The sequence below is a fragment of the Nansenia antarctica genome, assembly GCF_963989245.1.
Source record: "Nansenia antarctica genome assembly, chromosome: 3".
NCBI lineage: Eukaryota > Metazoa > Chordata > Actinopteri > Argentiniformes > Microstomatidae > Nansenia > Nansenia antarctica.
In genome coordinates, this window is record NC_137688.1 from 12,409,966 (window position 1) to 12,481,689 (window position 71,724).

At 43.2% G+C, this 71,724-nt stretch overlaps 5 protein-coding genes across 13 annotated transcripts; 4 read left to right on the top strand and 1 right to left on the bottom strand.

Annotated features, from left to right (window-relative positions):
* Positions 1-3,524: 3,524 nt before the first annotated feature.
* On the top strand, positions 3,525-6,242 carry cdx4 (caudal type homeobox 4; the record flags this gene model as incomplete). The annotated part of the gene is made up of 3 exons (XM_080526927.1): positions 3,525-3,981; positions 5,740-5,885; positions 6,003-6,242. The coding sequence occupies 3 exons, from the start codon at positions 3,525-3,527 to the stop codon at positions 6,240-6,242; spliced, it is 843 nt and encodes a 280-aa protein (XP_080383053.1).
* A 2,016-nt stretch (positions 6,243-8,258) lies between these two features.
* On the top strand, positions 8,259-13,753 carry chic1 (cysteine-rich hydrophobic domain 1; the record flags this gene model as incomplete). The annotated part of the gene is made up of 6 exons (XM_080526156.1): positions 8,259-8,404; positions 9,848-9,902; positions 11,074-11,229; positions 11,618-11,674; positions 12,335-12,394; positions 12,662-13,753. 6 exons carry the CDS (start codon positions 8,259-8,261, stop codon positions 12,710-12,712), a joined length of 525 nt encoding a protein of 174 aa, XP_080382282.1. The 3' UTR covers positions 12,713-13,753.
* Positions 13,754-16,392: 2,639 nt separating this feature from the next.
* Positions 16,393-37,867, bottom strand: lnx2b (ligand of numb-protein X 2b). Of its 9 annotated transcripts, none has more exons than XM_080527747.1 (10): positions 37,853-37,867; positions 28,935-29,569; positions 27,057-27,250; positions 25,429-25,628; positions 22,938-23,396; positions 22,584-22,724; positions 21,139-21,313; positions 18,841-19,084; positions 18,315-18,476; positions 16,393-17,876 (listed from the first exon to the last, which is right to left on the bottom strand). In XM_080527747.1, the coding sequence occupies exons 2-10, from the start codon at positions 29,345-29,347 to the stop codon at positions 17,741-17,743; spliced, it is 2,124 nt and encodes a 707-aa protein (XP_080383873.1). In that variant the 5' UTR covers positions 29,348-29,569; positions 37,853-37,867; the 3' UTR covers positions 16,393-17,740. The 9 variants fall into 9 exon arrangements, with proteins under 9 accessions (XP_080383873.1, XP_080383874.1, XP_080383870.1 ...); XM_080527748.1 differs by lacking the exon at positions 37,853-37,867 and adding an exon at positions 37,543-37,559; XM_080527744.1 differs by lacking the exon at positions 37,853-37,867 and adding an exon at positions 34,200-34,397.
* A 9,260-nt stretch (positions 37,868-47,127) lies between these two features.
* slc25a43 (solute carrier family 25 member 43) lies at positions 47,128-51,813 on the top strand. Its single transcript, XM_080525439.1, has 5 exons — positions 47,128-47,400; positions 48,528-48,769; positions 49,007-49,179; positions 50,893-51,027; positions 51,590-51,813. Exons 1-5 carry the CDS (start codon positions 47,129-47,131, stop codon positions 51,767-51,769), a joined length of 1,002 nt encoding a protein of 333 aa, XP_080381565.1. The 5' UTR covers position 47,128; the 3' UTR covers positions 51,770-51,813.
* A 2,157-nt stretch (positions 51,814-53,970) lies between these two features.
* Positions 53,971-56,743, top strand: slc25a5 (solute carrier family 25 member 5). The gene is made up of 4 exons (XM_080525863.1): positions 53,971-54,156; positions 55,427-55,913; positions 56,022-56,162; positions 56,306-56,743. The coding sequence occupies exons 1-4, from the start codon at positions 54,046-54,048 to the stop codon at positions 56,461-56,463; spliced, it is 897 nt and encodes a 298-aa protein (XP_080381989.1). The 5' UTR covers positions 53,971-54,045; the 3' UTR covers positions 56,464-56,743.
* The last annotated feature ends 14,981 nt before the right edge of the window (positions 56,744-71,724 follow it).

The window sequence follows — 71,724 nt, forward strand, 5'->3', positions numbered from 1 at the left end:
TACAATATGGACTGTAAATTCAGCAGTTGTCATACTATGCTACTTTGTTTTTCTTGATGTCAACAATCTGGGAGAAAATAGTTACCCTCAGTTAAACATACACTATGGAAGTTAAGTTGCCAGTTGTTGACCTCAAATCTTTGCAAGAGGACACCCAGGGGCACATCTTCCCTAATGCACCTCTAAATAGTGGAAGTGCCTTCTATCAGTAACAACAAGCTGGTGGAAGTGCAACTGTTGATTCACACACTAGGAGGGACGTCTTCAACCTCAGGCTTCACAAGCACGGTTTCCTGCACGGGTTTCCTCTCTCTAAAAAACCCTCACTTCTTTTGAGAGACATCTCCTAAAGCTGCACAAAATGTACACCGTCCCATGACAGTGTACGATAGTGTTGCGATAACAGGGAGAGAGAGAGAGAAAAAAAAGTTTCAACAACCTAGCAAAACATCCTTTCCTGTTATCCCCTGAAAAATAATGATTGAAATACTTGAACCTGACTTGGGCTTCGCGCATCCTGTTTTAACTTGAGGGTGCATGTGAAGAAGTTACATCCGAGTAAAAGGGCCACAAGTGTGTGTGTCTCTCTCTCTCTCTCTCTCTCTCTCTCTCTCTCTCTCTCTCTCTCTCTCTCTCTCTCAGACTTGCGGGGCATCCAGGACTCTCTAAAAATACTAACTAAAGATCATCTTATACCACTTCTCCTGCCATGAAGTCCTCCTGGGGTCCATTTCAACAACATCTTCAGAGTTATGCAACCACCTAACCACCGAGTCAATATTGTGTTGGTTTGATTTATTAAAAGGGGGAAATGCACTTTTCTATACACTAATGTGGATTGAACATTTGAGACCACACTGCCATGTGTTAATTGAATTGCCTTAGTCATTGGTGTATATTAGATAAATAAAGACAGAGCAACCATGAGTCTGCCAACAGGGGTTCACTCTTTCTCCAACAGAGGGCAAACATTGACCGATTACAAATGCATGCATACTTTATGGAAAGTACTAAAAACGATTCAAATTAAGCGTTGTTATTCAATCATTTGACTGGTTTATAAAAATTGACAACATGGTGTTGCTTTATTATGTAGTTTACTATTGTATTACACCTTATTGAAGCTTACATTATGAGAAACATTTTAAAGGACACACTTCTTGAGAAATATCAACTTAGGAGTTGGTTCCACTATGAGACAGGACCTAAAGGCTGCTTGGTGGAGATAATATTTAACTCATTATGTTTACCTCAGCACAGTGTGACTATAATGTGATAAGAAAATCTCAAACCTATTGTCATTCAACTTGCTTTGTAATACTCACTAATTTCACTTCAAACTGCATACAGCACATGTATGCACGGTATAATATAATATAATAGCTATTGACAAGACTCTATGCTAAATACATAATTGTGTTTGTGCACATATTCCAATCGCCGGCTTCCATACACTGCTGCAGTGCTTCACATGTTCTGGTAGACAACGCCCCCTAGAGGGGGTTACATGACAGCAGTTGTTGGGGCTGGATTTAACCTACCGGTACTCCAAGACCATACACTTCTGTAGCCATCCACAAGGGAGCAGTGGCCATCAGGTAATTAGTTTAGGGTAAAGGCCTCGTCTCGTCCAGTCTCTGATCCACCAACCGCAGCACAAACACCACCGCCAGGGGGAGCCTTAGAGGAGATGGGGAGATGGAGGAGGCAATTTATTGTTTCGTCATCATTCATGACACCTGACGTTGAATGCTTAGGTATCACTCCAACTCAAAGCTCTATGTTTATGCTTTTTATAAGTTATTGTGTAGTCAGTGAGAAGCAGCCTAGATGTCACATATTACTTTGCAAAGCCAATAGCCTAATTTGAGATGTAACGTAACACATGTTTTTTTAAATACATCAATGAGGTCTGATGACATAATGAAAGCCTATGCACAATATACACAGTGAGACATCTGTATAATATATGACGCCCGTGCTTCAGGTAATCAATCCATTTGGACTGCTGGGTAATGTCAAGGTAATAAATGGTATATTGATCACCTATCCAACCCACCCAAAACTGGGTTAGGTTTTCAATGTTTAGATTTAAAACTTTGTCCACAAATGTTCACATTCTAATCTATGGGTCTTTCACGCTGGAGGAGTATAGGAGTATTTGATTATGCATTATACAACTGTATTTTATTGAGAAAGATAAATTACAAGTTAGGTGACAAACACATCATAAACAAAAACATAAATAAAAATAAAAACATAAATAATTCGTTCAATAAAACTGTAGGTAAAAATAAAATAATAATAGTTTGAGTTATGAATGTTTAAAGTCACCAATGCTTCGATCATTTCTTTTAGCATAGACTTTCCAATTAATTTGATACATATTAATGAAACATGACCCCTGGTGTAACTGTAGGCCTCAAAGAGGGATACCAACTTGTAAGATCGGACTATTATGGTGACACGCACGAACACATTGCCGTGGAGAGGGTGTCTTAGGTAATACTTCAGTCTCCTTTAAACCGGAATTAGCTGTGAAGTGCGACCTTGAAGTGTTGAGGTGCGAACTACAAGGAATGTGAATGTTCGCCTTTCTGCATGAGAAGTCTCATCATACTTTTCACCTCTTTTGCAAGTCAATATCTTTAACAAATACGATCGGCTTCTGAAGGCGTGAAACGTGGCTGGGTACCATGTAAGGCTGGCGTTCCCATATTAACAGGTTTAGGCCCTAATACATTAGGAAACCAAAGGAAGGACATGTGATTGTGACAGCACTTACAGGTTGTAAATGTTTCAAGCATGTCTTTTATTATTCTTTGGAACACAACAAATGAGAAGAACGTGATTTAAAAGATTGCATCCACAATAAATCCACTTTTAACTGTCATTAATTATCAGTCATAAAAACGCTTATAGGGATAGTAAAATGCCCTATCTAAATGTCGTCAAGGCTGTCAAAGCGTGCACAATAAGGAATTATGCTGGCAATGCAGACTCGGCCTATAAATAAAATAAAATAACACTTGGGAGATAAAACAAATATTGTGTGCAGAATGAAATAACGCATAACATATAATGAGCTATAACGAATGTTTTTATATTCGTTTTTATTTCATAAAGAAGCTGGTGACAGATTAATTGTTGGCGAGATATTTTTTGGATTAATGGGACTATACTAGCAGAATGAAATGGGGTTTTTGTTGAATTGGGGTGGCGCGTAATGACATGCGCTCTTCAGGACGGTGGGTTTGGCAACGCGAGTGACTCGTCATTTGGATGCAAATCGTCAAGGCTTGAAGACTCGTCTGACGTCAGGGAGACCTCAGTATACCTTTGCCACCACTACCTTGTCAACAGAGCCACATCATGTGAGATTGAATCACGTCAGGAACTATATACCTCGCATTTCATTTTGGGGAACATCATTGGACTATACACGACAGAACTACTTTTAAGGATTGTTTTACAGACCCAGTTGCAGTGCAACTATGTCGCCTTAAAATCACTTTTTTCAAATCATGTATGTGGGCTTTTTGGATTTTGGCGTTTTGGATAAAGACGGCAGCATGTATCACCAGGGACCTGTAAGACGATCGAGCATCAACCTCCCTCCACAGAACTTTGTGTCTACACCACAATACTCCGATTTCACTGGATATCATCATGTGCCAAACATGGATACGCATCACGCACAGTCGGCGGGAGCTTGGGGAGCTCCTTATGGCGCACAGAGGGAGGACTGGGGTGGGGTGGGATATGGTCTGGGGCCACCTAACACTATCCCTACGCCCATGAACAACTCCTCTCCGGCACAAGTTTCTTACTGTTCTCCCGAGTACAACCCTATGCACGCCCCAGGTTCATCTGTATTACAACCACCACCGGATAATATTTCTGTTGCTCAACTCTCTCCAGATAGAGAAAGACGCAATTCATACCAGTGGATGAGCAAAACTGTACAATCATCCTCCACCGGTGAGTACACATGTTGTGAGTACCAAAACATGCATGCACTGCTAATAATTTGTAATCATGTCATTATCAATTCTTAACAAAAAAATATGTTCTGGTTCTGTTTGGAAGAGGGGCAATTGTTGTGTTTTCTCCTCCATAAAATGTAAAATAGGCTACTGTGTGGACATCACTGATGTTGGTTCAAAAACGAACGATAAAGTGCAATGGAAACACAAGTTGCTGTTTGGTATTGATACTAAGCAAGGAAAGGCTATTTCTGGAAGTGAAATTCGTTCAAAAAGAAGCAGTTCGAAGTTATTCTTATGACATTTTGACTCCTGTCATGGTCTTAAAACCATTACTGTTTTGAATTAGTTCCCACCGATGTCACACACTGAATGTAAATTACCAACTCAATTATTATCATCTAATATAGCCTAGGCCTATTGAATGATAGTCAATTGCACCACACGAAAGAAAGAATAGATAAAAATGACAGATCGAATTTGTCAGTGTCCCAGTTAAGATGGTTTTATTAAATAGTTGCCTCAAAACGCTCACATTCGCATTTTTTCTGCAGAGCCTTGTGGAGGTGTTGAGAAACGGCGCCAGGGGCACTTGTAATGCTAATTTCTTGACTCCCGTAAACTAGATGTGAGGTCTACTTTTCCCTGCTACATTGTCCCAGGTTTGGAGGGTTCTCCGTCATATTCAGGCTCTGGCCCCTTTCAACACCTCTTTACTTTGATATGCACCAAAGGGTCTTCCTCAGCTCCCATTCTCCAGGAGTTATATTGCCGGAAAGGGTGACGTTTTTCACAGCAAATAAATGTCTTTGACTTATATAAAGCGTTATAACTCATGGACAATAAACGACAACATGTCTTAATTCTTTTATAATTAATCAAATAGCCTATATAACATCGTTTACTGGATCTTTAACTATTACTGATGAAAGTCTTGATTCATTTCAAAATTATGATTTTACTGTCTGGCCCTACTGGTGAATTGCAAAAGCTTTCTTAGTTTATTTTCCTGAAATATTTTTGAAATTGTTGTCTTATTTTTTCGAATGCATCGAATGAGTCAACGAGCAACAGCCTATACAAATCTGATAAGGACCCTGTGCAATTTATAGTAGCATGTAAACCTATAAGATATGTAAAAACATGTTTTTATATGATTAGATACATCGAATATTATTTTGTTAAGGGTGTGTTTTGTTTATAATTCAAGGGAAGCAACCTGATCCAAATAGGCCTAGAGAACATTTCTTAGATAGTATCGCCTTGTAACGCCATTGTGTGTCGTGTGTTGCCTCTTAACACATCAATGGAGTTTAGGTAATATCTCCGAGACTCTTTGTTCTGCAGTTTGTTCAAAAAGTGACATCAAAAGAAGATCTGAGGCTCAATTTGCATATCTACTAACAAAGCAACACAATCTAGATTTACACGATAAATTGGGCATGCACTGCACCAATAGGCCTATACACACACACACACATATATATAATATATATAATACAATAAATAAATAAAGATTATAGAATATTTTAGCAGATTGTTAATGATCCTGTTGTTGATCACTATTCATTACCCTGGTCCACACTATTATAATTGACAAGAAATACTTCAATTAAGCCTAAATGTGAATTTTCAGGCAATTATGAATGGAGCAGTTAAACAACAGAAATTCAACTGAAAGTGAAAGTGTGTCGTTACTTTGCATCATATTCGAAGCCCATTACAACATTTTTAACAGTATTCCTATTTTCAGGCAAAACAAGAACGAAGGAAAAATACAGAGTGGTATATACCGATCATCAGCGACTGGAGCTGGAGAAGGAGTTCCACTTCAACCGATATATTACAATAAGAAGAAAGTCTGAACTTGCTGTGAACCTTGGCCTTTCAGAACGACAGGTAGGCATATTATGTCTAATATACATGTTTTACATATTAGCCTAGGCCTACTTATTAGGGCCATACTTAGCTACTTATGCAACGAAATTAAACTAATGTTTTATTTTACATCAACAGGTGAAGATCTGGTTTCAAAATCGCCGAGCCAAGGAGAGGAAATTAATCAAAAAGAAAATGGGTCAATCTGATGGCAGCGGAGGATCAGTGCACAGTGACCCAGGCTCAGTGAGTCCTCTACCGGTCCCCGGGTCACTCAGTCCCTCGGATATTCACGGCTCTCTCTACCCACCACAGGGAATGAACACCTTGAACACCTTGCCATCTATTAGGAACATACAGCAAGTTACAATACAGTAAATTCGTTTTTTTGGGACTATCCAACATAACTGAGCACTCCAACACGCTGAAAGGACAGTTCCACTTGGGTCCAATGGATTATTCAGACGTCCTGAAGAACACGTTGTGGATTACGAGAATGATGTCAAGAAACAAGTTGATTTATAATTGCAACGAATTGCTGGAGGCTCTTGAAATATTGTTTTTAATAGAATAGTTCTTATAGTAAAAAAAAAAAAAAAAAAAAAACGACAAAAATCAACGTATGGTTCAGAAATGGAATGCTTAAATTGTTTGTTTATGTCCGAGTTTTTAAGATATAAATATCATTTTCTGTATGTGATTATTTCTAAATGTTTGTAAATAAAATGAGAATTCAGGGACATTTTATTAGAAGTTTTAACTGGACAGTAAATGGGCCTTATTAACTTGAATCTTAAAAAACGACCTACTTTGGGGGGAAAAGCAGAACCTGCCAAAATCATTCTATTTTTCCCTATCCAATTTAAGCACACTTCCTTTACTAATTTCAATAAAACAGGGACAAGTGAACCAGGTTTTAGAATGATACGGGTAGAACGTCTGTTTGATGCCAACGTTCAACATGTAAATAAAATGAGTTTTTTTTTGCAATTAACATTTTTCACGTGTTCTACTTATTCTCTATTATAGTAGCTCTAGCAAAAACGATTTTATTACATTCCTTTGGTCATTGTTGATGTGATTTCTAAATCATGATGCAATAAGATCATCAAGATCTGTCACTACGCGCTTGCAAATGTATTGTACCAGCAACAAGAGTTCACCGACTATTCTACTATTTGTATTTTCTTTTTCAGATAGATTTCTTCAAGACTTTACTGATATACATTTTAATTAAGCTACAGTAATGTTAAAACTGAACGAGTAGTCCAATGTAACACCCCAGAACTGAAAGCAAATGTGTGAATGTTTTACAACTGTTCAACCGACCAGGAATCGTTTTCTATTTTAAGATTACATCAACCATGAAGACTAAAATCCATCTCTAATTTGTTATAGGCCTAGTTGCAGGCCTAGCCTGTCTACTGAGTCATAGCGGTGACATTTGATTCACACATAGGCCTTCTTTTTCATATGATGATCTTACATTCATTCATAATGAGCAAACAATCAACAATCAACCCTTACACCAAACTGTCCTTTAAAATGGGCAGTTTAAACGATGAACCTGCTAAACCTGTTAAACCAACACCATTACTGTAGGGCTTATAACTCAACCCCGTGCGTTACTTCAATGATAAAGGTCTACCTCGGTCTGCACAACCCATGACAGGGTTGTTTCAATGGGGTGGATACCGAATAGTATAATAGATAGAATATTGTCCTTTTCAATGAGAATAGTCCATGCTCAATGGCCATTCGGCTACTATTGACCTGTTACTCATTGCATTTGGTTGAATGAAGTGTGATAAATAAAGTAAGAAATAAAAAAACATTCTGATTCTCACTTCACAACATGCAGGGGGACAAATGCAGTAGACTTACAAGGGGGGCTAACCGCGAGTCCAGTCCAGTGAAATGCATTATTGTAATACATGTTATTCGTTTTTATTATCCATCATGAATGCATTTGAAGGTCTTCAATCATCGATGTGATTGTGATTTACAAACGTACCGCTCCAACACGTGAGTTTAGAATGATAAGGTTCTATCTCCGTTTAGGGCAGTTCAGAGATATTGAGCGTCAAAGTTGTTACATTCCACATTATGTTTTGTGAGATAGAACCTTTGTATTTTATTAATTACTAACTCAAAAATGTCAACATTTTAAAAAATAACACCACACAGGCATTAATAAACACCTAATGGATCAGATTATGTAAACAAACAAAAAAAAACTCAATTTTGACAAAAATGGAGATCCTAGAACCTTATAATTCTAACGTCACGAAGGAGTGAAACGGCGTGCTGCTGGTAGTACCAGCCTGTCCCCTCGTGCGCATGTTGAACACAGCACTGACGTCATCCTGCGCACGTGAACACAGCACTGACGTCATGAGCGTCTTACTAGCCAACATGGCGGACTTTGACACCATCTATGAGCTCGACGAGGAAGACGAGCGTGTGGCGGGTGAAGAGGGTGACCTGGCCAGATACTGCCCGGAGCCGGTGGTCATGCGAGGGGCCGGGCACATCACCGTGTAAGACACTCACCGCTGTGGTCAGGCGTCGTCGCCTTAACCCGCTATGTTGTCCTGCCCCCGTTAGCTTGCGTGCTAGCTAGTGCGCTCGATGGCTAACCAACCACAACAATAACCGTTTCTATATTCCAATGACTTACTAAGTTACCGTGGCAACAACGTCTAACGCCAGTCAGTTGGCAGGTATCGGTAGGATGGACATCTCGTGACGTTAGAATTATTATTAAGGTTCTATCTCCATTTTTGTAAAAATAGAGTTTTTTTTTTTTACATAATCTGATCCATTAGGTGTTTATTAATGCCTGTGTGGTGTTATTTTTAAAATGTTGACATTTTTGAGTTAGTGATTCATAAAATACAAAGCTTCCATCTCACACAAAACATAATGGAATGTAAAAACTTTGACGCTCAATATCTCTGAACTGCCCTAAACGGAGATAGAACCTTATAATTCTGAGCTCACGATCTGTCCAGAGTTAGGCTAGGGGGGGGGGGGGGGGGTCGTTATTGAAACGGAGATAGAACCTTATAATTCTGAGCTCACGATCTGTCCAGAGTTAGGCTAGGGGGGGGGGGGGGGGGTCGTTATTGCTGTCTATGTTGTATTGTAGCTACAATACTACTCAACAAGCTACTTTTATTGTCTTGCGAATTCGCCAGGCAGGTTTAGGCGATTAGGTTGTAGCTACTACCAACTCAAATGTTGTTCTTGTTGAAGTTTCTAAGTAGCCTTGCATTAGAGGACGTGTCATTAAATGTGATTGATTTTGTTACCAAGCTTCTGGCAGGTGTCATGAATCAAACGTGATGATGATGTGTTACTGTTAGGATCCTGCTGAGTGTTGCTGCCCTGCACGTTGTAGTAACCCATCATTCTGTGTTTACATGTTCAGTCATAGTTCTGCTGCTCAGCTGTGACACTACCATGGAGTTATATATATATAGAGTTATATATATGTATATATATATATATATCAAGAGAATATATACATATATATATATATATATATGTTACGGTACATGTGGGAAAACGGTACATGGGAAAACTAGGGTTAGGGTTAGGTGCTACGTCGACTTGGTACTTGCTGTACATGTCTAACCGTAACCGTAACCCTACCCCTACCCCTACCCCTAACCCTAACCTTAACCCTAGCAACCTAGCACCTAACCCTAACCCTAGTTTTCCCACATGTACCGTCTTCCCACATGTACCGTAACATATACATATATATAGAGATGTTTTTATTGTCGATTAAATTGTAAAACACAACTGGCATTATAGATTTGGAGTGTGATTCTAGCCCAAAGCATAGCCTTTCCTGACTTTCTTTGAAACAGAATATATCTAGCCTACAGTCAATGTACATGTGTTTTGCAAACAATCAATAACAAAGACATTCAATGAAAGTCTGTCAAACTTCTTTTCAATGTATTTTTTGACAGGTTTGGGTTGAGCAACAAATTTGATGCGGAGTTTCCCTCCGTCCTCACGGGAAAGGTACGGCAGCCACATCAATATCTTTCTATGCACTTCAACCCAAGCAATGTCTCGGGCAATCCAAGGCTTCCCATTTGATTTCAACCGGCATGTGAATTAAGCAATTAAGGCCTTTATGCTGCTCTATTGTTCTATGTGGCCTTTGACAAACCAGGCATCCCCTGAATTGCCTCTTTCAAGTCTCTTGAGTGGTTTTGATCTGATGGTGATGCATTCGAACCAACACACCACGTTGCATCCAAAGATGTCTGAATGTGTTGAAGTGGAGCTCTGTCAATGAGTAAGCCGTCTATGGAGCCCAGTTGGCCCGGGACCCCAGTGTTTAGGAGGACACAGCTCCAGGTGATAAAATAATGAAATAAAGACTGTGCCCATGCACAAGAAAGGGAAGCTTCCTGGGTCGAACGCTGAAACACAAAAAGGCTGTAGGGGTAAGAGCAGGCCGAGGGAAGTGCGGGGCAATAAAAAGAACCTCCAGTATTGTGACCCAGGGTGACATCTGATGGATGAGGTCACGATTATGATGATTGAAGGGTGCAGATCAGGCCCTGCTGGGCTTTATTCTAAGGTCTTTCGCTGTTTGCAAAGAGACCTTTGCATCCTGTCATAAAAGATTACGACCCCGGTTTTATGGCGTACAGACCCAGAGAGGAATGAGCATCCATTCATGTTGTTTGGACGGCTCGGCCACAGGCAGCGGCCTTATCTCTCCCGTTAGTCCCTCCTTGCCCTCAATAGACTAGAGCTTGGTTAGCAAGTTACAGGCATACTATTCAGAGATTTTAATCTGATCTCTGGAAAACATCTGCAAATATCTACCTGTTGGTTTTTTAAGGCCCTTTGATCCTTATAGCACAGGTTTCTTTGGTGCAATTAGTGGAATTTTTTCACAGATGACACGTCATTACCCTGGAGCAAAGAAATGTCCATCTTTAGCTTGTCTCTCTCTTCTCCATCTCAGATGTTTGTGCTTCATGCTTTAGATGAAAGGCTATTTTGCTATCTTGAATTCTACAGTGTAGAACGAAGAAGAATGATATGATGGTCTTAAATTGAGAATGACCTATACCAACCGTGACATAAAACCAGCAGAGAAAAAAAAAATCCTTTATATTATAAATAATTGCATCTGGCTAACCTAAAATATCCCTTCCTCCCCACTCTTCTCCAGGTGGCTCCAGAGGAGTTTAAGACGAGCATCAGCCGAGTGAACGCCTGCTTGAAGAAGAACCTGCCGGTCAATGTGAAGTGGCTGCTCTGCGGCTGCCTGTGCTGCTGTTGTACAGTCGGCTGCAGTCTGTGGCCCGTCATCTGCCTCAACAAGCGGGTGAGACCCAGCCCTGACACGCACAGCCCCACTCTCTCTAAATCAGCACGGCCCTCTCATTACTCAGAGGCTACTTTAGCTAACCAGCCATATTGGCCTAATCACAGAAGGCAATAACAAACCTGTGTGCAATTAGTGGCTGTGTGTAAAAATGATACATTGCACTACTGAAGACCTGTCGTGCTGAAGGGTGTGTCGTTGAGAGGTGCTGGTGATTCAGCAAAGTGAAAATTACAAGCTGTTAAAAGAAGGAGTCTAGTCCATAAATGCCCTTTTTGTCATAATACTGCGGTTGTTTTATTGTCATGTGTAAAAGTGAGTGTGAAGTCAAAGTTAACCACACAGCGTTGTTAACCTTACCTATCCACTTTTGCTACTTTTCTAACAGACAAGAAGATCTATTCAGAAATTGTTAGAGTGGGAAAACCACAGATTATATCACAAGGTAAGAACACCTGACCTGTCTGAGAGTTTACCTGTGTCAGTTGTCAATGCTGAGGGAGTAATCGTGTGATGGATAATGCTCATTAACTGATAATGTAAACTTTAACCCAGACAGAACCCATTTCCCCCTAAAGCTATTTTCGTCTGATCTAGTGTGTGCAGAGGCTAAGCAGACCATAAGGTCAGCAGTAAAAGCCATGTCAATTTTGTTTTGTTTTGTCTCGGAGCAATGGCTGGTGGCTAGTGGCTGTGCAGAAGCATAAAGGAAGCTCTTCAGGGTGTCTGGCCACTAGCTGACCCCAGCCAGACTGTTTCAAGCATTTCCCAAACTCACCTCACACTGTAGGGGAGATCTCAGACAGATTTGCTGTGTGTGTGTGTGTGTATGTGTGTGTGTGTGTGTGTGTGTGTGTGTGTGTGTGTGTGTGTGTGTCTGTGTCTGTGTGTCTGTGTGTCTGTGTGCGTGTGCGTGTGCGTGTGTGTGTGTGTGTGTGTGTGTATATATACGTGTGTATGTGTGTGTGTGTGTATGTGTATGTGTGTGTGCGTGTGTGTGTGTGCGTGTGCGTGTGCGTGTTCGTGTGCGTGTGCGTGTGTGCGTGTGTGTGTGTGTGTGTGTGTGTGTGTGTGTGAGTAACCTCTGTCCTCCTCTCTTCATTAGCTGGGGTTGCACTGGAAGCTCAGTAAGAGGAAATGTGAAAGCAGCAACATGATGGAATATGTGAGTAAAAGGCATAAATATAAACAAATGCATATCACCATTGATATAATCATATCAATCAATAAGATTTTTGCACAAGGTAAACATGTACAACATATCATAGCAATTGTTTGAGTATAATCGTGGCCCACATCACTACAGGCCCAGGTTTGTAGTAGAAGGATACTTCTGTAATGCTACTGTAGTATCAAGGCAACAGTGAAAACTGCAATGATGCCAAACTCACTTAAAGAATTACAATTAAAATAAATATGTTCCCTCCCACAGGTAATTCTTATAGAATTCTTACCCAAATATCCCATATTCCGACCGGACTGAGGAGGCTGCTGGGAGACCTGATGTGTGGCCCATGACTCCTTTCCTTAGTGCCTTGTATATACGTTGGAATAAGGGTCTGCACTGGTGTCTCCTGATGACCTCATACATCTCCCAGTACCTTGTACATTAGAAATTGCAACACTGTCACTTTGCTTTAGAGCAGATTTTGCACATTTCCTGACAAAGTAGAAATGCTCCCTTACACTCTAATATCTGTTTTTGTTACGTTTGACAAACAAGTGATTAAAAAAAAAAAAAGATGCTGTTGGAAAGTGTATTTACCCCAAAGAGCCATCGACCTGTCACGTCTAGTATATCATTATTGCTTTGCAAAGAATTGGACTCGTTCTAAAGCATCCCTTGCCTTATATACAATTCTAAACACAGTTATGCACATAAAACAGGAGAGGACAAATGCATTAGGTAGTCCAGCAAGGTCAAATGCTGGGGATTGTTTTTCCTCTCCTCAAATCAATGATTCTGTCTTTGCAACAAAAATGTGGATGGGATGCCTAACTCTGCCTAACATACAGTATGTCAGTCAGCACCAGGTTTGTTTGTTTTTTTCGTTTTTGGAAATGACCCTCTGTACAAGGGAACTTTAGAAAAAAGAACGAACCTGTATATACCATGTTAGAATAAGCTGTACAGTGGTATGCCATTGTTTACATGATGTTATTTAGCTCTTTCATTTGTTTTTGCCAAGTTATTGCTGTACCATAGTTTTTGTTATTGAAAGATGTCTGTACCTTTCCAGTTTATATGGACCTGTTTACTTAGTAAGCCATATAGTTATTATTACAATATATGTGATGCCAGAGTTAGGACTGATAATTGCACTAGAGCTCGTGTGTCAGGATTTCAGAGGGTAGTGTAACTGAGGTTCTGCATATTTTTTCAATGACACTAGTGGTGCATGTTACTTGTGGTTTTGCCAACGAAGGAGGAAATGTTTAAGAAGTGTCGTCTATTTCAATGTGAGATGGCTACATCTCTTTATGATGTGCTGTTGGAAACAAAGATTCAGACCATGCACTTCCATGTCCCATTTCTTTTGTCAGTCATTTTGTTGCAGCTTGGTCTTAGTGTCCATTTTATAGTTTTGTATTTTCCTATGCTGTGTTTTGTTCTTGTTGTGTTCAAATGCACATACAGCCTACCGTACATTATATATTGAGATAAATGTCTCCCTTTGTAACACTTCTTATGTTGGGCATTAGTTTAGTTTTCCTCACTCCTAGTGGAGAGTTTGCTGCAGTAGAGTGCCTCTGGACCCTAGGAACCACAGATGAGTCCTGTGCTCCTGAAGATTGACATCTGCTCACTTCAGTATTGAACCAGGAGTTAAGAGTCTCCTCCCAGTATTGGCCCTGTTGCACAGTTCTTGTAAATGTTTGTCATGATGACTAAATCTCAAATGGAAAGCTGAAATAAATTGTTGGATTTGAATTTTCCCCCACAGTCGTCATTTGTCTCTGTCCAACAAAAAAAAAGCAGAAACGTACAAATAGAAATTGATATTATTATATTATAGCTAATTGTCACAGTTTTCGCAGTTGCGTTACATAGTACAGGCATACACTAAATCACTAAGCATAATATATACTGTTAGTAAAACAGATCATCTTAATTGACCTCGGGTAATGTACTTTGCTCCAGAGAGGCCTACTGTTTCACTGCTGAAACCTGGTTATTTGTCATGTTTAACAAGGTGTTGAATCGTTAAGTTAACAAGACGACCTGTAATTACTTGACACATTTGTAAGTCAGGATTACTATTACCATACATAGCTACTAGCACTGAGAGGATGGAGCTTTGGCCAGGTTTGTGGTGAAACTAATAGGTTACTATATCACAACCCCCCGTACGATACGCCACGGTGGAGGGCTTCATTGTAATGAGCAGAGGGTTGTTTTATGGACCCCTTTGTTCTTGGATTTATTGCTCACATTGTCCTGTTGGAGCTGAGATGTGGAAAGAAGGTCTACAGGACCAAGGGAGGTTGACTGTACCTCTCTAAACACCATCAACCCCCACCCACTAATGGAATGGTATAGTACCATGCTTGGTAGTGGGTAAGTTGTAGCACCGTGGACAAAAAAGCCTAATGTCTCCTTTTTAATATCTCCTACTGACATCCAAGGAGTGGTGGCATAGAGGTGGTTTAGAAGGTTAGGAGTTTTGTAGTAGTGGCTTGGATCATTAGACAAACACAACTCATCACTTTGGCTGGTGTCATAATTTACTTTACGTAAGAATAGCACCAGTGTTCATGTTGTGAAGATTATATATAAATTGCTTTATTATGTATCACATGTTGAAATCAACTGGGAGGCTAAGGTATTTACTGTAACAATCAGTGTCAATGCAACTGTGCAGTGAATGAGTCTGCCCTCCCTGTCCTCTAGAGGGCAGACTGACACACCAGGACGAGATAGTTATGAAGTACACAGTGTACATACACAGTGTACAAAAAGGTTTGTGTTGTAACCAGTAGGCTCTTGATTTTAATGTGTTTCCCTTCACATCTCTTTAAAATAATCATGGCCCTTATATATTTAGCTTTTTCAAATAACCCGTTGAAACACCCATTCTGATACCATGAAGCAATTGTGAGCCAACATTCACTTACAAACATGAATTAAATGAACATATTTCATATTTTATGTTCCAAGTAAGTGCAGATGCAATCAATGCATAATGTAACTAATATATCTCTTTACGGGGCAAAGAGAGAGACTAAAACCCCTAAAAACAACCACACATTTTTGCGGCTTCATCTAAATTCATACGCGTGCATTTTGGCATTTGCATGATTCATAGCTCAGGGAATCAGTTTCTGGTGTCAGTAGTTCTTCATCTCACACAACAGCTGTTTCTTCACATCCTCTGCATGTGCCAGCAGCCACCCACAGGCCCAGACAATGTTTTCATTACCCTCCCCCAATGACATAATACAAGAGGCGACAAATGTAACATTTGTATTGATTATACATAAAGCAGATGCTAATCCAATTTGCATCATGTCATTATTATGTCAGACACATCCTAAAAGTATTTCCTGACTGAGCTGAGATTGGGCCTTGAACCTTGCGGGAGGGCCAACGATGATTTAAGCCCGATGTCCTTGAGTCCTGAGACTGCGTTGTAGCTCTGCGACTCCACCACACTGATTTACATTCCTCCTGGTGCTCTCCTGTAGCAACACGCTTGGCCCACTTACCCCCTTGTGCCTCTCCAGATGAATGATATCCCCACAGTAGGCTGCCGCCACAGGCCAGGGGACCTGGTCAAGGATGGCCTCCTCTGAGACGTTGGCAGGCAGAACAGACAGTGGAGTGTCAGCTCCCAGCCTGTGATGGTTCCTGTGATGGTTCGACGTCAATGGGAGAACACGTCTACGAGGAGAGGTCGTAGTACTCTCAGAGCTAACTGATGTATAGCTAAGGACATCAGAGAGGCCCGTAGGAGTCGTTTAGGTTGAAATTGTCCTCTAACCTTAATGTCCTTTCAAGAGGCCTTACAATTTTGCCACTTGTCTTTTTCTAACTCGACTTACATACATGGAAACATGCAAGTGAAACTACTTCGAAGTACTTTCATAACAATATGTACAGTACATACATTTTATTTTTTATGTATTTTTATTTAGCAGGACGTATCCAGATCCTATCACATATTAACTTAAGTACCTGTATGTGTCCTTATGGTTAAGCTCTTCCTTTACACTGGATATGTTGCTAAAGTTGTATATACAGTACAAAGACAATAAGACACAGAACACAAAGTTATTGTTATCATAGAGTTTTTAGAACATTTGAAAACAGGGGATGGTCTATTACATAAGATACAATGCCAACATTTCTCAACCATTCTGAACTCAAGTTGACTTAATTATGAAACAGAACAGACGACTACACGGTCACATGGTTTTAGAAGAGAAAGGTCTCTGTGATTCCATGCCAACATGGAAAAAGCTCTCCTTCTCCTGGCTGTTGCTACGGACATTAGAACTACAATGTGCCGGCTAGCATCTTTCTCCCATCTCCTTGTTTCAGAAAACTTGTGGTGGTTGCGAGAAAGAAAAAATTATAACAGCATTTTTGGTTTTGTGGCAATTAAGGCAAGTATACATAGTTTGATTTGTCCTTCAACATGTACAAGGCACCCACATTAATCCAAGACATTCAGTATGAGGCATTGCACAACAATTGAAATGATCATTACAGTATAGTGGAATAAGAAAATAAATCATCATAAAACAAAAAAGCCACTATAATATCCTTGCATACGTAGATCATGGATGGTACAAAAATAAAAGACTGGATGGGTACATCTGATTTTGGATTATCGTCAATCTTTCATCATTACCATATGGAGTTATAGTGATGAGGACTAAGGGACTGACATATACCAGATTTGGATAATGCTATCTATGCCTGTTGTGTTGAGTTTCCCAAATCATCAACAACAAATAATAATAATAATAATAATAAAAATAGCAAAGATGGGTATTGAACAGGTAAGCACAATCTGCTGAAAACAAATGCATAAAGCTTTCAAGACATAGGGTATAAACAATCATTCCAAAAAGGTAAAATATCCTTCTGATTTATCTTAAGATATAATTCAATTAACTTTATACAGTTCACTGATTGTCGATTACACTTACACCCTGATTAGCCCAATTTGTTCACTGAGCCACAAGATCAACTGTCCTTAGGGTTTACTAACTACCAACGCAGTGAATCAACTGTGGATGTCCGTCACACTGGTCAGCTAGGCCAATGTGCAAGTGGACAATCTATTACAATCCACACCAGAAGATCATCTACTGAAATAAATGTCAACTAAAAATCAGAAGAGGTACTTTCCAAGAATGTCAGCTAAGAATGAGATTCTAGTAGAGTCTAAAGTACGTTGTTGTGAACTTCTATGTCGTTGTGTGTGGAGAGGACAGAGGCTCATGGAGGAAGCAGCTAAACAGGGCAGGGTGTGTGTGTGTGTGTGTGTGTGTGTGTGTGTGGCTACACCAGGCTCCCTGGCCAGGACACCACAGTCAGTGTGACTTTGTTCTTCTGCAGCTTCAGCATGGGGATGAGGGACGAGTTGTTCATGCCCACCGTGGTAGCTCCGTTCACGGCCACTATCTCATCACCACACCTGCAGCAGAACACACAAGGAGGGTCAGTGTGTGGGTTAGGACATGGGAGTGGGAAGAGTGTGTGGAGGGAGGGAGGGAGGGAGGGGGGAGATGGGGGAAGATGGGGAGTCACTGGTACACAAGTCTATTTTCAACTCTGACCACTGAGGATCTCAACTAGGCATTGCTTGAGGATCAAACAAACATTTCAATTTCATGGGGGAAGCAGGCTTGCTCCGTCTCTGCTCTCCGTCAGCCCCCCCCTGACTAATGGTGAGAACAGCATGTCCTCTTGTTTCTAGTCCTCCCACCTCAAAAAGGAGAGAGGATATATCGTCTTATCAAAGGAAGAGCACCCTCTAACCAAAACATGAAGTTTCCCTTCAACACACAAAGGCATGTCTTGTCTCACAGAGGTTTCTTATCTGGACCTTGCGTCACACAGCGAGGTGACTCACTTGAGGCGTCCGTCGAAGTGGGCGGGTGTACCAGGCACGATGGTCTTGATGAAGAAGGGCTGCTGCTGGCCGTGGCTCTCCTCGTAGCCCCCCACGATGCTGAAGCCCCAGCTCTCGTTGTTGGTCTTCAGCAGCACAATGTCACGGCACCAGTGCATGTGACTGCAAATGAGAAGGAGGGAAAGCAAATGAGATTACAAATCCCAGGGGGTGGCGTGCCTCACTAAAGCGCACGCCACGTAATCGCAGGGTCTCGGGTTCGATTCTGGCCATCGACTGGCCATCCTGCATGTCATAAATATCCCAATAAAGCAGAAATGCCCTAACTAAAATATACATGAACATTAAAAAAAGAAAGACTTTTAGTTCCTTTTCTTAGACAAAAAAAAAAAAAGACCTACATTTTTCTGAAACGATCACATAGCTCACCTGTTTGCCCAGTCTGAGCACAGTAGTGAGGAGTACACAGTCTTGAGGTATGAGTTATCGTAAGGTTGGATACGAGGGTATGGAAGCTGGTGTTTACCTGGGCAGGCCCAGCCACCGGGTCCACAGCGGGGCCCAGTTGAGGTCGTCCTCTCGGGGGCTCTCCACCGTCTCCATCTCCTCCTGGTTAGCTGCCTCTCCCTCCTCCTCCGGCTCCTCCGAGAGGGTCTGGATGACCCGCAGCACCAGCGAGGCCTGGGCCGTCTGGGTCTTCAGCACCGACACGGCCTCGTTGTAGGTCAGCTGGGTCAGGTCTACTCCGTTAATGCTGAGCAGAACATCGCCTGGGGAAACAAGGGGGCCACGACATCGATGTTGTGAAAACGTCGCTCCTGAACGCAAAAGCTTGCCTCAGATTGCGACGGTCTTCAGTTATATACATAGGCGGGAGTTCTGCTCTTTCCCCTACAGCTAGTCGCTGACTGAATCCTCACAGGTGTTCATATCTGTACACCAGAGGAGGCCGATGGAGGTAGAAATCGGAGGTCGGGGCTGATCGCAACGCACGGGACGGACCGAGGGATGGAATCAAACACACAGTGTGAGCTGGTGTCACATCCCATCACAACTATCCAATGGTGCTTTTCCATCTGGGTCCCGCATTAGTGCAGTTCGCATCAGGTCGGGGTCAGGTCGGGTCACTTTTGATCTGTTCTGGTTTTCCATTATACACACAGACCCGGAGCTAGTAGGAGGAGTAGACGATAGTAGGCGGAGTTACGCGTCATAACAGCGCGCCATGGTGGTGACGTATATTTTCACGAGACATAACAACAGCAACATGGAGCTATCCTATGCTTGCAGCTATCCTATGCCTTTCCCTCTGCATGTGGTATATTATTAACCGTGGTTTTTTGGAGAGAAAAGAGAGAAGACAGAAGAGCGAAGACAGAAGGAAGGATACTCGAAAGAGGAATGCTGAAAAGAGAAAGAAACTACTGTGGGCTATCGTAAGGAGATGGCTACTACTTTAGCTCACTGTAGCGTCATTGTTATGTTCAGGAGACGGCTACTGCCTGATTGTCTGCATGTTTGAATCATTTCTATTGGATTTTGTTCTGCACATATGTTGTTCTACACATAATAAAGTCATGTTTTTGAACCCTTAAAACCACTGCCTTCACTTGTCTGCTTTAATTTAATTTAATTTTTAATTTTTGCCATTTAGCAGACGCTTTTAATCCAAAGCGACTTACAATTACTTTATGAACTGTAGCATCATTGTGTGCCGTCAACGGGAGTTGCACCAGCTGGCGCGGTACAGCACTCTCTCTATATATTTCGGGCTAAACTGTGCAGTGTAGCCGGCGTCCTGGTTCCTCCAGCAACCGGACACTTCCATAAATAACAACAAATATGTAATATGTAAATATGTATAATACCACGTTCATTGATAAAATGACGCCAGGGATGGAAAGGGGTGAAGGGGGATGATGAAGCGCTGGACTACTGAACGGCAGCACAACACAACGGGGAAATGCGATAAGAATTATGTCAAAATGCAGCACCAATCCTCATGCACAGATCAGCCTTAAAACATGTAACGTTAGATATATAACGGAGCGATGTATTTCTACGGAAAAGGCTGACTGACGCGGGCATTTGAATGGAATTCCGGGGTAGAAATATTCTCTGCCCCCGCTGTCAACTGGACAAGCGGTGCTGCGAGCAGCGGCCGGGTGAACTCCCGGTTCATCGAGTTTACGGTTAAAAGCATAACTTCTCGGGGTGTCAGCGCGGTGGTTAAGGGCTCAAAATGACCGTAGACAGATGGTGAAGTTAGCAAAGGAGTATTGTGTTTGTAACACCTCCACAGCCGGTGTTATTCACGGACAAAGCCGGTGCATAATAGCGATTTTTGTGTTGTGCTTGTTGTAAATAAAAGTTATATGATTCATTGAAATGACATTAAACTAAGATAATACGATGGTCAGCATAATTTTCCGAATCTTTATTATTAAGCTATTACAGAAACTGTAGTGACATTTTCCTAGAGTGAATAGTGGTATTTCAAGATGGCGGTTAGTGAAGAAATAATATGGGATGGGACATGGGATGACGATTTTCCATTGACCAATCAACGGTGTGCAGCGTCACACGTCACACGCAGCCTGGCAAAGAGACCCGGATATGACATTTTAAGACCCTGCTCCGATGTGGAGCTAAAGAAGCGAGCTGACCTGGGACTGAAGCGACCTGGAACGACGAATGGAAAAGGGGAACGAAGCGGGCTGACCTGGGTCAGCACCAGGTCTGCACCGTAGTGGAAGAGCGGCTCAAGTCACTTCTTTCGGTGGCCAAAAAAGACAGGAGAGAGAGAGAGAGGTCTTGGTCCTACCTGTTTTGATGGTGCCGTCTCTGTGCAGGCAGCCCACCGGCTGGACGCTGGTGATGTAGACGGGCAGGCGGCTGCGGCAGTCCCGGCCCCCGGCGATGGTGATGCCCAGGGAGAGGCGAGGCTCCTTCTTCAGGCTCACCGTCTTCTCCTGGCTGGAGAAACCTCCTGGAGGATCCTGAGTGTACACACACACACACACACACACACACACACACAGACACAGACACAGACACAGACACAGACACAGACACAGACACAGACACAGACACAGACACAGACACAGACACAGACACAGACACAGACACAGACACAGACACAGACACAGACACACAGACACAGACACAGACACAGACACACAGACACACAGACACACAGACACACACACACACACACACACACACACACACACACACACACACACACACACACACACACACACACACACACACAGTGTGAGACCCACCATAAGCGTCACACCAGGAACAGACACAGTGGAGGCTGGTGGAGGTACAACAGAAAGACAAATCTAAACGTTTAACTAATGGATAACCATTATCTTGGATCGTTGCTTAAATTTGTGCTTTTCTTGATATTCATTTGGGGAGGGGGGGGAGGGGGGGGGTGGTGCTGCCCATTATCTTTCACCTCTCCATTTCCTTGTGAGAGAGTGAGAAGGATCTCCTTCCTTAATTGATTTTCTCTTGTGAAACCGCTTGTACAAACAAAATTTCACATTTAATGTGAAGCGTTTCCAGATGTAGCTGAGGACTGAACCCTGAGGTAATGTGCCAGGGTCGACACTCCACTCTGGTAATAGAGGTGTGTCGAAATCCACAGCTCCAGCCAGCTTCCTTGTCTCTCTCTCTCTCTCTCTCTCTCTCTCTCTCTCTCTCTCTGGAGTCTGTAAACCTTCAGGGGGGGGCTGGGGGAGGGGAAGGCTCTTCCTTCCCCAGCAGGGAGCCCTTCCCCCCCCCGGCAAGACGAAAAGACTCCTCTCTGCAGGTGAAAGCTAACTGTCACCAGCTTTGATCCTCTGTCACCCCAGAGCCACAAACAAACAACACAGGCCTGTGGCCCTTTAGCGGCAGAGTGAGCAGCACCCTGGGTCTTTTGATCAGGGGACAGCGAGGCCCCCGGAGAAGGGCTTTTATCTCTGGCCACCGCGGACGCAGGCCAGGCGTCTGCTGCCCAGGCCTTTCACCTCGCGGTGAGTGAGGGGGCTTCTGCAGACGTGCTACACTCACTCCTCGCTGGTAGTGACAGCAGGGCTGGGGTGTGACAAGCGGGGGGGGGTGAGATGATTACCTTTTACATTGTGGGAACAGTGACATTCTACTGGGATCTTGGACACTCCCGTTACACAAATGCGTGCGCTACACACAGGGTACAAATGGGGACATACAGATATTTTTGTCAGTTGAGTGTCGGAGGAAGGTTTTATTTACCTTCATGTAGGTGGAGCGGCGTCTGAAGTACTGGGGCTCCGGAGCTCTCCTCGCTCTCCCCTGCACCTCCCCGCCGCTGCCCCCCTCCTCCTGGGGCTCCGTGTACCTCATCACCACAAAGTTCACCCGCACCTCGCTGGCCTAGAGAGACACGGACGGCACTCACGTCATCATGCTCAGGCAAACTGCCGACAGCTGTATCCTGGAAGCTCTAGCTCTAAGTCGGTTTATAAAGGAGCACATTTCAATCCTATCGACATGATTCTATGATTGTTGTTTTTTTCATGACTATATGATTTACATCAGGGGACGCTGGTGTTGGGGGGGTGGGGTGGGGGGGGGAGGCTTACATACCTGTATGATCTGAGCGGCGCTCTCCGGGGTGCCGTGTCTCAGGTTGTGGCCGTTGATGGCCAGCACCTTGTCGTTGTTGCGGAGCTTCCCGTCCTTGGCGGCCAGCCCCCCGGACAGCAGGTCCAGGATGAACACCCCCGTCTCCTCCGACTTGCGGATCAGCTTGATCCCCAGAGGCTCCTGGCGCTCTCTCTTCACCAGCGTCACCTGGGTGACCGTGCCGGGGGTGTGGGCGGAGGTGGGGGTGTTGTTGTTGTTGCCGCCGTGGGAGGGAGAGGACGAGGCGGCGGTGGTGGTGGTGGTGGTGGTGGCGAGGGTGGAGGAGGAGGAGGGGTGGTGCTCCGGCCGGGGTTTGAAGCCCTTCTCCTGCAGCACGGTGAGGCGGAGCATGGAGCACGGCCGCCGCAGGACCGCGATGGCCCGGCCGTGTGGGATGGAGGCCAGGTTGACGTCGTTCACCTAAGGGAACACGACACCACTGAGCAGAGCTGATACTGATACAGCACAGCAGCCCCCCCCCCCCCCCCCCAGCCCGGTGACACTGACTGCAGGTTTACTAAATATACACAGGCAGTATCGACAGCTGTGGGACAGCGGTTCTCTGTAGTGGCGGATAGAGAGATTCAAATACATTCCCTTCCTCTTCCAGATATAGATATCTATATGTAGAATAAGTCTATGGCAGTAGAGATACAACTTGGTTCTAAACCGGTTCTTTCATCGATTTCTTTTTTTTCGCTTCGACAATTTCCGCCGTCATGGCTTTCATCTAATAAATATTAACAAGAAAGAAATCAATAGTAGTGAAATTTTCAAGGTGAGACAGTTTCAGGAGTTGTGCTTCAATATTCTGATAAACATCTACAGTATAATGTTTAACTGTTCTTTATGTCGGTTGGAACGCTGCCAGCCAGGCCATCTCCGTTAGAACAAAACAAATACTGTCATTTCAGAGCAACGTCAGCTTCACAAACCTCATCGGCGAGTAACCCTTTTTATAAATCAATGCATCGACTCAGGGGGGAAGAGAGAGATTCAATTTCATGAAATTAGGAGTGCAATCTCCACTCCCTGAAACATATCTTTTTACACCCGCTAGCTGTCCACAAAAGCCCAAAAACTGGGAGGGGGGGGGGGTTATGTTACTGATCCTCCTAGGGCAATTGGGAGAGAGGTTTGTATTATCATTTCCCATGGAAGAGGCGAGGCATTCTAAGGCAGGGTACAGATCTGAGGGAGATGGACTGGTCTAAGGCAGGATACAGAGCTGAGGGAGATGGACTGGTCTAAGGCAGGATACAGAGCTGAGGGAGATGGACTGGTCTAAGGCAGGGTACAGAGCTGAGGGAGATGGACTGGTCTAAGGCAGGATACAGAGCTGAGGGAGATGGACTGGTCTAAGGCAGGGTACAGAGCTGAGGGAGATGGACTGGTCTAATGCAGGTTACAGAGCTGAGGGAGATGGACTGGTCTAAGGCAGGGCACAGAGCTGAGGGAGATGGACTGGTCTGAGGGTACAGAGCTGAGGAAGATGGACTGGTCTAAGGCAGGGTAGCAGAGCTGAGGGAGATGGACTGGTCGGGCAGCTCAGTTTACTGTGGCACTGTTTTCCAGGACGACCGGGGGTCAGAAATCCAAGAGGAGAGGTTGTAGGGAGAGAGGAAGCCTGCCAGATGCACCTTTTGTCATACTATCTGTACCCTAGTAGTTCTGCCCTCTGGATGGGAAAACAGGCGAACGTATTGTTTACATTTGATTTCCCTATGACCAATGTTTCACAGAGGATGAAACACTGCCAAGATAAAAGGTCACGGAATAAACAATAAAGGGCCACATCGCACTTCCTAAAAGGGAAAGGTAGACCGACCGAAATCGTCCACCTTCATAATATTCTTGTCTCCACGAGATCTATGAGAAATAAATGGGAGTACCATACTACATACTAGTATATAGACCCAAGAGAAGAAGAGGACAACGTCTACAAAGTAACACCACAAGCGGTTAATCATCCCACAGCTTCTGGCCTATTTACAACTAGGACAGTACCACAGCCACTAGACTTAGAGTTTCATAATTAGCCCTGGCTCCCCTCAGACAAGGAACATATTAAAGGAAAAGTCAGACAGGGCCAGATCTCTAGACGTGTACGGACGTGAACCTTGGTCTACTTGGTGAAGAGGGGGGTCTGGGTGAATCAGTGGGAGTTCACTAGTAGTGGGAGTTAGTTTGTTCTCACAAGGGCTGCCTGCCCAGCGCAGCCACGCCTGTTGTCATGGAACCAAGAGACTCGTTGATCCAGTATATCTACTTCCCCACCAAAACATTCCCCTATTTACTGTGGCTCATGGTTCATGGGAACCCAGGGGAGGAGGGTGTTTGTGTCCAAATATCCCCAGAGGATCCTTTCAGAGAGAAACCACACTGATATAGTATTTCAGGTGAGTGAAATATCTCCATTGTTTAGCGCGAGGAGCCTCTCTCTCTCTCTCACCTCCAGAATGTGGTCCCCTGGGGCTAGCCTGCCATCGCGTGCCGCCAGTGAGTCACGGACGATCTCCTGGATGACTATGTTCCCGAGGGGCGTGTCCTTCCCACCTACGATCCGCAGGCCTAGCTCATCCTCCGGCTCGTCCCTGAACACCTCCACCACGTTGGCCTCGGCCACCAGGCTGGACCGCAGGGGCGTGGAGTCTGGGGGGGAGGAGGTTAGATGTGGGCGAAGGCATGAAGGGTCTACCTATATACAGTCAGTGACATACATACTGTACTGGCTGACAGTCCTGCTTACACCATGGGTGTGAAATCCATGTCCGTGAGACAGACTCGATAGACTATTGTTGTGTATCTTGTGTATCTTATTGTAGTCAACGTTCCCAGCTACACCAGCGTGTGTTTAAAGCAACGGTAGTTTAAAGCAAAGATCCACGGGCATAAACCACATACAAATTCTAGGTTTACATTTTTTGGGGGGGATGCTTAAAAACATATTCACTCAGTTTCATAGTATGATAATGTATTTGGAGGTAAAGGACAACTCTGAAGATATTCTGATTTGACAGGATTCTCAACATAAAACAACAAGTTCGACATCAGGTATTAATACATTTGAAGTTCCATGCAGAAACAGACGGGGAAGGGATATTTATTCTGGATCCGTGCGCACAACTGTTCACGTTTCTGGTGTAGCATGTTAAATTACTGCGCTGACGCTACTTTCACGAACTGCGAACACTGAGGGCCATAAATATACTGGTTCATGGCGTGCCCACAGAGCTGAATTAATCATACCAGATGGCCTTGCGATGCCAGCACACGTCCCTGGAATTGAGCGGTCTGGGGCAAGTGGCAACCACCTATTATTCTAGAAACACTCATGATGATGTAATGTCTGAGATAACGGTCCCCCGTTGCCAGGTAACTTTGTTTTGATGGACTTTGTTCCATGGAACTGGAATTGGGAGATTTTCCTTGCCACTGTGATCTAGGTTTTTCTCCCCTCTGGGGAGTTTTTCCTTCTGGATCTATGGCTCGGTGTTAGTTCATGTTGTTCGTATCGCATTTGTTGTTTATATTGTTTGTATTGTTGTTGTTGTTGTTGTTGTTGTGAAGCACAATTGTCTTTGTAAAAAGTGCTATGCAAATACATTTGGATTGATTACAAATTGCTTCAAGGGCTTCTCGTGAACCAGTCTGTCTAATCAAACACCTTTGCCTGACAGCTATATCATTGACAACAATGATTTAAGCTGTGTGCATCTCAAAATCCCCGGCCCACGGCTAAATGATGTCAACCAATCTCTTCTTCACTAGTCTTTGTCAGCCCCCACCCGTCATCGCATGGGACGGCCACATCATAGGGAGATTTTGGTTTTCCTCAAAGCCAATAAAGCTGAGAAATTGTTTCCTCTGCCTATCTTTAATTAGGTGCTTCTAGAAACTCCCCCTCGCTTTCCTTGCCAAGATTGACACTCAACATTGGTTTATATCTTACTTTGTATCGAACAGTCTCTGACATGTATTTGCCCAGTTTATCGGTCCACGCCTTAAACAGACTAATGCCAGTGTGTTGGCTTTTACTGTTTGGGATTGGCAGAGTGAGAAGTGACTATGATGTCTCACCATCCTCACTTTCCTCGAAGGCAGGGTTGATGAGGCCTGGTTCGGCCTGGCCACGGGTGGGGGTGCGGGACTGTGGAGGGGTGTGTTTGGCGTCAGCTACCGACTCCCCCTCCCCCTTGCTCCCCTTTAACTCATTCCAGGGGGGCCTCTTCCTCCTCTCCGCCTCCTCCCTGAGCCTTCTGAAAACAGGACATCTGAGATAGGGGGGGAGAGAGGGGGAGAGAGGGGGGGAGAGAGGGGGAGAGAGGGGGAAGAGATGGGGAGAGAGGGTAAAAAAGAGTGAAGACGAGTCAGAGTTACAGTAGGTCAACAACATGCATCAGTCTTTGTTTAATCCACCATGAAGACGTTCATCACAAACTGTCAGCATTCATCAAATATCCCCAAAGTACAGAAATGCTGACCCGCACAAACTGATGTGAACCGAATCACAACAAACCAAAGAGCAGAATCAATGTTCATCCAGTCAGTTTTTAGTGAAGATGCATTTGGCACGGCTCAATGGTAACCTCAGAGGTGTTGGAATGAATGGATTTAGTGACTGGTGAGAGAGAGAGAGAGAGAGAGAGAGAGAGAGAGAGAGAGAGAGAGAGAGAGAGAGAGAGAGAGAGAGAGTATGAAGAGGAGAAGTGCTATGCAGATGAGGAGGCTATTTTACTGCATTGCAGGGAGTCTGAGGGGGGGGGGGGACAGGTCGGCTCTGATTAAGTCAGGCAGTGCTACTGCTGCTGGTTCCTCCTGCCTGAACTTTGCCTTCTCACTATTTGCGCTGGGAGGCGATCCGCAGCACGAGCAGCTAGCACAACATAACCTTTACCCACGCCGCTGATTGTGTCAGAACGCCGCACGGAGATGATAAGCACCACACGGGCCGCGTGAGGAAACAGAGGGAATGCTTGCTAATCCATAAATCTTACTGATTACAACATAATACATCTCCTGAGGGTTATGTTTCAGAGGCTGAACTATACCAGGGGACAGTCTAGACCTGTCTTATTGGGGGAGTTCTGTGTGTTTCATCATGCCTATGGAAACTTTCAACAGCAGCACCTGTGCAAGCACCAGCATCTCAGAATGAGCTGCAGAGCTCAGAGGAGCAACAAATGGGCCAACCAAAATAAACCGGAGAAATACACTCACTGAACCCTTTATTAGGAACACCTGTCCACCTGTTAACAGTCCAAGCTGGTGGAGGTGGTGTAATGGTGTGGGGAATGTTTTCCTGGCATACTTTGGGTATCGTTAATACCAATCAATCATCGCTTGTATGCCACAGCCTATTTGTGCATTGTTGCTGACCATGTACATGTACATCCCTTCACGGCCACTCGATATTCTAATGGCTAGTTCCAGCATGGTAATGCACCATGTCAACAAAGCAAAAAACCTCCCAAACTGGTTTCATGAACCTGACAATGAGTTCAGTGCTCTTCAGTGGCCTTCCCAGTCACCGGATCTGAATCCAATAGAACACCTTTGGGATGTGGTAAGAACGGGAGATTCGCAGCTTGAAAGTGCACCTGAGAAATCTGCAGGAATTGCATGATGCAATCATGTCATCATGGAGCAGATGTTTCCAACATCTTGTGGAATCAATGCCACGAAGAATTTAGGCTGTTTTGAGAGCAAAGGGAGGTCTTATCCAGTATTAGTCTAATGTTCCTAATAAAGTAATCAGTGAGGGTATACAGTCACTATTCTTGGCTTATTCTTGTGTAAGACACCTCTTTCCTAAACAACTCTCAAACAACAATAATTAACTCCCCCCCCCTCCTCAGGTCCCTATCCCCACCACTACCCTCTTACCTGCCCAGGTCCCCATCCCCACCACTACCCTCTTAACTGCCCAGGTCCCTATCCCCACCACTACCCTCTTACCTGTTGTGAAGATGGGGCTGCAGCTCGCAGCGCTGCATCTGCTGCTGGCACTCTACGTTGTGCGGGCACATCACACTCAGCTTGTCCAGCAGGTTCCGTACCAGCAGGCTGGAGGACCTGCACTGGTTCAGCTGCAGGCGCAGCCGGTCCACGGGGCAGAAGTCCTGCTCCTTCAGGAAGCTGCTTATGCACTGGAAGCAGTAGGTGTGGCCGCATGGCGTGTCCATGGGCCGCAGCAGGGGCTGCAAGCAGATGTGGCACATGAGCTCGTCGTCCACCTCGTCCTGGTACTCGTACAGGTGGTTGTCGTTCCCCTCGTGCTGCTGCCCGCACTCCTTACACACCCGCGCCCACGACAGGCTTCCACCGCTGCTGCTGGTACTGGTACTGGTTGGAACCTTGGGCTCTGTCATGGCCACTGTCCACTGAGGAACCCAAGTTCCCCCAACTTCCTCTGTTCCACGTGGGAAATCTGAGCCTATTCCTGCCCTCCCCGATCGTCTCCCTCGGAGGACGTGCCTAGTTTAACTCATAAGAGGATGTACATCCCAAACGGAATCCGTTCAAGGGGGTTGAGGTTGAAACTACGATCCACCGTCCGCGCTCTCTGCTCTTCACGTCTTCATCCTGGATCTCTGTGGGGAGAGTGAAAGATAAAGAGAGTCTGCTGCTGAAGTTGGACTTTCCCTACCTCTCACACTGGCCGGCTCGACAGGAAATGACACAAATCCACAGAGCCGGCAACAATATGCAGGCCAGTCGCAGCTGTTTCCTCTCAACGAGTTTCCTGAGGGACAAAAGGAATTCTCATTTTTTTTCCGCTAAATGTCACTGTGCGCTTCATTAAAAGAGCTAAACCCCATGAAATGGGGTGAGGAGGAGGGGAAAGAAAAACGACTAAAGTCAAAACCCCACTAATAGGAAGGAACAAAGACATGGCACTAGGAGAGAATAAGAACTCTGAATGAACTGGGCAAAAAATGCAATCCCCATCACTAACGGCCCCCTCGCGCCCAATCAGCAGAGGTCTACCTCCCTCTGTGAGGTTCCTAATCTCCCACTAATTCCCTCTCTTAACTGGCAGAGCGATTAGAAATGCATTCTTTAAGCCACTTACTCTACACATGGGCCAATCACACCAGCCTATCCATCAGTTCCAATTGAACTACTAAGCGTTTTTTATTTAAAAATGACACAAGAATCTATTCAGAAAACAAAGATCTTCACTTCATAAACATCAGACCAAACACGGCACGCATCAGAGTAGTACGCTGACTATGTTAGTCAACTTACTGCATCGAGGAACATTCCAACCGTTCTCCATGAATGATTCCCACATAGAAAACGACACAAGCGCTGTCACCGCTTCGCTTTCCCCATTGTCACATGACGAACCTTCAGCTTTCTGTTCTGTACACAAACATGTTTCCCTGCGTCCAACCGCTGTTCCCAGCGCTGCCCGCTGACCCCCGTCGAGAGGTCGGCGAGGTAGAAGAGCAGCAGGCTCTTTATCTTATTCATCATTAGCTTGGTTCCACTCACCTGAGATGCTGATATCAGCGTTGTCTAGCGACCCAGCAGCCACCGCATGCAAACAAGAAACTCTCACCACACAGCTGTGCTGGCTGCCTGCAGCCTGACTGAAACCAGAGCTCTACATCTCCAGAGCACAGTCAGAGTGCGTGTGCGTGTGCGTGTGCGTGCGTCTGTGTGTGTGTGGGGGTGTGTGTGTGTGTGTGCCCACTGCACCGGCTGTGAAGCAAGCTGAGGGGGAGTGGTGTGACTAGGCACAGGGGAGCTCAGCTGAGAGGAGAGGATAGGCGTTCAGCCTGCCTCGGTCGACTCCTGAGGAGGGGGTTGGGGGGGGTGAGGCTCAGACTGCTGATGTCGCACTAGCGCAGGCAAAATACTCTCAGAGGCCAAATCCTGGACTGACCAATTACACAGAGGCTACACACACACACACACACACACACACACAGTACACACACAGTACACACACTGTACACACACTGTACACAAATATTCACACACACACACCGCCTGAGGTCAAACAGGACAGACCTATATCTCAACACCTTTCTTTCTCTTTACTCAAGTGATGCCTCATTCTGTAATGGATAGGGGTTCAGGGTCCTGTGGCAGAGTGAAGAAAACCACATGAGCGAAACCAAGTCTCTTATCTAAAAAATTCCTTATGACCTACTGTACGTGTTTCTACAGAAATGTTATCTGGGACATCCGTGAAATTCAAAACGACGGATGAAATCGAGTATGTCATAAAAATTCTAAAAACAAAACAGACAGGATACCTGGGGGTATGGAATGCCTCTTATCACCTCGGGCTTGTTTAGACGTGCCTGACAGAGATCACCCAACTTCCCTCTTCTCTCCCCGCACAATTTTTCATTTGACATAATTGGACATACCCAACCCAACCCAAGACTAACCCAAATAACCGTGTAGCCTAACATCATACATGTTGTTTAAAAGGAGAGAGAGACGGACGGGCGGTGAATGTTGAGTGGGTCCAATTAGATCCTCGGGGTGTCGTTGAGGATGCAGCGCACGTCTTTATTGAGGCGGCGGGGCGCTGAGGAGCCAGGCAGGCAGTGACCCTGGTCATGATGGATAGCCTGCTCCTCTGCGCCTCAGCTTCTCTGTATGGAAGCAGGGGCCTCTCACATGCAGGCACGGGCTGCCGAGAAGCCATGTCAATGCCCCCCCCACCCCCCCTCCACGCGAATACTAATACACTCATTTACGATGTTGAGGATGTTCCTCAACGATACTTGCTATGATACAGTTTCCCCCTGATGAATTTGTACTGCCTGTGTGCAGATATTCTGTATACTACCAGTCCTTGGTTCCTCTTTTATATGATATAATAACTTGACTAGGCCAAACTCCTTTTAAACATATTGTCATAAAATGGTGTGGATGTCCTTATACTCTAAAAACATAATGTTCTAACTAAAGAAAGCCTAGTCCTCCTGGACTAAATCACACTTTCAATATAGCCTAAATCTCCATTGAGGATGCTTTTTAGTCTAGGCTTAAGCCTTGTCTGTGAAACTGGCCCATTACGTTCCATTATGATTCAGAGTTTATTCATATTTACCCATGTTTAAATATCATATTAATCATATATGATTCCTTCTGACTGGAGGAAAGAAATCCTCAGTTATATTCAGCTTCTCATTGAAACACAGAAATGGCTTCAGAAGCAGTAATGTAAGCTACATTAATGTTAATTAACATTATTCTGGACTTTTGGCTTTAGCTTGAAACCTGAGGAATGATGAAAGCAACCTTGGCCAGGGAAATAACCTCTATATAAATGCATTGATCATGTGACTTCTAAGCCTGTCTGGCCTCACACACAAGTTGTCCTTGGGGAGATTATAGCCAGACATATTAAATCAGTCACTCATGAGTGTGAGCTCAGACTGGCTGGAGAGGACTGCCAGTTGTTCAAATACAGTCAAGGATTCCAATACGACTGACAATAAAACTCTGCCCGTCGTCACGTTTTCCTTTATATCACTACAACCGCAAGAGAGTCACATGTCCTGCCACACCTCGGAAAAATGAACGCACATGCCAGGTGGAGCCGTTCTGATAAGGCAGGTTTATGAAGCATTGCATAACTGACAAGAGGTGTGTTGTGAGTGTCTCTTTGCCTGTCTGTGAGGATTGACAGAAAGTGAAAACAAATATAGCCTAATGCGTAAACAGTGGGCCTACTTACCCCCAAAGGTTCACATTGCTTCATCCCTCACTACCCCCATACACCCACACATTTGTATCTGCCGGATAGTTCAGTTGCATGGTTCCCAGCCAGCTTGGAGCCTTGCCTGCCCGGTGCATGGTACTAAAGTCTCCGCAGCAAAAGCAACATCCAGACTAAAGCACACAATCACAGAGATTCTAATCCTCCCACTTGTTCATCAGCTGGCTCTGTCTGTAGTGTCACCAAACCAGGCTACAGGAGAAACCCTATGGCATAGTTTTTTTTTTGTTGTTGTTGTTTTTTCCACGATTTACCATATGGCATCCTATCACATGAAGTTACATTGTTTTGCCATTCAGCAAAGAGAGAATAAAACTTGAAACCACTTATTATAGGCTAGGCTACAACAAGGCAGGTACTGTCAACTGTTCACTGGAAGGTTCATGCTCCAATGACTGTAGTGCACTTATTTTAACCCTGACTGTACTGATAGTTCAGTTTGACAACCCATGTGTACATAAGGTTCACTTCAGATATAGGAAAAAGTTAGGATATTTATAGCATAGCATAGAGTACAGCACAGTGTTTTATTGTGTAGTATAGTATAGTAGATAGTGTACATAGCCTTTATTTAACCAGCTCTTTTCTCTTTTTTGTTTTACCCTTGGCCCTCTTGTTTTTTTAGTCTTTTTTCCAAGCACCAGGGGAGCCCCCCTTCCTAAATGTCGTTGTATGGTACCTGTACTGTATTAATTACAATAAAGACCATTCATTCATTCAGTTTGATACAAACAGCCTTTTGATTCAGGCCATTGGGAAACATGACACCAATGGAGGGGCCCCAGTCATTACCCTCTGCCACCTCGAGGATAACATAACATCTGAACTCCCTGCACACATACAGGGGACACCCCAAATAAATTATTCACAGACATCAGTTTACTAAAAAACCAATTGAAAAGAATAGTGCAGAATCTGATCCATCTGATTCCGTCCAATTCATTCGATTCTGTTTAATTCAGTGTCAAGTGAACAATCTTGTTGATCATGTATGTTACTACATCATTTCCCCCCAAACAAAATGCATGACAAACACATTAGCACCACGCTGTGTTACTGTAAAGAAAATGGGCTCCTTGGGTCAGAAAACCATAAATAATTCAATGACCCCACTGACAGCTTGTGACAAGGTTAACAACCGAGCAAAACTCTCCTCGTCTGTCATTCATGTATGCACATACTTGCGACAAAATAGTTAACTAGATTAGATTACATTTATTAGGTCACTCCAAACACCCTGTACATTTAGAAACAGTAACAACCATAACTCCTCTCACCTTCTTCAACACAACCTGAGATATAGTAGAATTAAGCTTTAATTGGTTGGAGTGTTTCGGCTATATCGACATTCTTACGTTTCTAGTAGACCTAGGCTTATACAAACAAGCGACATTTCAGTTGAAAAATGTAATGATACGATATGTTTGGATGAGAGAATAATAGAATTCGCCAGGAACCGAAACTGGGCTTACCTGTGAAGGTTTCTGTCTTTCCGGAAGTCATAAAACAAAGAGAAGCGCTGTTCTCTCTCTCTGAAGGACAAACTCGGTAGAAACTCCCGACGATTAAAAAATAAGGCGAGAAAAGATTTAGGCTACAGGTACCGTTTGAAATGAGATGTCCCGTATTATAAATACCACTGTTCACTTCTGAGAGAGGACACCGCCTCAGGTGTTGTCATTATGGGCAATATTCCCAGTTTCGAACAACAAACAAGTAGGATCTGACGTTGACTTTCTCCACAGGAAGTCCATGCAGGTGATGTTCTAATGTGACAGGTCTCTTTTTAGTCCACGTGTGAGCGAAGCCATCGCATCATTTTTTGCATTACACATTTTTTATCATACAAATATACATATATAATGTCTAGAAATATTACATATATATATACAGTACAGGCCAACAGTTTGGACACACCTTCTCATTCAATGCGTTTCCTTTATTTTCATGACTATTTGGTACATTTTACATTCTCACTGAAGGCATCAAAACTATGAATGAACACATAGGAATTATGGATTTAACAATAAAGTGTGAAATAACTCTAAATATGTCTTATATTTTAGATTCCTCAAAGTAGCCACCCTTTGCTTTTTTGTTGTTAATAAAATATATAATAATACTATTAAATATAATATGTGTTAATAATAATATGTTATTATATATATAATATTATTATTATATATTTTATTAACAACAACAAAAAAGCAAAGGGTGGCTACTTTGAGGAATCTAAAATATAAGACATATTTAGAGTTATTTCACACTTTTTTGTTAAGTACATCATTCATTCATAGTTTTGATGCCTTCAGTGAGAATCTACAATGTAAATAGTCATGAAAATAAAGGAAACACATTGAATGAGAAGGTGTGTCCAAACTTTTGGCCTGTACTGTATATACATTATATATACATTATTATACGTGTCAGACATCTGCATTTCTGAAGAACATTGTGCATTCAAAGTTCAGTTCAGTTTTAGTCAGCTTTGACATAGGCTGCTATGTGTACCTGATATTAAGTGTAATATTTCTAGACATTAATAAACCCATGATAGAAAACCGTACAGTTCTAATGCACAAGTCAACATCTGGTCTGTATTCAGATCAAGTGAGGATCATTATGTTAAAAGCCTTCAGGCTACCCTGATAAAGTACTTGTGATTTACTGTTCCTAAAGGTTTTATGTGACCAAATTGTAGGTTTGCTTACATTTCAGTATTTACTTTTCCTGTTTTTCACAACTCCAAGGAAAATGAACACACAATTACATAGACCTACAGTGTTTGTAGGTTATGTTTTCCCTTCAGTGTCTCCCTACATTGATTTATGACTAAGAATCACATTGAATGCAAAGGAGCTGTCTGAATGGTGCCCAATAAAGTAATAATACTAGCTTTCGGACCCTGCCAGTTAAAAGGCTTTTGACACATGAACAGTGTTAGCTTCATACCCCCTGCAGGATGGAAGGGAAGTCTCTCCGTCATAAAACCTATCTGTTAAGGCCTCTTCCCACTGTGATTTATAGATCTAGTAAGGAAAGTTACATCTAAAGACTGACATTTGCTGATATGACCTCACTGGACAAGATAGTATCAATATTAGATGTATGTGTGTCTATCTGTCAACCTCCATGACCTCATTACTGAAAGATAATTAATTATTATGTGTATATCTATCCTTGTCGTAACATGAATAAAACAACACATTTTTTGGAAAGGAAACAACTTTTTCCTACTTGTAATAGAATGTGATGGACAAGGTATTAGTTACCTCCTATCAGATTTAGAGGAATCTAAACATTTAAGTTGACAGGCAGAATTGCAATTTGATTGTGAGTCATTGAAATGTGAGACACTAGGATTCTGACATTGTGTAGTAGAGGCTTCAGAAGCCCCATAGTGAGACTTTCCCATTGTTTAAGCTAATGAGCATTTATGAGTAAGAGTGACACCATGTGGTCAGTCATGATTATGTAGTGTGCAACTGGCCCAAACTAAATGAAATTTGAGTCACTCGTATGCATGTCACCATAATGACATTATCATGCTTTTGCACAAGATACAGTAGGCTATATGCAACGATCAAAGTGGCCCTATTTCGCTGTGACGGTGGATTTCCGATTGAATATTACTCAGACATATGACCACCGTGATAATATAATCTAAAACGAATCAAGCCAAACTGTTTTGCTGCAGCTCTCATGAAGCAACCTTGATTCTATAGGCAAGTAAAAAATGTATCAGGTCTGGCAGCTGACGGGAAATATCTGCAAGTAAAGGAGAAGGTGATGAAGAAGGGAAAAAAAAAGAAAGAGACAAAGATAAACACCGGCCTCACAATGCAACACATTCTGGCTCTCTCTGTCCCTGAATGCGGCCACGGCCCTCTGTTTGAGCTAGGGGCCCACAAACAAGGCAGAGGCTGTTTGTCTTTCCTGGGATCGGTAAACATCCTCAACACAAACAAGGTGCAGCGAGAGAGGGAGAAACTCACACCGCCAGAGCAGCTGCCCTCTCACTCTCTCCGAGGGGCCCTTTGATGTCCTTAGGAGAGAGCTGATAATGAAGCCTTCTTACGTCTTAATCCTTTTAATTGGAGCCGGGACCATCGCAGATTAATACCTCGCCCACGTATCACAGGATATAGTGGATATCATATCATTGGGGGGGGGGGAGACACTGGTAAACAAGTCAAGCATTTTCGGACAGTGTCAAATGGTATGAAATGTACGTATCTCATCTATATAAGGTAAATGACTAATTGTGGTATTACCCTATAAGTGTGTATCCAAGCAATGCTTTTAGTATTGTTCTCTCAATTGGGAAGCAATTAACAAATGGACGTAAGAGGACCATGCATTGCAAACAGAACAGAATTCTCACACATGTCACCCTTGTCTTCAGTTAGTTACGCCCAGAATTATTGCTGCACACAATAATGTTCGGAAGAACAGAGAATGTAGTATTAGGACAGAGAATGTAGTATTATTGACAATATATTGTGTGGTGAGTGATTTTGTGATGGACGCCATTTATTTGCTTAACTGTCAAGAGTCAATACATTTATACTTAAGCTCAGGGACTGAGTGATCACTCAATTACTTAAAATAAGTGCCCCATTTAGTATATGACCTGGTCTGCTGCTGTAAGCGTGCGCGCGCACACACACACACACACACACACACACACACACACACACAGACCTAAACGCAGGTGCAGTGAATATCCGCTCTATTGCTTAACTGTTGCTAAGGGGAAACTGAGGGCACATTAACTCCACAGGCAACTCCCCTACCCCCCACCCGAGTACTCACTGTCCTTCCTCACCAAACCAGAACTCCCTCCATCTTCCCCAGGGCCAGACAGCAAGGCATCTGTTTCAGGCCACAGCTTGCACCCCCGACCCCGGGCTCTGTCTGGCCTCCACATGCAGGCCCTAAATCAGTGACCAGAGTGACTACAGAGTTGTCCCCCCCCCCCCCCCCCCACACACACACACACACCCCCTGGTTTGGCCAATCTGTGACATTCAAGTGTCGCTTCAACAGGCTTGTGGTGTGGAGTCGGCTCCTAACTCGTGGACCATGAGACAGAAATCGTCCCTAATTTGTCTGATTTACTAACTTTGTTGCAGGTCTGTTGGGTGCCCCTCCTCCTTCGTATCACTCCTTGAATTCTATTATTATCCAGCCATTTAATTTTGGTTTGCCCCTCCAGCTCTATGAACAATCCGGTCATTGTTCATACACGAGAGTTAAGCACTATAGGCTCCTGTACAAAGTCATGCATACTAAGTTAACCATAATCCTTTGATGCACATGGCTCCTAAGACTTTGCAGTCAGAGAGTGTGTGTGTGCATGTGTGCGTGTGTGTGTGTGTGTGTGTGTGCGCGCGCGTGTGTGCGTGCGTGGGCGGGTGTTATTCGTTTGCATGTGTATGCATATGTGTGTTACAGCAGAGAGTTATGTAAGAACTCACTTTTCTTTAATTGGACTGGTGACTGCCCCCCAACCCCCCCTCCTCCCCCCCCTCCCCCCCTCCCCACCTAGTCCATCCTGCGTAACTGTTTGCCTGTCCTCAGAGCCAGACCAACTGATTTCCAAGGGTCCCTCAGAGAGCTTGTTTGTACCTGTCGTGTTGCTCTGCTCGTCTGCCCAGCAGGACACCCCTGTAACTCCTTATCAGCCTCTCAAAGATCAAAGGCCCTTGGTGATTGTTATCAGCTAGTATCCCCTCCCCTCCCCTTCTCTCCACGCAGCCTCCCTCACAGCACAGCGTTGACCCGGACTGCACATACCCGCTCCTGATGGCACTTTGGCCTTTCCTCTTCTTATCAGTACGAAGGACTTAAGTCTGGATAAGGCAGCCTGGGGGACAGAGGCGGGGTGCTGGTGGCTAAACCCTGCCCTTTCTAAAGCCACATAGTTGGGCCTGTTAAGGTTAACTGGGAGGTTATCTCAGCTCTCAGATACGTCTGGTAATATATTTTACACTCACTATTAGGGTATGTGAGATGTCTCTCACTTTGACCATGCAGACTACTATGTCTATGACACGCCTGGGACACTGTTGACCCATCTGGAGTTATCCAACCGTTAAGGTCACATGATACGTAAATGAATACATATTATGGTGACCGTCCTCAAATACACTTTCAAAGGTAGTCAAGTTATCTGTGTTCTTTGACCAGTACGTGTTTGGGAATAGATAGATAGATATTATAGAGAAAGAGAAAGATATTTTATAGTGCTTTCATCTCACTGTTCCTCTGTCATCCCAGGCATGCAAGGGTTTAGAAAGTTACCTTTTCCCCCCACAGACAGAGACATCTGTCGAAGCTTTGCGTGTGTTTAACGGGCGTACAGACAGCACAGACAGACAGACAGACAGGACTGGTGTCCAAAGTCACGACCTAGCCCTGACCTGGATGAAGGAAATAGTCGTGCTGCTGAAGACAAAAGCAGGTTGGGGAGAGAGAGTCTGAGGGGCTGGGCGGTCGAGCTTATAACAATGGGGGCCGCGCACTCAGACTGTGGGCCACACAAAGGCCAGGGCAGCCCCCTCCTCCCCGGCCACACATCGCAATAGAGCTGGCATTTCACACTAGCCTGTGAACAGCCATTCAATCAAACTACTGTTTAACCTGACCTCTGGCCTACACAGAAATCAAGATGAGTCTGGCGGGATGTATTTAAGAAAAGTGACCTCACGGACCCACCTCCCAACCCCCCCCCCACCCCCCCCCAGCCTGCCCTCTTCAGTTTCTCCAACAAAATGAATTTGAAAAAAAAAGAAGAAGGCAGTTCAAAAGAAGTTGTCAGTTGTCATGGTGACTGAGTATCAGTCAGGCAAAGGGTATCATATCAATGTACAAATTCAGTGCAAAAGTGTAGGATGCATGCTATACTTTCGTGAGAGCTGTGAACCCCACAAGCTCATCTGAATATTGCATCTACAGAAGCATGCACTCACCAGGACCCTTCCTAACTAGCCAGAGGTGAGTGTGAGGGGACAATTACTCCCTGGGGAACCAGAGGCACCGTCAGACCCCTCGTCTGGGTGAACGGCCCTCTAGCCGGGGCTGAGGGGTGACCACCAGCCCCCTTCTCCTCTCAATAGACTGCTCCTCCCCTCTCTACCTGTCCACGGCATGGATCAAGGTGTGGGGCTGAATATCAAACAGGCTTGTAGCCTTTGATGTCGATGGAAAGACAAACAATGATTTGACCTGAGTCGTAACAGCTTATTTGTCCCCTTTAGTCATTCATGGTCTCCTTGTTGAATGTGTATGCCTTCAAAGGTTTGCTCCGTGGAACCAGTGGTACAGTAGCCATGGTGGCTCTGAGAGGGCTCTGACCTGATGGGTCGAGGGGTCTGGGGGAAGGCCATCTGGCTTCCTGTTCCTTAGATTTGATATTGATTTATTGGTTGTACATGTGAAGATAGGAAGACACCAGCTGGCAGGAGCCGAGAGCTTTTAGTCCCCCCACAGCCTCCTCACAGACAATAGGCTTCCCCTTCATCTACATCCTTGAAGACATAGTTTAGTCCTAGAACATTGTTGTGAATTAGAAAGCGACATTGTGGATAGGAAATGTATTTTGTAATAATGGCAAATTTAATTTTAAAAAAGGACTAAATTAACAGTTTTCCCAAATGAACAGAGCTGCTCATTTAACAGAATAATCTCAAAACAAAAACCAGACAGGAGTTTGGTTGGTCAGACAGAGGACTGGAGTTGCTACACAGATGAAGACCATTCTTTTTCAAAAGCAGTACATGATTAGCACACATCTTATAACAGTTGTGAGACATTTATAACATCTTGTTATAACATATGCCCACAAGGGCTATTGGCTTTCCTCCAATCAACCCGTCCAAATTCTTTCAATAACAAATCATACATTATTTTTTTCTTTCCTGTTTATGTACAGTACACTAGTTACAGTAATGGATAGATGACGTAACATACAAAGTACTTCATCTACATGTAAGCACGTATGCCGTGTGGGCCATCGCTATAGCAATCACTGGTAACCTTTCACAGTTAACCCATTACAGAAACCATTCATTCAAAGGCAGGCTTCTTCTATGCATAACAACTCTCTCCTTCCTGTGAAGTGGGCCGGAGAGTGTGGCCCGGTGTGGCCTCTCTAGGCTGGAGGTGTCGGTGTCACAGTGCCTGCCTGAGTGAGCCATGCCCTGCCTATCCCTCATCTCTCCCACCATTTCATCCAACACCCTGACCCATCCCCCATCCTTTTCGTACCCCCCCCCCCCCTCCCCCAACACAGGTCTGTGATGTGGCTGACTCAGATAATGAGGTGAGAATTTTATTGCAGCGGTCTCTGGCCCTGGCACCAGTCTGTGAGGAGGAGGGGGGGAAAGTCCAGTCTATTTGCACCACCGCTGGTCAGAGGTGCCCTCTACTGGCGTGGTACGACGTCACAGTGCATTCGACACATCAGTCGCAGTTCCTCCAGCACTCCAGCACTTCAAAGCAGGAGATCAAGGGTAGATTTGCGAATGACATACAGGGGCATGACAATGCCTCATCCCAGTCTCCTCCTACTGCTATGTGCCAGGCCCTGCAAGGAGGCCCCAGTAGACAAAGGCTGGAGGCTCCCGCACGACTCTGAGGAGGAAATAGGGCCTATACTCATTCAGGGAGAGGGATTGGCAAGCAGGAGGGCACTATATACATACAGGAAAAAGCCAGTGCTCTATCCCTATCCCATACAAAGGGTGACGAGGAGTAATGATGACAATCAACAATCGAAAAGGAAGCGTTCCAGATGATACTGGAGGACCACTGGAGTCCGCGTGGCGACAGATACCAACATACCCTGTTAAATCGCTCAGGCACTAATTGATAAGATGCAGCATGCGTGCACACACTTCACACCACTTTATCTTTCAAGAAAGCCAGCCTCATTATCTTGTTTCAGGAACCACATGCGTATGACAGTGAGATCAAAGGAGGCTTTCCTGGCACTTTCAAAGGAAGCACTGTGCCTTTTATTGCTCCCGGGACCAGGGAAGATTCTCCTTCTCACTCTGACATTCTTCAATTAGAGCTCGGTGACACAGTCAAGAGAAATCCCCTGAAGCTGAGTGCCTTCCCCTACCAAGGCGTCATCTGAGCTTTATTCTTCTTGATATACAGTATATACTGTATATGAGGAGTGCAAGAGTGCAAAGTGAATTACAAATGGCTAGAATATCAAATGACTCTGGTTCATCCCCAGCTAAATAAAAGATGAAATGATGGCCTTGGATGCAAGGTTCCATGTGTCAAATGTGGCTTATTAGTGACTATTATTGATCTACACACCTGTCATGTTTCCATCAATATGAAAAATCAGTGAACAATACTTATCAATAAAAATAAAATAAAAATAATAATAATAATCCTTATTCACTCAACTTTCACCAACTCTGTTAGTTCTACATTTAGTGGTGACTGTAGCCCCTCTCCAAACCACCCCCTGCCCCACCCCCGTGAGGAGTCAGAGCTGGAGCGAGGAGCGAGAATGGGGGAGGGGGGGGGGGGGGGGGGAGAGACCTCTTTTGAACAGGCTGTCATTTCCTCTGGAGGGCTCTGTGTTATTCCAGTAGCCTTTGTGAATGGGCCAAGTGGCCCAGCCAGACAGGAGGTGGGCTGTTCACAGGGAGCTGAGGTTGTCAGCCCAGCAGGGGAGGGAGGCACTCCTAGCAGGCAGACATAGGCAGAAAACAAACACTGGCCTTAACAGGAAAGGAACTACAAGATACTTTCTGCTGGTAGACTAGAGAGAGGGAATAGGGCGGGGGCGGGGGTCAACCTAATAATGGGAAGCTCAATCCAAATATGAATATGGACCATATTTGATGTCAAGACAGGGTGGAGAGAGTCTTATACAGGAAGGAACTCAAAGTATTAAAGATCTAAATCAAACATCTATTTAGTATAAACCATTTCCATCATATGCAAGGTAAATACATCTGTGACATTTATCAATAAAACATTAACACCATTGTCAATTTGCCACCGGTTTTGAGTGATTACACAGACTGAAACATCCTATACTGAGGATGTTGACTGATTATAGAGTACTCAGTTGCTACTATTATGGGTATTGTGGGGCAGGCCTATTAACATGTTTGTGAGTGTTGTGATAGTGAGTTTTTATGGAATACTTAATATCAAAGAAAAGAAAATACCATGCTCAGAGTGCGCCATCTTGTTGTAACTGAAATGAATAGATGGTGTTTTTCAGGCAGGGGTTTTGATTGCAGCTTGCCATCTGGTTTAATGTAGCCCCCATTTGTGCTCACACCCTCACCTCTTTGATTACATTTTTATGGATTATGCTGATAAGATAAAATATGTATATCCTATTCTCTTCAGGCAACGAGATCAGTGCATTCAAAATAAGGTTATTTTTTTTGTAGTTCAGTCCATACAAAATAAGTAAATAATGATTTAATAATTTTGGTAGTTTTGACACCCCAGGTCTGACCCAGGTTTGACTCTCCCCAAGTCACTCCAGTCCTGAAGAATGGGGATGCTGAGTCAGTGTTCTGGTCCAGCTTTAACACATCTGCTTCCATTAATTTTGGCTGATATGCGGTTTATTGTTTGAAACCAATGTAAGAAAAACCAGGAGTAAAATACAAAGGATTTTAATCTGACTCTAGAGTTTGATCAGTAACACTAACGCTAGTGAATAGAAATAATAGGCCGGTACATCTATTGCGAATGAATGACTGCTCTCAATAACTGGACGTAGGACTCCCTCTGGTGGCCAGGTAGGCGTACTGTATCAGTATTTGAAATGTTCTCTTTTTTATTATACAGTACTACAATATAGCCACCAGAGGTCACCATTCACCATTCATCAGAGCATGAATGTTGGCCTTTGTTGTTTCTGTTCTATTCTGTGGGGTTTGTCTGTTTGTGTGTGTGTGTGTGTGTGTGTGTGTGTGTGTGTGTGTGTGTGTGTGTGTGTGTGTGTGTGTGTGTGTGTGTGAGTGTGTGTGTGTGTGTGTGTGTGTGTGTGTGTGTGTGTGTGTGTGTGTGTGTGTGTGTGAGTGTGAGTGTGTGAGTGTGTGAGTGTGTGAGTGTGTGAGTGTGTGAGTGTGTGAGTGTGTGTGTGTGTGTGTGTGTGTGTGTGTGTGTGTGTGTGTGTGTGTGTGTGTGTGTGTGTGCCGCTGACATGCTGGCATGCATTCTTACAGTGATAAGCATGACAGATCAAGTTGGAGATTTCAAGGTCAAGGTCAGTCATTTTGTGAGGGAATATCTTAATGTTTTAGATAGATTAGTCAAATAATTATAATAATAAAATAATAATAATAATAATAAAAATGTCAGATTTACTTCACGATGTGTGTGTGTGTGTGTGTGTGTGTGTGTGTGTGTGTGTGTGTGTGTGCGCGCGCGAGGTTTACAGTGTGTGCAGATGTTGGGGTGAGGGGTTGTGATGTGTGTTTGGGGAGTGTTGTGATGTGTGTGCGTGTGTGTGTGTGTGTGTACAGTATTTCCAGATGTTAGTATGTGTTTGTGTGTGTGTGTGTGTGTGTGTGTGTGTGTGTGTGTCTGTGTACCTTAGTGTCAGTAAGTCACACTAACACTAAACTCTTCTTTTCAAAGTGTAGTGTTTAAAGTGTAGTGTCCCCGCCTGGGCATGGCCTGCAAGGGCCTGCAGGTGGGAGGTTATGAGGGAGGCTCTCTCCTTCTCCCACCTAGCCTGGCCAAAAAGTGAGATTTACTACGACTATAAAGACTCACTTATAGCTAAAGTACAGGCTCACCACACACTACAGAAAAAGATGTATGACCCAACCAAAAAACCTGATACCATAGATAGACATGGGTTTACAAATGCCATACATGCTCAAACATACATTACATACACTACCGGTCATTCCACATCATTCCACATATTATAATAAGAATTACAGAAAAAAAGGTAAATAAGCCTTACCTTTAGCAGAACATATTTTTGCTTGACATGCAAAGTCGTTAATTAAATCCATAGTGCCATCGGAAAGAATTCAGACCCCTTCACTTTCTTCACATTTTGTTGTGTTATAGACTCCATTTAAAATGAATTAAATAAAAATAATTAGCCATCAATCCACACATAATACCCCTGAATGACAAAGTGAAAACACATTTATTAAAATTTAAATACAGAAATACCTAATGTACATAAGTATTCAGACCCTTTGCTCTGATACTCTTAAAATAAGCTAAAATGCCAAAATTTCCTCAACAAATCACTCAGTAAGTTGAATTGAGTCCATCTTAATGCAAGGATAATAGTTAATGTCATTTTGAAATTAATATCTTAGGGTGTCTGATTTGCATAGGAATCAATTACACACTGTAACTGTACTAAGTAAGCAAGCTAGCTAACTATGGTTGGAAATGAAGTAGTACCCAGTTATGAAAAGGTTATAGCTGACTAGTGAGCCTGCATCAACCTTAATGCTATTTCTAAGTGCAAGAAGATTACATTTGTCTTCCCAATTTAAGATACGCATTAATCTGTAGTAGGAAGCATATACAGCGAGCGGTAGAATGTCTGGCGAGCGGTGGAATGTCCGGCAGTCCGGTATGCACGTCAGCATAGCAATGTCGGTCGAAAGATATGATTACATCACCCAGGCATTATTTGGCAGCTGGACACTATTTGCCATGACAGTGGCCCGCAAGTCTGACAGCGGATTGGTTCAACTCACTAAGGTACTCCCCTCTCTGGAAGAGCTGTACAACACACGCTGCCTCAGGAAGGCCTCCAAGATATCCAGAGACCCATCCCACCCTGGGTACGAACACTTTGCTCGGCTGCCCTCGAACAGGCGGTTCAGGACCATGTTCGCAAGGACAAACAGACTGAAGCTCAGCTTCTACCCCAGGGCCATCCAGGCCCTGAACACAGCAAAGACCTAGGTTCTAGGCCCTGGACAATCTAGACAAATTGATGGCAGCTACTAGATTGAAATCAAGTGTAATACTGAAACACAACTGTGTACATTTCAAACCTGCAAACTGCGACACTTTAAATGAATGTGCAATAACACTATGTGCAATATGACAACCCTAGGGTACATAAGGTTCAGAGAATAGGAAATGTTAGAATAGGTATAGCATAGCATAGAGTACAGCACAGTGTTTTATTTGTATAGTATAGTATAGTGGATAGTGTACATAGCCTTTATTTATGTAAACCATTTCTTTTTCCCTTCTTGTTTTTAGTTTTTTTTTTCCTAGCACCAGGGGAGACCCCCCTCCCAAATTTCGTTGTTTGGTACCTGTACTATATCAATGACAATAAAGACCATTTATTCATTCAAATTATGTGTCCATTAAGATAACTATATTCTGTCAGGAAAATATAAAATCAGTGCTCTTTGCAGTGACGAGATGATGCATTAAAGTTAAGTGTATTACAAATTAGCCACAATCACAATAACATTAATGTTGTCTTGTGTAAGACACTACAGGAAATAATGTGTCGCTGTTCCTACTCTTAGACTGCTCTCTTCTGTTGGTTTACAGCCCTCTGAGCTCATGGCTATTGATTCCAGTGGTGAGTTACTTTTACTGTTCATTTTCTAAAATCAAGCAACAAGATAACCTCATAAAACAAAAAGCCCCACACCAATCATTGTTTCTAGACAGTTGAATGAACCATGTAATAAATGGAAGAATACTCAAGTATCTTGTCCTTTCTCCGCAGACAATGGAGCCACCAAACTGAAGAAGCAGAAGAAGAAGGGAGGTGTTCGGAGGTTCTTCAGACGTGTTTGGAAGATGGTGAAGTGCTCCTCTGGCAGAGAAGAATAAGACCACTGAGACAGCCCCCCAACACACACACACACACACACACACACACACACACACACACACACACACACACACACACACACACACACACCTTATTATGAATAAAGAAAGCATAATGAATGCATTATTTAATGCATTAAACTCATTTGTATTTGTACATTTCTGGCTGACATAGGCTACTGAATAAATAAATCACGTTGAAATGTCTAAGGAGAACCTCAATCACTGCATTACCTACATGTTGCTTTCATAATGTACTGTATCAGTAAAAAGTCCTGTAATGGTCTGAGTCAAGCCAGAGGAGTGAGTCTCTTCACCACTAGGTGGCGCCACTGACATAGGAGCTGTAGGGGGGTAACATCCCCTCACCCCAGCCCCCTCCCTTCACTCAGACAAACCACGTGACATAAGATACCGGATGACAGTGTTTCTGGGCTTGTTATAACAGGTCTTTAGATAAACACCCCCTGCTGCGCTGCGACCCTATAGAAACTTACATTCTCCTGATGAAGGAGCCTCATCAGCGACCGATACTCAGCTACAAAGTCATCTAAAGCCAAAAATGGCAACAGTTAGAGCCGATGACAGGCTGACATCTTCACAGGGCTTCTTGTGCGTTGGTTTTGCTGGAGTTTTTAGCAAAACTGTCACGTCGCCCCTGGAGGTGGTGAAAATCAAGAGTCAAGTGGGCACGTTTCATTGTAAAAGGGGACTCTTGCAAAGTTTTGTTCTGATCTACAAGAATGAAGGCCTACGAGGGTTTTGGAAGGGGAATCTCGTGTCTTGTCTCCGGTTGTTTCCTTACAGCGCAGTCCACTTGGCGACATATAAACAGTGAGTAAATAGAAATGGATTGTTATGTTGCTTTTGAATACTGTGACCGAGGACCAACACTGATGAGTATATCGATCCTAGAAGACTGTGACCTGTCTGCCTTTATTCCTGCTTTGTTTGCAAAGATAGTTGTGACTCATGTGTCTCCACTACTGCAACAATCAATGAAATGATTCATGAATGACTAGTAGTATAGATCATTGTTGGCTTTGGGGTAAAAATGACTGACTGTCTGTTTGAATCTCTAGCTACCTAAGCCAACTTGTTCCATTACTTGTGTGATGCATAATCGTGTAAGTGGGCAAATTATATTTTAATTCAGTTGACAACTTTTAAAAGACATATTTTGTGTCCTTACTTTAATTTCGCTTGAAATAAATTGAAATCTTTGCTAAGAACAACATTCATCCAACTTACTTCCGCATATTTACATGACGTGTCACACCCTTCCCGTTGTCCAATCAGACTGCTCTAAACTCTCAGACGGTTATCGTGTTTCACTCCAGACCAAAACAAGCCCCGCCCCTGCCCGCCTGGCAGCGCGAGTTATCATGCAGCCAGCTAATGACGTCACTCGTCGTCAACACAGGTCATGTATGGATGATCCACGTGTATTCCCACCTGACCGATTCATGGAACATAACATTTCGTAGCATTGACGGTCACCGGAGATAATGTCACGCGCCAGTGCACGCCCCCACGTAAACACGACCCCCACCGTCAGGCAATGTTCCGTACACAATGTTCCAGGAAAGGGCGGATTGTCTTCTTCCTTCACTTTCACTAGTTATACCATCTGAATAGATTGGATCAAATGTCAATAGACAGCCACACAATATGCAATGGGGACTATCTTATTTTTCTGTTATTTTATGATTTTCAAATGGATACTCTCAATGCATAACTATGTTGACCACTTATAATGAAGAAAAGGAAAATAAGCACAGCACATAGGCGGCCTACTATTTAAAGGTTCTTGGTGTTGGTGTGTGTGTGTGTGGGGGGGGGGTGAGTGAAAATGTGTAACTCAGATATAATACATTTGTATAGATGGGCTACTAAGAAACAAAACTTAAACTCTTAATCCTGCTCTTGACATTGCACTTATTTTGATTACTTTTTTCCAGGATTGTCCACTTTCACATGGATGAACTGGGCTATATCTCTCAATGGAGGGCCATTTTAGCAGGCGGGCTGGCTGGAATAAGTGCGGCACTGGCCACATACCCACTGGAAGTGGCAGAGACCCGACTCATCGCTCAGAACTGCAGAGAACCAACGTACAGAGGAGTTGTTTGCACTCTCTCAAAGATCTACCAAAGCGAAGGCCTTCTCGCACTCTACCGAGGCTTCTCCCTCACAGTCTTAGGTACACATTCACACTTCCTTCCTGTATTTATATCACTTTGTCTCTACATACAGCACCCCCCCTCTCTGCATGATGATGCTTGTAAATCACACTGTGTCTCTAGCTGTCATGGCCTTTTGAGCCTTCATTGTTGTTTAACATTAGGAACAGCCAAACATAGGATACTCGTATCACAAAGATGAAGTTGTGGTTGAGGCGGTGTTGATAAAGTAACTCTGGATTTATTTTTTGCTACAGGTGCATTTCCTTTCTCTGTTGGCTGCTATGCAGTCTACATCAACCTGGACAAGCTGTGGCAAAAGCCCCCCTTCCGGTTTACCCCCCTGCAAAACTTCATCAATGGCTGCTTAGCTGCAGGAGTGGCCCAAACCCTCTCCTACCCCTTTGAAACTGTGAAAAGAAAGATGCAGGTCAGTGTGTACTCTATTCATTGGATCATCTTGTTGCTCAACAACAAACTTTTTACTTTGAAACAACAGAGAGTAGTGTTGTCTACAATATCTTTCCTGTCAGTGGGAATACCACCCTTGTCCATAGGGTGGCACATTTGACCACAGCAAAAAGCATAGCCCTAACTAAACTAACTTAATTACCTATGTGTGGGTACTTTTGTCTTCTGAATAATGCAGTAGGTCGATTTTAAAATTGTCCAAAGAGGATTTTGTCACTTTTTGCAAATTTACAAATAAATATCAAGAAAATGTTTTTCCTCGCTTTCAATAAAATAGTTATGAACAAATAAGGTGCCATAGTTTGTGCTGATCTATGAGTTAATATCTCCTCTCACTTGTCTTCTCTCTGTATGAGAGGGCACATAGTGAACAATAGGTCTTTGAAGGGCAGAATACTACATCCGGTTGTATCAGCCTATTAGTAGCGACCACAAGGTTCTGCAGCAGCTGGGAATGTGAATGCTGTACACAGTCTGCTGGGGCTGGAGATAAGTTCTCTAAAGATAGATGCCAACTACTGTATCACCCAGTGAACTCTTACTATAACTCTTATTGCTGAGTTCATAAAACTACTTCAGCTTCTTTTTAATATCATGCTGGGTATAAATGGAGGAATTACCCAAATTTCACATACGTATTTGCACATCCTAACTGGTTTAGTTTCTATGTGTAGAGATGTCGATGAGAAGTTTACGGCAAAACAAGAAGTGTGAAGTAAAAACAGACACTCTGGAGCACTGGCGGACTCAGGGGGGGGGCAGGGGGGGCGACCGCCCCTCCTGGTGCCCCCACGGTTGAAAAACGTCTCTCTTAAGTGCCCTTTTGAGTGGCGAAAATGAGAGGACGTTCCCTATTTGTGCCCCTCCAATGGTCTAAACTTGACCATGTGCCCCCACAGTTGAAAAACGTCGCACTAAAGTGCCCTTTTGAGTGGCGAAATTAGAGGATGTGCCCTATTGGCTGCCCTTCCAATGGTCTAAACTTGACCATGTGCACTGATGGGGTCCCATGTTGTCCAGTAGGTGCCCTTTTTCTTTTCACCCCTGCCCTTCAAACAGCCTGAGTCCGCCACTGCTCTGGAGAATGAAGTTTGCAGCATGGGCCCAGTTCTTGTTTTTCAGGTCAAGAGCCTGCATAATGATAACTTAACTCGGGCCTCGTGACTAGAGGAGTGTTTGGTCACGCTTTGGGGGATGGTTATTTACCAGAATAGACAAGTTTCCTCTATAACACTTCAGCAATCAGTTCAGTGGTTAATGCTTGACAAAAGGAATGATTTGCTTGTGTAAGACAATGAGAGAACTGAGGCCTCACCCACATTTGTTCTGTTAATTCGTTTTCAGTTCAGTTAATTTGTCAGGCAAAGAGTCATCATAATGACTTCTGTGCTGCAGACAGAAGCATGTCATGTGACTATCACATTGAAAATGTCCTTCAGTAGTTAGCGCTGATCTGTGGTCAGTTAAACATCAGGTAATAATCATACATCTTACTTTGCAGGACTTTTCAGTCACTTTTTTCCCTCAGACTCTAGTTAATCTGCTTTAATCTGACACACTTTTATGATTTGGTCATTACTGTCTTTGATCTTGACAATGTAGGCATACTCTCTCCAGGCATAGTTTCTGACAATCCAGCGTCACATCTTATATTTTGTTCTTGTCCTCCCAGGCTCAGAATCCTCGTCTGCCCCATTATGGTGGAGCTGATGTCCACTTCACTGGCATGCTGGACTGCTTCAGGCAGGTGGTCAAAAACAAGGGCATTCTTACTCTGTGGAGTGGCATCACAGCCAACATGGTCAAGGTAGGACGAGACTTTCACTTTCAGATTTTTGATAACAATAAAGATATTCTGCTCTACCCCTGAGATTGCCAGTGTCAATAACTTACTTTTGTGAATACACATATATATATATACAGCATTGACATGGAATTAGATATTCTACAAACACACACACATACACAATCAAATACATGTTATTTCAGTGAAAGAATAGGCCTATGTCCCAGACGTTGGGGGAAGGGGATTTAGAGAGCAGTGCTTTGTGTGTAATTCATAACAGGGATATTACAAGCTGGCAGACATGATAGGTCTGTTTCTGGAACAGCACGTACTGCTCTCATCTTTCATCTCCAAATGACATTTAACGATAACAGTACAGTTGTTGTTTTACGGGTGTAAAACCTCTCATGAACACAGTCTAGTAAATAGGGTGTAAAGAATTACTTTTGTGTAGGTTGACTTTACCTATACTTTACCTATAACAGGCCTATACCAGAGATTTCAATAGGTCTTAGGCTCTTGAACAATTGAGCCCACCTGCCATCTTTTCTGCTTTCTAACAACTTTGTTTTTCCCTTCTCAGATTGTCCCCTACTTTGGCCTTCTCTTCAGCTGCTTTGAGATGTGCAAGCAGGTCTTTTTATACCGCAACGGGTACATTGTGTCTCCATTGAGTTATAAGCTAGCACCAGGCGTGGACCAAAGCCTGGGCCCGAATGAGCTGGAAGAAGCGAAGCGGTACATGAAAAATAGGAACTTTTAAGTCACAGGAATCTTCTTTTGGAAATCGCTGGTGGAACTGGTGAAACAGCATGTGCAGGATTCCTAAAAGGATAATGGACTGCTGACCAAACTGGTATAGGAAAGAGTTGGGGCTGGCAAAATGAGCCTGGAACCTTAGTCAGAAATCTCTGTTGGAATCCAATACTGTAGAGAAGATGTCAGGTCACCCAACAATAGTTCACTTGACATTGAATCAAAGCTAGACATTTGTATTGTTAAAAGGTATTTATCATGGTATACTATACTGTATTGTTACTGTAAATTACAATGCAATCACAGGAACTGCATTTTTATACTTGACCGCAGCAAATTGTTTCTACTGTTTATTCAGCAATACCTCATTCAGAGCATTATTCTTTTCCATTTTAACAGTATTATCTCTATTACCTCTGGTTATTTACCCTGATGGTGTTGACATGGCCCTAACAAAGGCTAAAAAAAGGCTAAAAACATGGACTCAAAGCACAAACATGACCTGAAGAGAAGGAATTGTAAATGCTAATCCACTTGTTATTCCTCATATTACCATGACCTTGAATGTTTTATGGATTTAACTATTTTAATGTTTAATTATTACTGTATATTTTTGTGCCTTAAGCTTTCCTTATTTATTATGAGGCTTATCTCAATGACTGTTTTGATTACATTGTTTTGATTGCATAATAAGTATCGGATAGTGCCATAGCACATACCATTGTAAGTGTGTTTGAAATCTAGCAATAACACTGCAATTTAGGCACTCCAATGTTGAGTGTACAGATATGTTATGAGTGATGAATGAATGTAATCATATTACATCATATTGTATTGATATGAAAATATGCAAATGTATGATCTAGAATGTTTGTTTCAGATTGTTCAGTATCACTTCAAGCACATTTGACTAGAGCAATCATTGTCATACTGACATTGCCTATGGCTGATGTGTGTACATCACCACATTATTAAATCCACTCTACAGTCTGCTACAGATTTTTCTAATTGTTTTATAGTTTATGTCAGTGAGTTAGTAAAACGTGACTCAAGACGATCTACTGTATTAATGAAAACGTGTAAGATAACAACACAGCCCGTGTCCATATTCTCCAGATCATTATCAGATAGTTTTTGCTACAGTATTTTTCTGAAGGTTTTTCAGTCAGTTTGACTACCATAACGGTAATGACTTTAATAATAGCTCTAGTGCTTGTATCTCTTGATCATAAGACTTTTGACTAGACGTATTGGCCTACGCTGTGTCAATGTCATGATGATATTCAAATTGTCTGATGGGCCTTAAGTCTTTTATTATAAAGGAATTTTAGCTCGAGGATATCTTTATAACCACAAAGGGCCCTTTCACCGCTCATTAAAAGGACCCAGGCAGGAGTTACAGCCACTCCAAGCTGCCATGACGACCTTTGGCTCAGGTCTCTACAACTAAAACATTAAGGGGCAAATTGGCAGAATCATGTTTGCAATTACAAATACGTCCATCACAACATTGAAGTGAATGTCTATACACAGTTGATCTATCAATATGCAAATACAGTGATAGATAATGTAAATTTAGCCTAGTTAAAAATCATGAAAACACATTATGTCGCTTCAGATAGATCTATAAAATGACACATGCATACACGTAAAAACGCTGCATCTACAGTACAGGCCAAAAGTTTGGACACACCTTCTCATTCAATGTGTTTCCTTTATTTTCATGACTATTTACATTGTAGATTCTCACTGAAGGCATCAAAACTATGAATGAACACATGTGGAATGATGTACTTGACAAAAAAGTGTATATTTTAGATTCCTCAAAGTAGCCACCCTTTGCTTTTTTGTTGTTAATAAAATAAAAATGTTTTGTTGTTAATAAAATATATAATAATAATATTAAATATATATATAATAACATATTATTATTAACACATATTATATGTAATATTATTATTATATATTTTATTAACAACAAAAAAGCAAAGGGTGGCTACTTTGAGTTGATATGACATATTCCTGACGCCATAAGTTGAGTTCAAAGGAGGACACAATCACACAAGTATCTCTTCTCCGCCCACTCAATCCAAAGCAAGCGCACCAATGATATGCCTTGTCTTGAAGTTCCCGTTCTCTTAGTTCTCGCGAACTTAGTAGTATTAAATCTCAACCTCAACCAAGTAATCGTTCATTTCGGCTGAACCGGCATACCCCACCAGTCAGAAGGCTGAACGGGAGGGATTCTCATTACCGACGCCATCTAACCATCACATCCCAAACATGAATGAGACCGCAGTTTCTTTTGCCAAGGACTTCTTGGCTGGTGGTATTTCCGCTGCCATCTCCAAAACAGCTGTTGCACCCATTGAGAGAGTCAAGCTTCTTCTCCAGGTAAGTTTTGCAAACTTTTCTTTTGCCCTACCTGTCTGTCTCACCTGTCTGAATGTTGAACAGTTTTCCAGCTGGCGCGACTACCAGCTGCTGCCAGTGACACGGTGATTAGCTGGTGGGTGTGACATGAATGGTCTGCTGCCAAACTAATCAACTTGTATTAAGTTGATAATACTGGTTAAAAAAAATAAAAAACGTCGCTTAATCGTCATATTCATTTACTAGTAGGTGATGTTAGAATTATAAGGTTCTATCTCCATTTTGGTCAAAATTTAGTTTTTTACATAATCTGATCCATTAGGTGTTTATTAATGCCTGTGTGGTGGTATTTTTAAAATGTTGACATTTTTGAGTTAGTAATTCATAAAATACAAAGGTTCCATCTCACAAAACATAATGGAATGTAAAAACTTTGACGCTCAATATCTCTGAACTGCCCTAAACGGAGATAGAACCTTATAATTCTAAGCTCACGACTGTAGGCTACAGGTCGAAGTGACCGTCCAGGTCAGCAGACACGCATTTATTTATTTAATATCGAACATGGATCAAAGTTCAAGTTCTTGCGTACAAGCTCTGCTGATTAAAAACAGACATTCCTGTGGTTTGTTTAACAAGGGAACTCCACGGTTAAGGAGGTTCTTGTTTGTTCTGCTACACCGTGTGTGCAGAATTGTGTGGGCTTTTCTATGCAAACATTTTTGAAAAAGTGATGAATACGTCAGACTGTCAGCTGTGCGAAGACTAGACTAAACGGTCTACAGGTACTAAGTAAAGCCAATTTAAGTGCAATTAATAAAACGGTTTATCAACCAACTTAGTTATACTGTGGCATTTCGTGTATCAAGTGAGTGTTGCTTGTCCTTCATTGGTGTAAGACTTTAAAACTCCCTTCAAGAGTTGATAACTAGTTAGTCATCACTCTAGTCAAGAATTTCTTGAACGATTGGCCCAGGCCACCACAAGTGGATAGTGAGTAGGACTGGTGATCAGAAGGTTGAGTTCACATCCCACCTGGGAAACCACTACTAGTGTGCCCTTGTGTAAGGCACTTAACTCTAACTTACTCCAGGGAGACTCGCTGTAATCTAATTGAAAGTCGCTTTGGATAAAAGCTCAAATTTAATAGGCCTCAATTGCTAGATTCCCTTTTTCTTTTTTGTTATCGTCTTGGCTTCTTCTGCTTTATAGTTTCCATTTGATTCCAAGTGTGCCTATAATTCAATTGACCGCTCTCAATGTCATTGATCGTCTGACTTATTTGTTACAGGTGCAACATGCCAGCAAACAGATCACGGTTGACATGCAGTACAAGGGCATTATCGACTGTGTGACGCGTATCCCGAAGGAACAGGGCTTCCTGTCATTCTGGAGAGGAAACTTGGCAAACGTGATCAGATACTTCCCCACTCAGGCCCTCAACTTTGCATTCAAGGACAAATACAAGAAGGTCTTCCTCGATGGTGTGGACAAGCACACCCAGTTCTGGAGATATTTTGCTGGTAACCTGGCCTCCGGTGGTGCTGCTGGTGCCACGTCCCTGTGTTTCGTCTACCCCCTCGACTTCGCAAGAACCCGTCTGGCCGCTGACGTTGGCAAGTCTGGCGCAGCGCGTGAGTTCAGCGGCCTGGCCAACTGCTTGAAGAAGATCTATAAGTCTGATGGCCTGAAGGGCTTGTACCAGGGGTTCAACGTCTCGGTCCAGGGCATCATCATCTACAGAGCAGCATACTTTGGCGTCTATGACACAGCTAAGGGTGAGTCATTGGGCTTCTGAGCACTGTTTGCCTTTTCTTGGAGCTAGAATGCCTACCTTTTTGAGAAGATTCTCAAACGTGTTGTAACACCTTCATTTTCCTCTGCAGGTATGCTGCCAGATCCCAAGAACGCAACCATCTTAGTCAGCTGGATGATTGCACAATCTGTGACTGCAGTTGCAGGCCTCACATCCTACCCCTTCGACACGGTCCGTCGTCGTATGATGATGCAGTCTGGACGCAAAGGAGGTAATTGACAACTTAAACACTTAAGTCCTCCTTTTATATGCAGTGTTTTTAGCGAAGTATGTATTTAACTCAAATCCCATATCCCTCCATTGATGGCGTTAACTGCGTCAAGAGATATGACCTCTTGTGTGTTTGCCTTGCAGCTGACATCATGTACAGTGGCACCATGGACTGCTGGAGGAAGATTGCACGGGAAGAGGGTGGCAAGGCTTTCTTCAAGGGAGCCTGGTCTAATGTTCTCCGAGGCATGGGCGGTGCCTTTGTGCTCGTCTTGTATGATGAGTTGAAGAAGGTCATGTAAATTAGGTCTCTGTATGTCCACCGTAAATGTTGAGTTTTAGTATAACATGTCTTGTACATTTGGAAGGACTTTTCAAGTTCCGCCTTATTTATGTAGGGACCAACTAGTATGTCCAGCACTAGTTGTACTGGGGGAATTTGCACTCTTCCGTTGTGCCCATATTTGTTTTGTTTGCCCTCTCACCAGAATGTTATTCCCTGACTAAAGAAACTATGCCGGGTCTGAAATTCACTGCCTGTCATTCAGGTGGTCTGAGTGAAAATGTGAATAAAGAGAACCTACTGAATGAAACTACATTTTAATTATTTACTTGACGTGAAATGTGTGTTGAGAAATTGGAAGTGGCTCTGAATGAATGTATAGTGGCCAGTCTTGCACCGGCTCAGTGTGGTTCCTCTTGAGAAGGCCAGCTGGGCTCCTTCTATGAGGTGTAACCTTAGCGCAGGGTTGTCCATCAGGGTTATGGTTGGACTGGAGCCAGAGTCAGCTGAGTGTCTTCGACGGGGGTGTAGAGTTCCATGGACTACTGCGGGGGGGGAGAGGAAGAGATGAGAGAAACCACAGTACATATTACCCGTAGTGTGAAGTGGATTACTCCTGCCTTATAATTATATGTTATCTTTTATCAGGCCTTTTCTGACTCCCAACTGGTGCGATACTGGACCTTGACTGTCGGTGTGTATGACCCAAAATGGTAATCCTGCTATTATGTTTTCACCTGAGCTACAGTATTGCCTTGTCAATCCAAACCAACAGGATGAAAGGGTAAAATGTTCCTGTGGTAAATAAAGTTCGAGTGGGTGTTGATGTGTTTTATAAAGGGGCAGCCTCAAAGCTGTGACTGATTCCTCCGGAATACATGACTGCAGCAGCTGTGAAGAAGGATGGGAACTCATCCAAAGTAATGTCAACAAAGAGCAGAAGTAGTGATGCTCCCTGTTCCACTGTCGGTCATTACTTTGGTACATGAGCCCTGCACTATATTAGGTTGTGTAATCCATGTCCTTGTGCTACCCTCCAACTTTGGAACCACAGTAGTCTGTTGTAATGAGTCTATGTAGGTGTAGCATTGAGTGGGACAATCTTGAATGGAGTACGGATGTCCCTTTCATTTAGTCGTCAGTGCCTCTTATCAGATTACTCATGATTTACGCAGCAGGACATGGATAACCTCTAATCTTCCTGTCGGGTGCACGGCAAGTTTGGGGAAATCCCTGACCTGGGCCATAAGCGTCACTGGATTTGTGATCTGATAACCACCCGAACATCTCTGCAAGTGATGTTCACTTCAAACAGCAAGGCCTTTCCTTTCCACCGCTGCATTATTATGACTAAATGAAGAGGGTTTAGACTAACAGGGTTGGTTAGTATTGATGGGGATCAGTGTCACTCAGACAGATCTGTAATCTGTCTGTGTGTGGAATTAGGCAGGCCAAAATAAAGCTCATCCACATTGCTTGTGGTTAAGTTAAGAAATTGTCTGTTGATCTAGTAATGGATCATTGATGACTAAAGCCGATTATTCATCACCGTTGGAGGCATGACTCAAACCCTGACTGCGCTCTGGCTGTTTCGCAACAAGTTTTGAAAAGTCCTGTCCTGCTGAATAACATTGTTATTTTAGTGAGTTATTGCGTCATGACAAGCACGCGATAATGGACCGAGCTCTGGCTCTGGCTCGAGTTGGATCTGACTGATTTCCCAATTGGTTGATCAAGTTTCGTTAAGAAATCCTTAGTCAGTCTTTGTTTGTTTATTTGTTTATTTGGATCCCCATTAGCCATTAACCAATGGCTACTATTAGCGGGGTCCACACAGTCTAAAATGTACTATTTATTTTTCTTTCTTAAATTGTTATTGACTGTAAATAAATAAAATAAATGTAACTTTTTACCCGTAAGTGGATGGTCTTTCAATTAGAACTATCAAAATGTGTGAACGCAATTGCATATACTGTGAGAATGAAATCCAAAAGAATCAACTCTCCAGAGCCATTATAATAAATTAGTCATAGTATCTTTGACCTCACCACACAGTCACAGAGATAGAAATGAGGATAGTGCCATCATGAGGCGAATGTCTGTGTTTCATTTCTGCGTATGGATGGGGTATTTGGTGCATTAATAGGATACCCACTAGAAAAGGATAGATAGATGACAACATTTCTGAACTTTGATGAAATGTAAATGAAATAAAAAACGTTTTTCATAACTCTCATAAGGACACCAGCATTGACCTGGGATATGAGGATATTGAGCGGATTGAGGGGGGGGGGGTTTTTGTGCTTTTGAAATTTGTGCAAAAGCACCAAATTTGGCCCAGATGTAGCTCAGAGTATGCTCTAATTATTTAGCCAGGGCGCCCGAGCCAACGACCACCAGGGTTGCCATGGTGGTCAAATCAATATGGCCGCCCTCCGAAGAAGGTTTCGGCTATAACTGGAGTCCCAGTACCAGCCCCAGTACTATCCCCAGTACCAGTCCCAGTACCAGCCCCATGTACTGAACAGCTGGACAGAGGTTGCCTGGTTCCAGGAGGACCTGGCCTGCAGCAGTGCCCTTTTGACATGCTGAATCAGTGCAGATTAGGTGGGAGGCAGGTTCTCAAGGGACTTGGTACTGTTTGAGAAAAGCCAATGTCTGGCTTCATCTACTCGGCTGGAGCCAAAGCTCTTGCTGTACATGATGATGACCATACGCTCCAGTCTTCGGACATGGACATCTGCGTTGATCTGTTCAGGCTCCAAGGTGAGGGCGACCAGGGTTTCTGTCAGATCTGGTGTTACCTCCCAAGCTGCCCATGCACTTCCCATAGGCCAGGAAGGCTGATGTTGTATCGCATCCTGTTAGCGCATGGAAGAGAGGTAAGGCCAGTGACTTCTTGGGACCAAGAGCATTGCAGATCTCGTGAACAGGAATGTCCCAGTAGTTCTTTCTGCAAGCAAAGCCAATCCAGAGCTCTGTGAGGACTTGTGTGTTGAAGAAGCGGATTGCAAGGATTACAACATCGCTGTCAACCGTACAGACAAATGCCTTTTTATGGCCATTGGCCCCAACCTGTGCCATGTGCAGAATCATTCTAGTGTCTGCTTCAGGATGGTTACAAGGCTGAAGCGCAGATATGTCATATTCAGGTCTGTTGGAGAGTACAACATCCTTCTTGGTAGAAAGGAGTTTACCCTGCATGTCATGCTTGGTGAGCTCATCGCTGATAAGTCCAAATAGTCTGTTTCGTTCTCTTCATTCTTCAGGAAGTTGTTGTTCCAGTTATCCTTTGGAATAGGAGTTCTGCCATCTCCTACTTTGGTTCTTGACCCCGTTCCATGGGTAATTGAAGTAATTGAGTAATTCAAAATCAAATCAAGTTTTATTTGTATGGCACATTTCTCACAAAATGTGACCCAATGCACTTCACATGATGACAGAACACCCAAGCAGGCAAGGGCAAAAAACCTGTACACTGTGTATCCAGGAAAATTCTGGATATATTATAATAATTGGCCAGATCATTTGGACCATTACTGCGCCATCGAGCACAACTACAGTGCTTGCTGCTGATATGTTTTTTTCCCCACATTCATTCATTCTTCTGTATTAGCTGCACAGGGTTTGAGGAACTCTGGACCATGGAGGACGATATCATTGAACACTCGTAAGGGTTCAGCAGCAGATGTTGTGAGACAGTTGGACGGGAAGGAGTCGTCAATTGTGTGGCCTCGTTGTAAGCAGTACTTGTGTAACAGAATTGCCTCATTCTGAGCCAATTGTTCCTCTTAGCCACTTGTTCCTTGTTTGCGATGTAGGTTTCCCTCCCCTTCTGGTGTTCACTCTATTCAGGCAGGTAGCTGAGGAGATGTTGCTTGAATGTTGTTGTGTGGGGTTCATAATCAGACACAAACACCTGCATTCTTTCATAAGGTTCCTGTAGAGTTGCCGTAATAGGAGATTGTGAAGGAGGATCTGAATCCTCAACCAGAGCAACAATTTGTGCAATAGTTAGATGGTCAAAGGTTGTCCCCCACTCACTGGTAGATGCTTCCCCTTCTGACACCCTGGCCTGGCAGTGTCATGAGATGCTTGCCGTTTTGCTGCATATCGCAACATGAGATAACATTTGGCATGTAGTACATACCTGCTGAGTGCACATCGGAAGCTTGTGTAACTAATCTACCAAGAAGCTAAACATTTTTACAGGATTCTGCCCAGCTTTTCAGATTGGAATCAACATTATCTGTTACTGCCATGTGAAGGTCATCCATATCTCCCCCTCACATATGACACAATGAATGCCACAGGCTTTGGGTTGACATGATCGAAGCTTTTTAGGACTCACTACTAAGGAGGAGCCAACCTCATACTTTGGAGCCCTTTTGACACAACTACTACAGTAGCTTCTACAATGTTTGTGATACATAGCATTATGTGTTTTTTTTAGTTTTTTGTATCACATTTTTATTGTGATAGAGATAGTAGAGATTTGACAGGTAGGATGGGAGAGAGAGAGAGAGAGAGAGAGAGAGAGAGATGACATGCAGGATATGTCCGTGGCCGGAATCGAACCGGGAACCCTGCGGTGACATGGTCAACGCTTAGTCTGTTACACCACCTAAGCCACCCAGCAGTTTTAAGCGTTGCTGCAATACCTGAACCGTCATTCAACTGATCAATTGTAACATTAACAGAAGAAGGAAGAACATCAGCAATAGCTAAGAAATCTTTTTTTCTTCTTCATGAAGTCACACTACTGTAAACAGCTTTTTAAAATTCAAATTCAAATTGTAACTGTCTTTAAGTTCACGACATCTGGCCCTCCCACATGCTCCCCAACATTCAAAATGGGTCAATATTGTTTTTTTTTTGTTTTTTTTAAAGTTATGGTAAAACTCATTTTTGGGGAGCCGCCATCTTGGAAATATGCAAAGTATGGGTCCAGACACACCCAATTATAAATATAAGCATTCCAATGTGTTTCTAATGGCCAATAAACATAAATAAGACACCAAGTTTTTATTTGAAGCTAATTTGGTTCAAAAGTTAAAGCCAAAACCTTTTTCGGAGAATGAACCTTTTTCATATTGATTTGGTCGCTGGCTCGGGCGCCCTGGCTAAATAATTAGAGCATACTCTGAGCTACATCTGGGCCAAATTTGGTGCTTTTGCACAAATTTGCATGAACATAGCCTCATATAGCCCTAAGGCCCCCAACTAATACCCAAAATCACAGTTACACACACACACACACACACACACACACACACACACACACACACACTATTATTTTACGATAGATACTGTGTCCACAATCATGTCTGATAACAAGAGAGGTAGTTCAGGCGAGGCCGGTCGCACAAGAATAACTTCACTGAGACAATGCAGACTGTAAGACAATGCCGTCACACTGGTATTCAGTAGGCATACATATAAATAGAATGAAAACATTAGGCCTATTTGACAATTAATTTCAGAAATAAAAAAATATAACAAATGATCAACTACGCAGATTTAGTTTTGTCCTTGACTTTCATGAAACCAAAGCTTCTAACAAAATACACTATAAACACTAATCCATAACTGCAGTGCAGCCTGCATCCAGCTGTGGCCTGTAGATGGCATGCCATTCTAATCAGTTCCAGACAGATACTCCAGAGAGCATCTCACTCCAGCCAATCACAGTTCTCCTCTGAGGGTGTGTTTTTTTCTTTTCTAATGTTTTTTCCAAGACATGCAACCAGAAAACGGATCTTTGTCTGATGCGTGAGTTCATGTCCAAGTGAATGATCGGACTTGCCAAGTACTTGTAGTTCGTTAAGTAAAAATAATGTAAACGAACGGAGGGAATGAGAATCGGCCTTGCAAAAGGAGCAAACATGTACCTGTGGCGCTTCTCAATCGCCATGATTCTTGGACTCGTGTGGTATTTCTCAGACTCTGGACGAGCAGTGATCCAATACGTTTTGTGTTTTGTATGTTGCATTTCAACTCCACATTTCTTCCAAAACACGGCACGGGAAATCAGCACGCAGACAGACGAGTGGGCCGAGGAGAGATTCCAGGTAATGAAACTGCATTCTGAAACTCTTCTGATTATAGGCTACACAAAAGTGTTACTTTTGTTCTGCAAGATAGCTCAGGCTCATCGTTGTAATAATTCAAGTTAATTCAAACTTGTGTAGTCAGTCTAACCAGCAATGTTATTCATATAAGTAATCATCTCTTGCACATCAACAGAGCATTGATGCCTGGGGGGCAATTTACACTGAGCAGTTCACCTAATATGAAAGTGTCATGTTGTTAATTGTCTATGATCTATGATTAACATAGTTGCACCATCGAAAACCCTAACCCTAAATCCAAGTGCTTAATCGTGTCAAAGCCATAGTGTGACATGGTTAGAAGCTCTGGTCCTGGTCTTACCCTACGTGCGAACGCACCTAAGCCCTGAACTATGTCAAGATGACATGTATATGACATGTGTCTCATCTTGAGATAGCCCAGTGCTTTCGTTATGGCAAATTGCCCATATTTATGGAATGTGGGGGGAAATAACCTGACAGTTGAATATACACACGACTAATAACAATGGCAACACCTGAAAAATAATGGTCTCTCTAGGCACAAGGCACAAGTTGTATCCTCTTGACACCTTTTTGCCTCAATCAGTTTAGCCTATTGCTTAGTGTATAAACATGTCATGTAAGGCCTGGACCATAGCCTCCGCTTGTGTCCTCTCCAGTAGGAAAAACAAGTTGAGCCATTCACCAGTGTTTGGTGTAAACAAAAAGCCACATGGTGCTGGCTGTACCACTACCTACATGGCATGTTTACTCTGGATTCCTATCATCCCTCATACTTCTTTTGTATTTTCCTCCAGGAGACCAGTGACGATGAAAACATATATGGCTATGATGAGATAGATATAAAGAGCACGAACCCACAGGAGTCACAATTCCCCAGTGTGAAACGGTCACTTTTACAAGGTGTGTTATTGTGACCTGTATCAAGTGCATGCTGAAATCTTTACTGAAAAGTTTGTGCAAATCATCCAGGAAAAATATAGATTTTTTTGTCAGGGTTATCCAAAGTAGTGTTTGTTTACTGTTTCAACTGCAAGTAGTTGTATTAACCTTGTAACAAGACAAGGACCAGACGAAAACTGTTTTGTACCAATTCCGATTCTACTGTTTTTCTTTGATTTGTTTGGTCAGCAAAATGTCAGCAAGTTCTATACTCTTGACTGTTGAAAAGAGAAGTTTGTGAATACAAACCTAGGCAGGCAGATCTCATGTTACATGGGAGGGGCTTTGGTAACAGAGAATGGGGGAAGAGACACCTTTTCAGCGTTGTGTAGAATATGAGTGGGGGCTATTTGTTTGAAAGTGACATGAAGTCATGAAAAACAGGAAATGAAACGGCTTACTTTGCATGTTCATTACAGAGCAAATGCATACTAACCAGGTTAACCCGTTAAGCCTGTCAGGAAGTTGATAACGTTACACCACAGCTCAGTTCAAAATGCAGTCATGCTAGTGGATGTGTCAAGGGTCATTATCATCAGTATCTCATGCTATTTTGTCCACCGTGTAAACTGCTTAGCATCTATGTTGATATTGTTTTTTCCACAGTGTTTGAGTGTGCCTATGCCCAGTTTGTGGTCCCATGGTACAACGTTCCTGAGCCCTGTGACAGTCAACCTCTGCATCAGCTGCTGTGGAAAGACTTTGACTGTTTCGCCGATGAAGTCATCAGCCATGCCAAAGACTTTGATGTCTGCACTGCGAGTGTGGGTTGCGTTCGCATCCTGACCCAACACCTGCATAATGCTAAGCAGTCTGATAGGTGCGTTTTTTTTTACGTTGAAGTCAATTGAATACCCCAAGAATAACCTGTACAGCAGGGGAGGCTGGTGGAGATAGCAATCAGAGAACGGGTTATCTGTGTGTGATACCATTCCTCATTCCATTCCATGCATTGCAATGAGCCGTCCTCCGATTTCTCTCTCCTCTGGGTGTACAGAATGTACACTGTGTAGTGCTATAGCATTGCTTTCCTACTCTGAAAATGGTTAACTTTTTATTGTTTTGAATAAAACATAAACTTTTACATTTGTAGTTAACTCAAAACTTTTATTTTCTCTCTCGCATTTAACATGACCAAATAGACAGAATTTCCACAGTCAGATGGTATTTATAAATCTGCACAAGTCATTGATCCAAACACCCTAGGCCAATATTGTGTTCTGATGATGTCATAGATCCTAAAGCAGTTGTTGTTGCATTTCTCTGTCTGTCTCAGAGAGCCATTTTTCAGCTCTAGGGCACAGGAAGTAGCAGTTCTGCGAGTATTTTCTGACGCATTGGTGCGAAATCTTTTTCCTGAGTCTCTAAGAGGGCTGGACATCAACCACTGCGCCCTAAAAGAGATTGTTGCTTTAAAGGGTAAGAACATGTCAGTGCTACATTACGTGTATTAGAAATATTGCATATATTTTGGTAATGTACATAATCTTTTAACTTCATATGAGATCATACTTGGCACAAAATGTGTTTTTGCGGTCTACTGCTGATGTAATGGGTTAAACACACGTAATTGTCATACCTCAGTGGCTTTGATCATAGTAGTCAGTGCAACAGGTTTTATGATTACATTACATTTATGGCCTAGTAATGAGGAGTCATTTTACTGTTATGGTGTAAAACATTAACCTTTGCACCGCTACTGTTATTCGGTAACTTTGGTATGGCTCATTTCATCTGTGGATCAGATGTACATTTAGAGATGTCATGCATGCGTTGAACCAAGTGTCAAATGTTTCTGGTCATTTACTGTATATTCCTTCAAAAGCCAAAACTAAATATGCAGTATACATTACGTCATATAAGCATGACCCAGTTTCCCCCTTTTTTTATCCAGTAGCTCCTTAACTTCTGATTTCACATTGTCATCTAATTAACTGCGTTGTCCATCTCCCTCAGTGTTGGAACTGCTGGTGAAATGGTTCTCTGACCCAGACAACCTCAACCAGCTGGTGGTGAGTCAGATGGAGGTGGCGGCCCCCAAGAGCTCTGCGGAGGACCTGAGTGATTCAGACTCCGACAGGGCCTCGCCAGCCTCCCAGGGGAGTGAGGGCGGCGGAGCGTAAGTGTGACATTCCTCCTGAGCAGTAGGCTCTCTTCTCCTGGTGTACTGCAGCACATGGTTTAGATGTGTGCTGATCATAATTAGAAATGTGGTTCTTCCTTGATGACTATTTTTCATATTAGGACGCGGGATGAAAATGAGGACTCTCAGGGCAGTGCCAGCAAATCCAAAAAGAAAGGTGTGTGTCTGTCTGTCTGTCTGTATGTGTGAGAGAGAAAATAACTTTGTATAGACTATATTAACTTAACCAAAACAAAATTCATGCAACTAATGTTATTTTGGTTCCAGTTTGTGGCAAGCTCATTTTGTTTGTGTCAATTTCCTTTCCCCCCCTAGTCTACCCCAGGGGGCTATTGTAGTTTACACAATAAAATACCCAATGCCATTTAATCCACCATCAAAATGTCAACCCATAGATAACCTTAAATGCTTTTTTGGTGTTTTTGTTTTTGTTGTTGTTGTTGTTGTCGCAGCCAACAAAATGAAGGAAGGGTGGGCTAAATTTGTAGAGAAGATGACATATAAGAAAGACAAAAAGAAGAAGCTGAAGAAAAAGCAGCACAGGCTGATGTCGATGTCCATAGAGACCCAGCAGCACCTGTACGAAGATGATTATGCGAGTAGCCAGGAGGGCTCCATCCTGGACCTGCAGGACTCCGATGGTGTAAGGACACCTTACTGCTCTGTTCCAGTCAGACAACACTAACCATTCAGCTGGTGATGAAGTCTGCGACATGACTGATGTGTCTGTTGTGTGTTGGCTCATTAGGAGGACAGTGGTTTGGAGAGCTACTTAACCAGCGTCCAGGAGGACATGATGGAGTTCAAGCTGTCGTACGAGATGTGGCGGGTCGGCCACTGGACTGTCAGCGTCCCTCTGGTGAGTCACTCATAAATCACTTACATAGATAGATAGGTACTTTATTGATCCCCGAGGGGAAATTCAATCGTTACAGCAACGCTGACCACAAAACAACAACAGAATAAAGTGACAATTGAATAATAGGCTAAATAAAATAAATACAAATACAAAATAAAGATAGACCAATAGACATTTGGGGCCGTATATACAGTAGGTAAGATTTAACATCCTCCAGCCTGACTGATCACCCAGATGGAGCCAGCCGGAGGAGGAGTTGTACAGGCACTTATGTCACCAAGGAATGCTTTGAACTCTATTGCAAGTTTTGTAGTGGAGCTTTGTGAAGACATGTCCTTCGCTTCGTTTTGTTAATATTTGAGATAGTATTGTCTGTGAACAGAGAGGCCAACTGAGGCCAAGCTTGATACCATTTCTCAACCCATTCCATTCATTACAATGCCTGACTGAGAGTATCCCCTGTAGGTGGAGATGGAGAAGGAGGAGTTGTGTTTCACTGTTCACCTGGAGGAGAGAGACAACCCGGAGAACCTCCACTGGGGCGTGAAGAAGGCCCAGACAGAAGTCATCTACTTCCGCAACCGATGGCAGGTCAGGAATGGATGTAGAGATTATGCTCTTGTGTCTCACTACGTAACACATTACAATAGTGAACTCATAGGAAGGCTTAGGTTAGAGAGGCCGAACAGCAATCGGTAGGAGGGTGTTAGCTGGTGACTGGAGGGTTGCTGGCATCATATCTTAAGTGCCTACCACTGCTGTTGTGCCCTTGAGCAAGGCACTTAACTCCCACCAAGGCTGACTATGAGCTCTGATCTCCCTGGGGGTGTGGAAAAGGCTGTTTGTAGGCTGTTGTTATGAGAAACTCTGAGAAAAATGTGACTAGTGCATTAAGTTACATAGTCTGTATCTATGTACTCATCTGTTGATGTAAAAACAGAACCGATAGACTAAGTAATAAGTCTGGAATGCAACAGATACCACAATAGTTAACTCGATTAAAATGGAATGCACGCCCTGTTATGGATGTTGCATAATAGAACGTTAGAAAACAATTCTGCCAAAAGTCTGAAAGTAGTCTCCTTCGCCTCTAGTGCCTTTTGTGTCAACAAAATGGGGGACATATCTTATCATGCCACAACATGCCTACTGTCTATGAAATGTGTGTGACGGTTCAGTTGTTTCAATGTAATATTTGCTTTTGTTTTGACTTTTTAGGACAGAGCTAACTTACCCTCACTATTAGTGCTGGAGGACACTGTCGATGAGGAGTTTATGGATGAAGCTAGAACATCCCTGCAACTCTTCTTACAGGTCGCCTACACTGGTACACTTTACTGGCACAAGAACGAAAAAAAAAAGCACAGACTGATGACTTGATGGAAAATCCAAAGTTAAACCACTTCCCATTTTCATTCTAGGGGCTGGTCTCTGATGATCTGATTGGCCACAGTCAGCCAGTGTTTGAGTTCCTCTGCCCACTTGACAAACTGATGAACGAAGAAGAGCATCCTCTGGGAGTGTGGGGTCTCCTCAGCAACCTGGCCTACTTCCTAACTCCAGGACAAGAGGAAGAGGAGGTAGGCATTTCCACATACACACAGATGCCATACGTTGGGACTTGAGTTGGTCAAGGATACCAGAGTCTTGATGCTATCGTGAATCAGGGTCGCTAATGGTGCCCCCTGGTGGAGCATTCAGAAACACCAGAGGTTGTGAGGGACTGATCTGAGGTAAAATTAGCCTTGAAAAGTTTATTAGTTTATAATTTTGTGGACAGTCCCCATTAATTAACAGTGCAGTAAAAGGAGCAGCTTTATCCTACGTGGCTAATTTCCAGTTGTAGACCCAGGCAAGTTGTCAGGCACCCTAAAATACATTAGTTAAAAAGAAGAAAATTACATTACATCAAGCATAAGCAAAATGGAGAAAGACATAAACATATCACACACAATTGAAGCAAGCACAAACAAGCAAGCACAGATGATGGCAGCAACATCAATGCAGTTCATGCGATCAAAAACAATACGAAGGGGACAAGGGAAAAGAAAATAGTCACAGCAACCACATTGAAAGCACATACAAGACATACATGCAGGCGGGTAGCAGAGATGGAGGGGCAGCACCGATGATTATGTCACATATAACACACACGTCACATCTGACAGAGATGAATGTGTGCAGTTATAGTTATCGGACAGCCATGTTTTCAGGATAAGCTGACTTAACAGGCGCTCTTTATCTTATTTTCAGCACAACATTGTTCAAGTAGAAGCCAAACCGGATGATTTGAACTCGTCACGCCTAGAGGTCGCACCCCCAACTGCATCCGAGAGCCTGAATGACAACCCTGGTGAAGCCATTGATGTTTTTCTTTCCCCGACTATCACCATCACCGATAGTGACCCTCCTCCAGACCCTCCTCAGAGCTGTGGAGATCAGGGGGCTGCGTCCATTGTGAACTCCGACTCTTTGTCTAAATTGACCAGCCTGTTTGACAAAGTAGGGGAGTCGGGGAACGCCATAACCTCTCACTGTAAAATGATCATCAAAGGGCTGTCCAAGAGCAGGTCGGAAGAGAATATGTTCCCCTCGAACGAAACGAGCCCAGAGGCCTTCGACGACCCTGACTGCAAACCACATTCCAGGCAAAATGGAGGCTCGCAGTGTGACATCCCTGAGGGTCTGTCGTGGCTTAATTTCACTGGGAAGTCCAGTAAAAAGGAAAAGCTCTGTCTCCGACTGCCAGTGGGGTGGAGCAAAGGAAAGGACCAGTTTGGGAGTTTGCCCAGGGGCCAGGGGAGTTTGCCCAGGGATGAGTGTCTTAAAAAGGACCAATCCAACTTGGAGCATCTTGAAGCCACCAAAGCTTTATTTGATTTATTGAAAGAAATATCTGGTGAGTGTGACTTCCTAACTGACTTGAAATCCTGGTAATGGAAGAGTTTACGATTTTGCAATCAGCGCCTTCTTTTATGTTCTACACAGGTAATTCCATCCTCCTCAACATATTTGATGCCATTTTGAAGCCAGTAATGCCGATAATGAAAAAGTAAGAATTGATCTCTCCCCTTTTTCCCCTGCACTCTTGGTTTGTCATTGTGTCAGTCACATTACCAATATGATCTACAAAGGGCTTTTAAGAATGGGTTATCTGTAATATACATCTGTACATTACATTCTGTACATAAGCTACCGTAACTGTACAATACTCATAACTGTATATACCTCTAAACTACCATACTTGCCATACTGTACCCATCACTATCTGTCATGTCATGCAACACTGTCATGTTTGTATATCATGTTCTTATATCACCATTTGCACTTCTGGTTAGGTGCTAAACTGACAAATGTCGTTGTCTGGTACTTGTACTCTGCAATGACAAAGTTGAATCTAATCTAATCTTCTTTAGGAAAGTGAACACCTTCTTGAATAAGATGAACCCAACAGAAGCCCAGATGGCGTCCTACATGGACAACCTGCGTGAGAAGCTGTGGCCCGAGACCAGACCAGAGGTGCCCAGACACCACCGCAGCCCAGAGGAGAAGAGTGAGACCAAGGACAGGGCACACAGCCTCATCAACTCCAAATGTAAGCCACCACATATCCCGCTACACTCTCTTATCAACACAGCTTTTGATATTGAAGTAGAATTGTATTTATTAGGGTTATTCTATTTATTATTTAGAGCTGTTAATCGTCACACGGAAATTAGGACTTGTTTCGGGTCTGTTGACTAACCTTATGTTCTTATCATCCTAGATTCAAACTACTTGATATTGAAGAAGACCGATATGGAGACAGTGTTCAAGATCTTCCAGGACCGTGAAGAAAACAAGAAGCTTGTTTATGTGAGTTTCTCACCTCCTTCGCTGGAGATTCACCTAGTCTCAGGATCCCATCGTTAACTCGTCAATATTTCAGTGCTCCCTCTATATTTTCTCAACTGTTTGTGAAACCTTTGACTCATCTTTGCTTTTTTCTCTTTCGACAGATGTTGCTTTCATTCCTATTGAGAGAGCTTCTGCCTGACGAGGATGCCTTAAATGTGAACGCCATAGCCCTGCAGAAAGTGAATTCCAGCTATTGTAACATGTGATTTTTAAATGATACATTTCATCAGTTAATTCTTATTTAAAGTAACATGGTTAAACATGATTTAACTATGAACTATGATTTTTGATGTTTTAGAAAATGAAAATGTATTTATTGAATTTGTTGTCATGCCTCCCACCTAATGATTCCTATAACTGTACTGGGATGGAGTATTGTAATGATTAAATCATATGATACTTTTCTAGAAATGTACATTTTACCTCTGATGCTGTGAACTGTACTTTGTTTGTAATATGATATTGTAAGTGAGTTGATTATGATCATGTATATATGTGGCAGCAAACCAATGTATGGTTATTCAAAGGAGTAACTTCCTCTACCAGTTTTGAAAATTAGAAACATTTGCTATCGATATGGTACTACAACTCGCAGGGATCCATAGATGTACTTTTTTATTATCACTGTTAGAATTTCACCTCTGGACCAGTCTGCAGGACACTTTTTGGTGGATAATATGTTTAAGTTTTATATTAAAGTTGTTGATCACTTAAAGCACTTTCATATTTGATGTGGATTTGTTAAATGGTTAATATGGTTTGACTGAAGCTGTTCATACACTATGACATTGTATGGGAGAATTGCTGGTGATATCACACTCATGTGCCTGTTGTTTGAAGGTCTACCATAGCTACTGTTTCTAAATGAAAGCTAAGATTGTGAAACAATTCAATGTGACAAACTTGTAATCATCTCTCAAATCAAGTGCCTTGTTAATAAAGCATTTTTTTAATGGAAATGTCATGCTCTTTGACCTGGCTCCTTTTAGATGTTCTAGTTATGTTGTAATATAGTCTATGCCTTATTCTGTCACACACATTGTCAATAGTTTATTTCCATCTCTGGAAAAAGCATCACTTCTCCTACACGGGTAAATTAAGAGGGAGTTGAGGTAGGGTTGTTCAGGATTGGTTTTAGACACTGGTGCATCTAGAAAGTAGGCATGAGAAGTGATGTTTGTTCTCCTGTTCCGTGATAATAATTAGCAGACAGGACACAATAGAAAGGCAATGGAGGAAGTTGTGGGTTCTCCTCGTGCTTCCATATTCCGCTGGCCTTGCATTACTAAAAGGCATTCACTGCTTTGATAATTACCTGAATCCAAGGATGAAAAGGAGATAATTAAA

What these genes read in the sequence shown, in the direction of transcription:
- slc25a43 (XM_080525439.1), top strand. Translation starts at nt 47,129, where the DNA reads ATGGCAACAGTTAGAGCCGATGACAGGCTGACATCTTCACAGGGCTTC. An exon ending in CTGTGAAAAGAAAGATGCAG is followed by an intron (nt 49,180 to 50,892) that starts GTCAGTGTGTAC and finishes TTGTCCTCCCAG; the next exon opens with GCTCAGAATCCTCGTCTGCC. An exon ending in TCACAGCCAACATGGTCAAG is followed by an intron (nt 51,028 to 51,589) that starts GTAGGACGAGAC and finishes TTCCCTTCTCAG; the next exon opens with ATTGTCCCCTACTTTGGCCT.
- lnx2b (XM_080527747.1), bottom strand. Translation starts at nt 29,347, where the DNA reads ATGACAGAGCCCAAGGTTCCAACCAGTACCAGTACCAGCAGCAGCGGT. An exon ending in CTTCGAGGAAAGTGAGGATG is followed by an intron (nt 25,629 to 27,056) that starts GTGAGACATCAT and finishes CCTCCCCCCCAG; the next exon opens with ACTCCACGCCCCTGCGGTCC. An exon ending in CGGTGGCTGGGCCTGCCCAG is followed by an intron (nt 18,477 to 18,840) that starts GTAAACACCAGC and finishes TCTCATTTGCAG; the next exon opens with TCACATGCACTGGTGCCGTG.
- slc25a5 (XM_080525863.1), top strand. Translation starts at nt 54,046, where the DNA reads ATGAATGAGACCGCAGTTTCTTTTGCCAAGGACTTCTTGGCTGGTGGT. An exon ending in GAGTCAAGCTTCTTCTCCAG is followed by an intron (nt 54,157 to 55,426) that starts GTAAGTTTTGCA and finishes TATTTGTTACAG; the next exon opens with GTGCAACATGCCAGCAAACA. An exon ending in CGTCTATGACACAGCTAAGG is followed by an intron (nt 55,914 to 56,021) that starts GTGAGTCATTGG and finishes TTTCCTCTGCAG; the next exon opens with GTATGCTGCCAGATCCCAAG.